Source organism: Apodemus sylvaticus, chromosome 8 (assembly GCF_947179515.1).
Source record: "Apodemus sylvaticus chromosome 8, mApoSyl1.1, whole genome shotgun sequence".
Classification (NCBI taxonomy): Eukaryota; Metazoa; Chordata; class Mammalia; order Rodentia; family Muridae; genus Apodemus; species Apodemus sylvaticus.
Genome location: NC_067479.1, coordinates 58804742 through 58876830, shown reverse-complemented (window position 1 = coordinate 58876830; position 72089 = coordinate 58804742). Strand labels below are relative to the sequence as shown.

Genomic DNA, 72089 nt, shown 5'->3' with positions numbered 1-72089 from the left:
CTGAGGTATTCAGATACCATATGGCTAGATCAAAGAAGCAAATGTTGTTCTTTTCTATTCAAAACGAGTCAGCAGCACTGAGAACTTAAAATATAACTTACTTTTCTTCTTTTGCTGACTCATGGTGCATTCATTTACCTGCTAGAAATACTAGGTCAGGAAACAGAAAGAGCAATGGTAACTCACTATACACTGCAGCCATGCTGTATACCCCAAAGTCCATGGATTCTGAAAAAATCATCATTTCCATGCGTTATATCTTCTTGCCCGCATCTTTTCAGATAGATGGAAGATAATATTGGGCTTAGCTGCTAAAAGGGGGATAGAAGTCTGTAGATGTGGGGGAAATGATCTGTACACCATAGACAGTGATGCCAGAAGCCAAGAATGAGAGGACTCCTAGACTAAATCATGAACAGATCTCAACATCTGCTCTAATGTCTTTTTCCCAACCCCACTGATTCTTTAGGCCAAAGCACAATCTCACATTTTTACAGTGCACATTCATGGCACTTTGCACCCTACTGTGAACTCCTCCTATGTGGTTTTTGTATGGTCACTTGACAGTTCTGTACCTAAGTTGTGACACAACTCTATTGTTAGCTAATAAACTTTATTCTCAGTCACCAATGAGATTTAAAATCCTGTAACACTAAGATTTAAGAGGTAGGAGTATTCCCATTGTGGAGAACCTATCCTAACAGACACCTGACAATGGAAGATGATTCTACTCAGAATCAGTAATAGGGCTTGGAAATGATCATCTTTCTTAATAGTTAAGAGGATGATGCCAATCGTTGCAGAAAAGAAGAGTGTGCTGTTTCTTCAGGAGTTGAGATACCTCATTTCTCAGAGTCTTAGGGTAGTGGATGATGCTTCAGAAGGGTTGGATTTGTCTACCTGGGTCATTTTATTTCAAAAGTCACTTAATTCTCATGGCATTGGGTGTCTTTGTGTATAAAACTATAAAAAAAGGAATCTAACTTACAGAGTAATCTGCATGCACTCTAGTCAGGTAAAGAGATGCGCTCTCTTGCTGTCTTCTTGACATCCCTTCTTTGCTCTGCATCTGATTGATTCATTCATGCTAAGGAGTTTTTCTGGCATTGCCCCATTTACTCATTTTTGCTGGAGATTCTGTTGCTGTCTCTAACTCTTTCCTGGTCTAACTTCTCCTTCTCCAAAGAGAAAGAAGCCCTTTGATGGCATCTAACTTCTGACTTGAGGGGATCTTGAGTTTCATTTGTTGTCAGTGAGCTCTATCTTTGATGAACACTGAGCCTCCAAATTCACAAAATTCTCACACAGAATTCTTACTTCCAAATAGCCAAGTCTCATTGCCCTGTTGAACTTTTGGCTTCCATGATGAGGGCCGAGTCCTAAACTCAACTGTGGTTCACACAGTTAATATGCAAGCACTATTCCCATTTGCATGTCTTCAAGACAGAGTTGTGCTATCTTTTCACACAAGAACATGTGTTTTATGAAACACAACTTTGACTTGCTTATATATTTCCATGACTAATTACCTACCTAAACTTCTTTGGACATTACTTTGTATTATTTCAATTGACACATCTACCTCATTTCTTTCTGCCTTTTCCAATATTTCAGCATCTACTTTTTGTGTGTGTGCACACAGCCCACATTGAATTCTTGCCTAAGCTCTATGATCCAGAGCTGGATAAATTAGCATTGTTTCCACCAATCTTGATCTGGCCATGTTTCAGCTTCACCTCAGACTGCATTTTTCCCCCAGCATGACTCATACATAAATCTGAATTATCCTTAAATGCTACCCTATACTATTCATAGTAAAACATATTCAAATGGGAAATGAAAATGTTAATAGTTCCCAATGCATATTTATAAGTTTCCAGACATCTTTAACTCACCACTAATCAAACTAAGAAATAATAGTTATTGTAAAAGTTAGGAGACAATCAGTGTAGGTCATGTAGAGACCGTCTCCAGAAGTATAGTTAAAACATTCACTGGACATTTTTTAGTAGAGTTAGAGAGTGGGACAAGCTTATTGGGATCCAACTCCTCTACAGGAACACTTTATTTTTAATACATAGATGATTTGTAATGGGCTTAATAATGTTAATGGAAATGATCAAAACCTTTCCAAAAATTTCTTGATTTTACTTTAAAAATCAATACTCTGCTTTCCATAAAACTACAATGAGAAATGAAGCCAATATATAGACTTTCCAGAATCTGCCAAAATGCCTATTTCAAATGATCTCATGCAGGTTAAATTACTCTAATATGCTTTGTGACTCCCCAGCGATTAATCCATTGGCATTCAGACTTATGTGCTGAGCTAAGTCTAGCAAGAACGGTACACCAACGACCTGGCTCCATTTTTTTTTTTTTTGGCTAGACTTGATATTACATCATTTACGTTTTCTTTGCCATGTTGACCTTGGATCTGGTTTACAGCAGTGATCCCACATCCCTTTCAGAAACTCAGCCTCACACATAAGGCCCCACTTGATTTCCGCCTGACTCAGCTCGATCTATCTTCAAGTTTAAGGTGCTGTTCTGTGTAGCTCATTCATATATTTGAGTAACAAGTATTTTTCAAATAATCAAAACTTGGATTGAAGTAATATTCAGAATGATAGATATTTAATAAGAAATTGTATAAATACAGTGAATTATAATTAGAGAAGTATAATTCATGTGTGTTCAAGTGGTTAGACTTCAGTTTTGCTCAAACAATAGATTATTAATCTCTAAGTTCTCCACCTACTTCGGTGGGTTTCCCCACAATATATTTTCCCTATCAAAGGCTGTTCTTAAACACTGGCTCCATAAATCCTGATTCACTCTTTTGGCAGCTGCCTGCTCAGTTCTGCAGCCAAGCTCTGTTGCAAGACAACTTCTAGCAGGACTCACAGAAGTGACCTTGTCTCAGAGTCCCTCTCAGTTTCATATGAACCCAGTCCTAAATTCCTGAGCAGACTTTTATATAAGGCTAGAAATAGTCTCACACAGACCTTAACCAAGAACTGGCTTTCTCTACAGCTAAAGCAAGTCACTCCTTCTTAAGGGACAGTGAAGTGCTTATTTAAGGAGCTGGTAAGCTCTTATAGAGACCAATCTCCTTTAAGACCATTGTTCTGTTTACATTCTCAATGGATGTAAACAGTTATTCTCATATTAAAAGTAAAGATAAAATCTAAGAATCAAAAAGATATAATATGTGGGAAGAATTCTTACTGTAATGCAGCATATGTACATAAAATAGCTCTATACATGCTTTCCAAGGATTATTTCAGGAGTATGAAGAACTGTTATTCCCAACAAGGGAGACTTACTTATGCCCAAGCCATGTCAGATTTACTTTTTCTAGTAAATGAAGAGGTTGGGCTGGCTGGCTGGCTTTCTAGCAGTCCTGTTAATTCTGTGACCATCATTTCTTATTACTAATGATCTCTCTTTGTGTGATCTGTTAATACCCAAGTCCACTCACAACTGAAAATTATCACACAAAAATCAGAAACAAGGAAACAGTGAGTATTTGCAGACATGCCATGATTTAAAGCCTGGTCCCAGGGGCTGAGGGATTGATCTAAGTTGGAAGAGAAGCAGCATATGTGCAAAACTGTCAGTGCTAGCATGCATGAAATATTAAATCAGCGACAATAAAATGAAGACTAGGACAAACTCCTGAGAGCTGACACAAGTGCATCACTTACCCTCATTATAAATGTGTAAGATACATACAGGCGTTAGTTACCATTGTGCATGTGAAAGATAGAAAGCCTTGAAAAGTTTCATAATTTAATCACCACAAAGTACTGAATGGCTAGGATCCACACTAGAGTTATTTATATAATGCTATGTAGGATTTTAGTCCCCAAGCAATACTTGTTGAGAAGCTATGCATTCCTTACCAAATGATCCGTCCATCATGCTGGCATGGTATTGATAACTCAGAGGTATATTGGTAACACTGACTATGGACAAGAGATGCTTAGCAGAAATGACCTGGGCAAACAGGAACTGTGACCACTGTAACCATCAGATTTTATTTCAGCATTGGAAAGAAGGATAAAAGAAGAGTGTAGTGATTTATAGCTGGATCATGTCAATAAACTTGGGCCACAGAATGGGGGGCCAAATGAGTATGTAGATTTGCTGAGTCATCATTATAGCCAATCTCTACTCAACTGCTAAGTAGATTACCCAGATCACAATGGTGGACAGCAGTTACTGGCTGACCTGCAGTTGAGTCTTCATTTCCTACCCATGCCATAGTTGTCAAGCTACACAGCTTGTCTTTGCTTGAATTTCCTCATAGAAACAATGGTGAAATCACCAACCCTTATGTAAGAAGGTATTATTCTTATATATTCAAAATATATTCTCTACTCTTGCATTAGCTGAGTAAAATCATATTTCCCCCCCCCCCAACAGTGAGAATCTCAATTGGGGAGTTTAGAAGTCGAATACCCTGACACTCAACAAAGAGTAGCATTAGTAATAAAAGAGTAGGTTTGGAGTTAGGAGACTCGGCTGAAGATCCAGATCCTCCTTGCAGTGGTTCTTAGCAGATCACTTGACACAGATGCCTTTTGGCACCTCCTTTGTGCACATCAGATCTAATACTTACCTCCTTCTCCAGTCATATCCAACACACAGAATCATTATGTTGTTGCCATTGGCAACCTGCAAATATTTTTTAATTTTGAACCATGATCTTGCATTTACCTGTAGTATAAGTGGTTAATCATCACCCAAAAGTTTGGTTGAAAGCTAAAAATAAAATAAGAGCTGTCAGTTCATGTCACGTATACTGTGTTCAGAGCTTGTCTCCAGAGCCTAACAGTGGTCCTGAAAGCAATTAGCTACAAAATGTTCCTTAAATCCTGAGTATTTGATACACAGCAAGCTGAGCCATCCTGAATATGTGTTCTAAATTGCAACACTGAAATATGTTATAAATTATTAAGCTGCTGCAGTATGAGGAGCGGCTCTCCCTGCAGGAGACCGCTGTGGCGCATTGCAGAGAAATTTGAACAACAATGGCAAATCTTGTTACAGAAGTCAGTTCTGAGGCCCATTTGCTCTTGCTGGGAAGCAGCCCCATCTACCCAGAGCACAACTGTACAGGGGAAATCCCAGGGCAATTTCTCAGGGGAAAAAAAAGATAAATTAGAAGAAAGGAGAAACCTTCTGCTTCATATCACCATAAGATCCAGATATAATACAGAGGATTTCAAGTGAGAATTCAGTTAAAGCAAATGTTCGAAAATGTATTTTTTTTAAAAAAAACTTTCTATTTTGAAAGGACATTGTGACTGAAAAAGGAACAATAGCCACTGACCTTGAATGACATATGACAGTTTCCACAAGGCTTCCTGGGGCCTGAGTAGACTCTTGATGCTTGTCACTATGATGCCATTGTCCTGATTATCACTCCATCAGCAAGGGTCCCTCCATTTTCTAGTTGAGGAAACTGTTTAAGTTAACTGCCCCGAGATCACGAACTGGTCAGTTCCAGGCTTGTTGTTTCTACTTAGCATCCCCTATTATCACTCAAGTATTTCCAGAAGGGAGATTCCATAAAATGCACTTTAAACTTAAGTGATTGAAAGAGCTCATGGTTGCCTAGCAACAGGGCTTTCAGAGGTAAGCAACATGACAGGCTAAAGAATGCCTCTAGGGAGCAGGGGAAACCTGGAGATTCCCTGTAGCTCGCCTGCCTGCTGCAGTAAATGGAAAATCCATTTGAGCATTTGGCACAAGGACCTGGAAAATGGCCCCTGGGGTCTGGATGATCATCATCATTGAGCACCGAGTTCCATTTATTGTGGTATGTGTCAAAAATGACATCTATTGAGTTACTGAGGTCCCAGTCCCTGTGTATAGATCCTGCTTTTGTTTTGTTTTGCTTTGTTTTAACCATGGACCAGTTATGGAATTTTCAGCCATTTCTGCTCAAATTCCCTGTCTCATTCTATGTGACATAGGTCCCTGCCTCCATGTGGTACTTGGGCATAATGACTTGCAGCACAAATATTTCTAGAGTGAGCAGAGGTTTACCAAGCTCATGATTGTGTTCATGAAATAGGATGAATAAGTCTTATACACCATTTTCTAAGTCCTTGAAGTCTGGAAGGATAAAAGAAAATGCACACAAGTATCCTTAAAATGGGGGAAACATTTTCAAAACCAGAGCCACTTTAGAGGTCCCTTAGTTAAGAGCCTTTTAATTGAATCCCATTGCTTTCTAGTGATCTTGGAGAACTTTATTTTTTGATAAGGTTTAGATTATCATCAGCCATGGAAATTCTCATTAGTGTCCCATATCCTGAGAAAAGAGAAAACTGAAACTCAGGTTGACCCTCCTGAAATCACACAAGTCCAACAGCAGATATAGGATACAAACTCACGATTTCTGATTATAAATTTAGCTTTTCTGCGTGAGGGCTTAGCTTCAAGCAGAAAATAGATGGTTACATACAGTGGAGGAGCCATAGAGAGACATCAGCAACAGTCTGGCACAGCCCAGAGACACAGCTCTACACTGCTGCCTGCAGCCTGAAGAGTTCATTGCAGAGACCTCCACCCAGTGGAAGCCAGGAGCCTAAACTTTGCTGTTGAAAGGAAGTTCAGACAAGATTTCGCGACTTAGCAGAGTCGGAGTTTGTGAAAAGGAGTCTTTAAGTGTAGAAAGGGACCAATAAAAAGAGAGGTGCTCAAAGAAGGGATGAGACACATCAAAGTGTGGGTGTCACTTCTCAAAGAACTGTTAGCCTTGACTGTCTTGACGATGGCTACTTACATAATTTGCGAGGTTACATCTTTAAAGAATTGCCAAGAAACCTGAATGACCTCACAGGATGGTTTTTGAAGTGTACTAGACAGGATAATTGCCATTGGTGAGCTAAATCCCCAAATCCTAAGAATTGCACAGGACGTTAAGATTTTTCAGTATAAACAAAATTAATAGCCTTTTTTATTTTTTGGTGTGCATGGAGATTTCCAGAAAATATCATGGGAAGGATGAATGACATGCTCAAGGTCTTATTACTCAGTTCACAAGCATTCAACGTACCTTAATGTTCCTCAGAAAATATTTCTATATTAAGGAGTATTGTCTCTACATCAGCAACCCTCACCACAAATATTAATTGTTCTAGAAATTTTTTACTTTTATCTGGCAAGAATCCCCAGTCAGAGTCTGGAGCAAGGGACCTCTTTCTCTTTCTCTGTTTCTTCACTTTCTCCATTTTTCTACCCTGCCTTCATAGTGTAGAGCAATAAAGTAGAAAGGCATTATAACAGAAGAATAAGGAAAATAATTAAGGCAAGAGAAAGTATTTGAACTAGACATTGTAGAATAAGCACAATTAAGGCTCTGGAGTTAAAAATGCCTATAGAAGATGGATGGTTATAGTTATACAAAATAAAAAATATTCATAGTAAGATGATACAGATAGAGTTGAGAAAATTGAGTATGAGGCAGATTCCAAGGAAGTAAAGACAGGGAGTTGGCAAAAGGGGCAGCTCAGTAGCTTTGATTGTGCTGAGCAAGCCACCGAGAGTTGTCAACAGTTTTAACAATGGAGTGGCAGTGCAGTATGTGGTTACTTAATGGAGCTATATTTATACTATGCATAAAATGTAGTAGCTGTAATGCCATTATCTAGCTACTGTCATTGTCCAAGAAAGACATTATGTGTCAAGGAGAGTGGAGTAGGTTGGTGAAAGGAGGGAATGGACTCAAGTCATTAGAGGCAGAAAACATGGAATTGTGAGATGGGACAGTCCAAAGTGAGCATCATGTGTATAAGGCCAGGCTGACAGACAAGGTAATGATGCCAGAGGTGCAGCCTTGGATTTGGGCATCATTTATCCATAGGAAAACACTTCTTGAGTGGAAGTTGATTAATGTTCAAGATAAATAATGGGTATTATTTATGAATCTGAGGCATTCAAAAGAAGTAGCAAGATTCTGAATTAAAGGGAATATTATTTTGACAGGAATATAATATACATTCATCAATGTACACAGGGCTCAGATCAGAAAGTATCTTGAGAAAGAATGGCAATATAGCATATACTTTATGTTATATTTCATGTACTTCTCAGTGGTTTGAAATAGCTTGAAAATAGGACTCTATCTTTAGAAGCACAAATGCAGGGATTTATGTCTGTAATAGAACTAGGACTCTACACACATATATATGAGTGTGTGCTTCTATAATCAGCTAAGGAGGTACAACAGCCTCTGCTGTGAGTGTGGTGAGCCACAGAGAATCATTTATAGCCACTCACTTAGGAGCAGAATGCATACACAGGCACAAAGTAAAAAGATAACATCTGAGCCTAGAAGCTGGAGTGTAGCTCAGAGGCAGAGTTCTCACTTAGCTTCTGAGACCATAAACAAATATGAATGGGAATATCTATAAGTAACTTTAGTTAATTTTTGATAGGGGCTGCCACTTCTGTATAAGGATACCCGATGTAATAATGGCTCAAAATCAATATGGAGTTCTATAGTGTGGGGTTTCCTTATCCAGTAAAAGCTATGGTCCAGATGTTACATTTTGTTTGGAAAAAATGTAAATCAATGCAAGGGGTAGAGAAAATAGGTCTAATCCCCAAGACACATGTCTACGGAGTTATACTGAAATCCATGGGAGTGCTCGATCTGTGTCTGTTTGAGTTCAGCTTCAAGGGCTCATGCCGTCAGGAAACACAGACAAAAGCCTAAAAGTGTGGCCAAGAAACTCATGGTAGAAACTAATATCAGATTATAACTCAGCCTTCCATCTAGGGATCCTGAGTGGCTACAGAACAAACTCAAGGGTAGTCAAAGCAAGATCCATCATCAATCCCACCCAACCATACCAGTCAGTTTCCTCCATCTGTGGCCCTTGGTCAATAAAACACTCTGTGGATCACTACACACCAAAGAGTATATAGCCAGCACTAGTTGGATTAGATAGGTTTTAAGAAAAAAAACGAGAATATAAAGTAGATGGGTATAAGATGGCAAGGTGGATCTGGAGGAGCTGAGGAATGACAGGGTTGACAGATGCAGGAAGGATTTTTAACTGTGGGTAGAATTATTCCCTAGAGAGATTTCTAAACTGAGGTTAGCACTAGCTTTCATGATTCTCTGCTTCCTGTTTGCAGATGCAATGGACAAGCTCTTTTAAGCTCCTGCTGCCATAACATTCCCACCATGGTGGGTTATAGCCTTGAACTTTGAGTTGAAATAATCTCTTTATCTCTTTGGACCCTATTGTTGTTGTATTGTATTGTAGTAGCACAGCAATAGTGAACATAACTAAGGTAATTTCACAGTTTCCAGAAAAGAGTGCCTTTATTTTGTAACTTCTCAGTAAACAACACCTTGTGTTTGAAGATGTCTCCTCCTAAAAGTGCTTGAATTTGTTTTAGACAAGGCAGCATGTTTGGGGATAGGAGAAGCACGTGACTGTTTCTTTGATCATGCATTTTTTTTCTCTCACTGTCTGTCTCCTGCTCTGCACTCATCATTTTCAGGATTCATGGATGTCTTTAAAAATGTCACAAAAAAAGAGAATAAAAAATAAAGTATGGAGTTAAAGAAGGTCCTTTTGGCATGATACAATGCAATAACTTTTTGTTCCTGGCTCTATCATAATTGCTAAGGGATGGCTTCAAGGCTAGAGGTGCTCACTGATGAGCTTGAGGACCTGAATTCAGTCTCCAGAGGCCTACATGTTAGAAGGAGAGAACTGACTCTTGCAAAATGTCCTCTGACCTACACACACACACACACACACACACACACACACACATATCATGGCACTCACAGGCACTCATGCATGCACGTGCTCACAAATACACACATAAATAAATACCTGTAATACAAATAGCAATTATCAGCAATTTAGGACATGGGTCCTGGTATTATAATTTACTTCTGAGAAAAATAAAGCACAGAGAACTTGCTGAGCATAACATTATTCATGTAACTAGTAAAGCCGAGAGCCATTTGCTGGCTTTCTCACTACCCACTGAGCTACCCCAGTCTGCTGCCCCTAATGACCTATAAATAATGCAGGTAGTGAAAGACCACACCTCAGTTTCTTCACTAAACCTCAATTTTGGCAGCTTGTATAAATTATGTGTTCCTCTGCACTAGTTGTGATAAATAACTGGCCTAATAGTGCAGATGCAAAAGTAAGTATCCAAGATTTGATATCCAAGGCTACAGAGCTGGCGTGGAAGGAAGAGTGTGCTCAACGATACAGCTGAGAGTAAGCTGCAGCCCCTCAGCTGGGCTATTCTGAACACACATTGTTGCTGCACCTTTCCCCAGCTTAAGTGGTCAGCTCCTATGCTGCTACACCATGTCTCATTCCTATTCTGCTCATGGTATGAAGAGATCCCACCCTCAATCCATCTGTTTCTGTAACTGGAGGGAGATGAGAAGATGAACTCCCTCATTCTAGACCAACCTGCAGAATCTCATTTTCCTTATATACCATTCCCAAATTTCAATTTGGGGAACTCCAAGGCAGGAGTCTCTGGACAATAGATTGTACTAATTCAAAGTCGATACAGAAAAAAATCGAAACTACAGCCATGCTGCATTTATGCCGATGCAGTCACACAATTGATGAAACCAAATAGAATGAATGAGGAGCATGTGTTGTGCTGGAATTTAGGACTATCTCCTGCTCAGCAGATTTTTCATACGATGTGTAATACCAGGAGGCTTAAGGCTGAAGGTCCATTAGCCTGGCATTGACATTTTAGTGATGCTAATGATACTTCAATCATCACAAATATTAGTTTCTAGGACTCCCAGACCTATCTTTGTAATAGTTTTCATTTTTCTTCCTAGCATGTAAACCAGTTCTCCAGGACCATAGCAATGCTGAGTGAGATGGATGTGTTTATCAATCTAGGATATTAATAGTGTTTGGAAAACTTTAATTCTTGATGTCAGTCCTTGCCTCTGTAGATATGCATTTTAAAAATGATGATGACTTGCAGAATCATTTTAATGATCTCCTCATTGAATAAGCAATAACAAGGAATGCAAACTACTTGTCAAATGCAGAACATGTTCACAGTTCAGACAGGGGTCCACTAATTGGAAACCACAAAATATGCACATTTGATTTGCCTGTATGGAAACAAATTTTGATTGTTTGATTTAGAGACAGAGTTGGTGCATGTGACAAGCGACCTGATGTGGGTTTGGATTTGAGTTCTGGGACCAGGGGTCATTTTTTGCCATGTATTAGGTAAGTGACCTGGAGTGATGACGTCTGACAGCCCCAGATTCCTGTGTTATAAGATGAAGATAAATCCTCCCCCAATGTCTCTTCCCCTTTTCTCCCCTTATAGATGGACTTGTAAGGGCTGACTGAGATAACCTAGGTGAAGTGTCCAGCTTAAGTCTATCCTACTGTTCTCCTAAGTCTGTTAGATAAGTTGCCTGGAGAGGCTTGTTCAATGTAGGAGACAGACCGCTGGTCCATTATGCTAAAAGTGCTATAATGGGGAAGCCCCTCTGGTGCCAGTCCTTCTCATCTGGCTCCTGTGCTCAGAACAAAATGGGCCTGGAATAGCACACTGAGCATGTTAGTTCGAATTTTGGGAACTTGCTTCATAACAAGCCCTGGTGATAGGGAAATTCCACTGCAACAAACAAGAAGGAGTGTTGTAATGGCAGCAACACAGGGGAAATATCAGCCCTTTAGGGCTGAGCTCTGCCTAATTGCTCCTCAGCAAGTCATGGAACATCTCCCAGTGTTTGTCCCCTCATCTACAAATGAGGAATATGGCTCAATGACTTTCCCAGATGGATCCACTGTTTAGCTATGAAGTCAAATTCCTTTAGGAATGAGGAATTTCTGTAGTGCAGCAGATTAGCCTGCTGACCTGGGAAAACCATAAGCTTTAACATGAGGTGGCCACTCAGTCTCTACCATTTCCTAAATGGGCATTTAGCTTAGACAGTTACTGGGATACCCTGCAGATGGTAGCATGGTAGAGGATTGCCAGTGAATCATTTCCAAACAGGAGATAGCCAGCCCTATTTTTCTTACAGTATTGTTAATGTTCAAGTTCTTGCAGCTTTTATAATACTTCTTTATTTGAAATGGTTTACTCAGTATCTATGCATGCTGACAATTCTATTTCACAACACATTTTAAAATCTCTCTTTACCACCTGTGAATGTAAATGTGTTAACAAATGAGTAGGTTTTCTTTTCATCCTGTGCCACATTAATGACTTTCTTTCAGGACCCAGGCTGAGTGGGTCTTTAGAGCCCCCAGCTATCATTCAATATTGATAATAATCAATGATAACAAAGACTACTGGAAGCACTGCTGTGTGAGTAGCAGACAGTTGGTCCACTGACACTCAGGAGGGTATTTAATGGTACACAGCTATATGGCCTAGTGACATCAGGAAAGGGAGCTTACTCTCTCTGCATTTGAACCATCTCTTCTTCAAGCGAGGCCAGTCACCTATGAAAATAGATAATTTAAAAGACATTTTTTCAGTCCTAAATTCTGTGTTTTTAGTCAATTTGTATATTAGGATTATACATTACCTCAAAGTTATGCTTCAGCACACACACACACACACACACACACACAGGGGTGGGTGGGTGGGTGGATGGGGTTTCTATATCAAGGAATTTTGACTAATACACTAGGCTACATAGTAAGACCCTGTCCTTTAAATGAGCACTACTGTCCATTTTCTTGCTTCAGTTTATGCTTATGTGTACATAAGTTATTTATTATTTATTCTATTGCTTTATTTTTTTTAATTTTCAAATTTTTAGACAGGTTTACAATAAAGAATGATCATATCTACCTTCCATTTCTGCCTTCAGTTCTCTTCTTATGTACTCAAATATGTCTCCTTCCCTATTGGATGCCATGGTGAAGGAGGTCACTCACACAGTCCATCAGTCTAACAGTTTGACTAATCAAGTGTCTTCCATTACTTTGCCAACTTTATAATTAAGTAATTAGCAGTTAATAACTTTGTTGCTAATTCCTGTAGAATGAAGCTTCTCTGAGCAGGGATGTATGGGTATAAGTATTGCTATTCAGAAGGCTTTTGGCAGCACGACCATTTAGCAACACAACAATGGAAGACTCTACCCTATGGCATATGGCTCCTTAAGTCATGGGCTCTTGATTAGGACTACAGTCCTAGGCACAGACTTTTTCTCCTGTGAAGTAGACCTTAAATTCAACTTGAAAGTAGTTTTTTACCCCTATAATAGTCATGCCACTATTACACAAGTAGGAACGCACATCCTGCCTGGCAGGTTGGTATCATAATATTCAAGGCCCAGCACTAGGAAAATCATTGTGTTTTCATCCTCTAGAATCTGTGCAGTACTATGAAAGCCAGCCAGCGTGGGGTAGCATTGTGAGGGGCAGCCAGCATGGAGGAGCACTGTGAGGACCAGCCAGCATGGAGGAGCACTGTGAGAGCCAGCCAGCATGGAGGAGCACTGTGAGAGCCAACCAGCATGGAGGAGCACCGTGAGGGTCAGCCAGCATGGAGGAGCACTGTGAGAGCCAGCCAGCATGGAGGATCACCGTGAGGGCCAGCCAGTATGGAGGAGCACTGTGAGGGCCAGCCAGCATGGACGAGCACTGTGAGTGCCAGCCAGCATGGAGGAGCACTGTGAGAGCCAGCCAGCATGGAGGAGCACTGTGAGAGCCAGCCAGCATGGAGGAGCACCATGAGGGTCAGCCAGCCTGGAGGAGCACCGTGAGAGCCAGCCAGCATGGAGGATCACCGTGAGGGCCAGCCAGTATGGAGGAGCACCGTGAGGGCCAGCCAGCATGGACGAGCACTGTGAGTGCCAGCCAGCATGGAGGAGCACTGTGAGAGCCAGCCAGCATGGAGGAGTACTGTGAGAACCAGCCAGCATGGAGGAGCACTGTGAGGACCAGCCAGCATGGAGGAGCACTGTGAGGACCAGCCAGCATGGAGGAGCACTGTGAGGACCAGCCAGCATGGAGGAGCACTGTGAGAGCCAGCCAGCATGGAGGAGCACTGTGAGGGCCAGTCAGCATGGAGGAGCACTGTGAGAGCCAGTCAGCATGGAGGAGCACTGTGAGAGCCAGTCAGCATGGAAGAGCACTGTGAGGGCCAGCCAGCATGGAGGAGCACTGTGAGAGCCAGTCAGCATGGAGGAGCACTGTGAGGGCCAGTCAGCATGGAGGAGCACTGTGAGGGCCAGCCAGCATGGAGGAGCACTGTGAGAGCCAGCCAGCATGAAGGAGCACTGTGAGAACCAGCCAGCATGGAGGAGCACTGTGAGAGCCAGCCAGCATGGAGGAGCACTGTGAGGGCCAGCCAGCATGGAGGAGCACTGTGAGGGCCAGCCAGCATGGAGGAGCACTGTGAGGGCCAGCCAGCATGGAGGAGCACTGTGAGGGCCAGCCAGCATGGAGGAGCACTGTGAGGGCCAGCCAGCATTGAGCAGCACTGGAAGAGCTAGTTGGTATAGAGGAAGCTTCTGGGTCCTCTATTCTATTTTATTTCAGTCACCATAAATAAAACACTATAGCTTTCCTTCTAGTTTGCATCAATGCATTAAATATAATAGAAGACAAAATACATGAAAATTCAAATTAAAAATATAAATTCTTATTTTCTTTGAAATCCACACATCGAAAGAGTTTTCAAAAGCAATGAAAAATGTCAGAAAGGGTCAAAAGATGGAGTTCTGTTCACTAAAGACTACATCTAGATCAGAGAGCTAGAACATTGATTGCAAGTGAGCAGGAGTTTATCTTTGAAAAGTGTTAGCTGAAAGCCCCAATGTTTTGGGTTAAGCTCATGCTGTAGGTCAAATTTGACTATGTCCTCAGAGTCTCATGTGCTGAGCCATGGTTCTCAGTATGGCAGTGTTGAGACTGTATGACTCTTAAAAGGCTGAAACAAGTAGAAAAGGCTTAGGTCATGGGAGTCTATGGACACAGATGGGATTGATGTGATCTGCTTGGACCCAGGTCAGTTTTCTTTAAAGCAAGTTTGCATAAGAAGAGCAAGCCTGACCCTTGATGCTCTCTGATTTCCTTTCTTAACATATAATTTCCATCTCTCCTACCTATACTTCCCTCATGATACCATATGCCACATGCTGGATGGCTCTTGTCAGAGCCGAGATGGTGCTGATACCATGTTCTTGAATGTATAGAACTGTGGGTTAAGCAATCCTTGTTTCCTGTGTCCAGACTAGGATATTGTGTGATAGTTGCAGAAAACAGACTAATATTGATAAATTTGTTCAGCATGTAGAAGGCATCAATTACAAAAGAGTAAGTGTCCTGATTTAAAGCTTATTGGTGTGGCCCTATGCAAACTGGACAACACTCATGTTCTTGATAAACTTATTACATAAGGTAATGCACAAAAAATAGCATCAAGTTCTGTCATTTTAAAGAACTTACGAACTATTACTTTGTTTTTCCTTTAAAATTTTGTCATTTGTGCCTTTTCTGTGGCAATAAAATTGTTGTCTGCATGCAACAATGCTTAGAAGGCTGTGGTAACTGCATCCTATAATCTCACAGGATTCTATGTCATGTAAAATTTCTGTGCAACCACTTCTGTTTTCATTCTTTATCCCTCTTTCTGTGCTTCTTTTAGACTGAAAATTAAAGAATGCATCATTACCAAGAATTATGATCCTCTCAATTTTTGAGACATAAAAATTAGGAAACTCTCTTTCAAGGCAGCCTCTTTAGGTTGAGTCTCTGGACACACTGACAGATCTGTGGTTTCCAAGGGCAGAATGTGACCAATGCCTGTTTATCAATCATCAATCCTCTACCCAGCAGAATGTCAGCAAAATACCATAATTCTTGTAGGGCCCCTTTAAATAAAGATTTAAAGGTCTCCACATGGGTTGTTGTGAAAGAATTGGCATGGCTCATGTTCTCCATACATCATTCTAAAAGTTCAGTATAGGCCTTCTAAGAGAGAACTCACAATGTTCCAAAGTCGTGCTAAATTAACCAAAATAGTCAGAGTAGATTTTCTGGTAGAGGTCCATTACTAGTCTTCTCCAGTCAGCCTTTGAACTTGGCATTTTCTGGTGGTGATTCCACAGACTCTAGATAATTTTGGGTGACATGGAAGATCTTGAAGGGAGTCACTCCCTCTCCTCATTCAGTCTGATCTCCTCCATGTCCCCCATATCTGTTCTTCACAATGCTAATGACCTCTCTGGCTGTCTTTGCACAGATGTGAATCTTCCCTAAGACCCCCTGACCATTTTCATCTTTCTAATCTGTCAAGGTGACGTCAGTCTCATCTTACCCATGAACTCTTCTAATCTTTCCAATCTTTGCAAATTATAATTTTCTTGTTCTCTTTTTACATGTGTTACTGGAACTAGGATATGCTGTTTGTATGTGCAAAGGCCCCCAAGTAGCATAAAATACTCCCCTTATCATAGCAGCTTGCCAACCCTAAGATTTGTGGGCATATGTAAGAATCCACACAGAGGAACCCAGAAATTAAAGGGTTAAATTCAGACAGAATGTGTGGAAACCACCCAAAACCAAGTAATGGCCAAAAGTATTTCAGCAGTACACATCAGAGCCACAAGTCTTACTCTCCTGAGGACTCAGCAATCTTAACAACTTCACTCTCCTACTTCTAATCTGAAGTCACAGGAAGTGAATACTTTGAACATCTTGGGTATATTGTCCTTGTTATGTACCTTTTCCTTTTAATTGAAACATTTCCTTCTGTAGGGAGAAAGGAGCTTTTTAAGATGCAGGAAGTACATGAAACTCATATGGCTGGGGAAGACCTAAAAATTACAAGATTCACAGGGCATCTTCCCAAGGTTATAAAAGAAGCAAACAGATGCTGGGGAAGGAGACTATGACCAGTTGGGCTTCCTGCCAGTCATGTAGGAGTACAGGTGATGCAGGTGCCTTTGGGTCACACATGCTATTGTTATAACCCATTACCATACTCCAGTACATAACCCCAGTGACTCTACTGATTCACCCATCTAGATATGAATGCATTTATTTTTTTGAGATGTCATTGGAGCCCTATCTGGAGTGAACAGAAGTTTATTCATTTCTTTCCTGTAAAAAAGACATACAACAGCACTTTATATTCTGTGCCCTAATGTCCAGCCTTGAATGGCATGTTCTTATGTATTGGTAAATCTTTTCATATTCTAAATAGAAGTTAAGAGCCCTCTTTTCTTTTTATAGACATGATGTGAATTTTAGATGTTTAAAGTCTGCATAAATAGTAGATATCAATTAAAAATTTATTGATGGCTTGAAAGCTTCTAAAACTAGAATGTGAAGGCCAGAGAGAGGACGTAGCAGTTAAATTCATACTGCTCCTCCAGAGGACCCAAGTTTGGTTCCCAGCACCCACGTAGGGCAGCTCACAATTGCCAGTCATTTCAGCTCTAGAGGATCTGAAATCTTCTTCTGACCTCTAAGGGTACCCATATATGTGGCATGCACTCACATACAATAAAAAATTAAAAATAAACTAGAATGTTATAAACTAGAAATTTATAAAATAACTGTGTGGCTCTGGCTGTTTCCCCGTGTATGTCTTCAATGACATACCATGCAGACTCTTTTATTATACCTCCGACTATCCAAGGCCCTCAGATAGTATTCTTAAAATGGTCAAATATCACTTGGTTTCCCATCTTAGAAAATGCAACACTTATTTTACGTTATAAAAAGGAATTCAGCTAAATAACTGTAAGCTTATACAATGAAAAATTGGAAACATCTTTAAAATTTATATCCACTTATTTGTGTTTGGGTGTGGGAATAGATGTCAGAGGCCAACTCCCAAGAGTCAAGTCTATTTCCACCACAAGGGCCCTGGGGAATCAGGCTTAGCAGAGAGTGCCTTTACTCACTGAACCCTCGTTATCCCAAGATGAAATTTCAAAAATCTTCGTATCTTGTTTATTTTCTCTTCCTTGTAGGAATCAGTGTAAAATGGGCTCAAGGCTCTTCATGTTCACATTTAAGCCCAAGAGAAACAGCTCTCTCTGTTGCTAGTCTACGTCAGGACAGTGCACATGTGCCACTTGTGCTACTTGGGTTTTTTCCTTCTGTGTAAGTCTATATTCCCAAGTTGGAAGGTGTGCTCTGAGGACAAGGATGGATTTGAACAATCTCTGTTTCCCTTCACAAGCCAAGCAGAACTCAGGCAGCTCCTAAGGTGAACTTCTGCCATTTCTACCCACACTTCAGTGACTCCACTGGAAATATGGAAGTATCCTTGGCTGTCATTAGCTTCATATATGTGAAAAATTGAAACAGTATCTAGAATGATGGTATATGCCTGTAATCCCATCACTCAAGAGGCTGAGGCTGGAGGAGAGTGAGTTAGAGGTCAGGTCAGCTTGAGTTACACAGTAGGAGTCGGTCTCAAAACAATGCAACAACAACACATGACACAGATAGAAGAGACAGAGACAAAGACAGAGGCAGAGAGGCAGAGAGAAAGAGACAGACAGACAGACACACATACACACACACATACAGAGAGAGAGGGAGAGAGAGAGACAGAGAGAGAGACAGAGAGAGACAGAGGGAGGGAGGGAAGGAGGGAAGGAGAGAGAGAGAGAGAGAGACAGAGAGAGACAGAGAGAGACAGAGGGAGGGCAGGAGGGAAGGAGAGAGAGAGAGACAGAGAGACAGAGAGAGAGACAGAGAGAGAGAGACAGAGACAGACAGAGAGAGAGAGAGAGACAGAGAGAGAGATACAGAGACAGAGAGACAGAGAGACAGAGACAGAGAGACAGAGACAGAGAGAGAGAGAGGACCCAAAGCTCGCATCACTTTTATTCTAGTAGCTTGCCAAATGAAACTACTTCAAGGAATAATTTTGTACCTCTTGCAACCAAGGATAAAAAAATGATACATATAGCATATGTATCCTTGAGAAATTAATTATGAATAAAGAAAGGCTTTTAAGCAAATGGAAGTGTTAGGTATCATTAGCTTAGAATATTTTCTAGTTTTAATTTTAATATAAGCATTCTTTAAAAAGTCTGCCTTCTCTTACACATGAGCCATCTTTGGAATCCACTGAAAATATTAAGATGTCAGCAAATGAAGCAAAACTGCAAGTCATTATTTAAGTACTGTAGTGTAGTCCAAGATAAAATCCTAAGAAGTGTGTCTAATTAAAACAGTAAATCATTTTAGACCGTCCTTGGATTATTATAGAAGCCTTGATTCTCCTAGCCTTCTGTTAGCAACAGAAGCAACATATAAACAAATAAAGCAACAAGGGCCGCCTATCCTCTGTCACCAAGAAAAGAGACCTTCTCTACTAGACCCCAGTCAATAGCTGCAGATACCTCATCGATGATCAAATGAACAAGTCTGTCATCAAGTTACGTTGACTTCTTGTTGCAGAGAAGAACACACAGAAAGAAAAAGACAGAAAGAGACAGAGAAAGACAGAGGCAGAGGCAGTGAGGCAGAGAGACAGACAGACAGAGAGACAGAGAGACAGAGAGACAGACAGGCAGACACACACACACACACACACACACACACACACACACACACAGTTTGTCCTCACTCCTGGAAAATGGCTCACTTTTCATTGCATTTATTGGCATGTATCAATCACAGAAGCCATCACTGAACAGTTGCCATTCGTATGTCTGTGTGCTGCATGTATATAATTGTTCTACGGCTGAGCTCTTTCATCCTGTGACATATTAATGCTTTCTTATATCCTATTTCCTAAAGCTGGATGGTCTTATACATGCAAATAAATATACATAAAAAATCCGCACAAGCAAGCTGGCATGGTAGACATTTGCCCACACATCTGGGACTACTTCTAACCATAGCCTATTCATTCCATTCACCTTAGCCAGTTCTTATTCAGTTGCCTATCTGCCCATTCTGACTTATATCAGTGCGTGGGTCTTGATGTTCCCTCTGTGGCAGTTTTAGGGCTTCTTTCCCTCAGCCTCTGCTTTGTTTCAGTCACAATTTTAGGTTGGTCTCTGGCACCACGTAGTGTTGATAAAGTCTGAGAGCTTGGAGTGACCTCAGCTTGCTCTCCTAAATTCTCCATTAGGGAAATTCAACTTTAAGTATGAGGGAAATATCTTTTAAATGAGGGCTACAAATATTGCCTTGTTTGTAGTTTTAATCTGAAAATAAAGACATCCAACATATCAAAATTGATCATTACTTACTCAAAGCAATACATTTCATTTATATCTAAACCAATATTAGTACGTCTACTTTATATTTATGATATAAGGGTTTAGATAATTAGTTATTGATATGACATCTAAATAAGACTGAATATATATAATATATTGTTACATATATAACATGTATGTGTTCTATCATATATGATACATATTATGCTACATATAATATAAAATGTATGTGTGCTATATTATATATATATATATATATAATACATATGTATGTTATATCATATATCTAATACTACTGATGGACATATGGACTCATTTGTCTTCTGTATTGCATGAAGGTGCCCCAGTATGGAGGAATCAAATATGTTCACTTTATTGTATTTGAAGTTGTCCTCTCTTTATTTCTACCTGGTCCATCATATAGTAGGATGGGCTAGGATTAGGGTTACAGCAGTGTTAGGGTTATGTTTAAGATTAGGGTTAATGTTAGGGTTAGGTTTTGGGTTAGATTTGGATTTGTTATGGTTAGAATTATATTAGTTAGGGTTAAGGTTAAGATTGGAACTCAGGGTTAGGGCTGAGGTTAAAGTTGGACTATATCTTAATGTTAGTGTTTGGGTTAGGTTAGGGATAGGATAAGGTTAAGGTCATATGACTTCTGGAACTCAAGATTTAGGTTAGAGTTAGGATTAGCACTGAGGGTTAAAATTAAGATTAGTTGAGTTCCGGAACTCAAGATTAGGATTAAGGTTAGAGATAGGACTAGGGCTAGGGTTTGGGTTGGCCTTAAGGGTAGGGTCAAGTGACCCTGGGAATTGTGCTAGAGTTATGGTTAAGTTTGGGCTTTATTAGGTTTAGGGTTAGGGTCATTGTAAGAGTTAGGTGGGTTTTGGAAATCACAGTTAAGTGAGATCTGTAACTCAGGGTTATGGTTATGTTTAGTGTCAGTGTTAGAGTTGTAGTTAGGCTTGGATTGGGGGTATGGGTAGTATTTGGTGAATTATGGAATGGAACTGATGTTTACAGTAAGGATTGTACCTTGGATAGGTTTAGTGTTATGTCCAAGTGACACCTCTAAGTAAGCATTATTGCTAGGTTTAGTGTTAAGTTTTGTGGTTAGGGTTAAGTTGGCATTAGGGTTAGTGTTAGTGTTAGGCAACTTCTGGAACTGTGGATAAGTAATCTTTTGACATACTATTTGACTTGTTTTGCTATCAATTTTCTTAAGCTCTTGGTTGAAAATAATAGCTCAATTTAAGCTATCGATGGAAAATAATGGTTATAGAGCTGTTTTATGTTACACAAAATAAGGCAAATGAAGTCTTTAGAGTAATGTCCTACATACAGCACATGCTAGGTAAATATGTTTTGCTCAAGGCAAATCCTTGATATCCTTAAGTAAACACTTCTGGCTTCTGAATTTACTTACATGAGATTTTATAAGACAGTTCTTATACTTACACAGTCCTTTCCCAGATAGCATCCCTGTGTTCCCAAGAATCCCTTCCATACTGCTTGTCCCTGAAGATCCCTGAAGCCTTAAAGCAATTTATATCTTCTTTGCTTAGCAATCAATATCCATTACACATAGCTCGGGATTACAGATGTCCTGTGAAAGACATTAATGGAGTCTGTCAAGCCCATGGCACAGCCATTTCCTTATAGAAAGGTTCTTGAGCCTTTTAAAAGGTTGACCTTTAGTTAGAAAGTGATCGGAAGCTTCCAATAAGCCCGAGAATCTGATCAGTATTTCTCATTCTTTGACCGGGATTAGCAGAGGGACTTCAGTTGTCACCAAATGTCTACCACAAGTCAGATAAATCACACAAGTGTCCAGATTTTTCTCCCACTGACCATTTATTTCACATCCTTGGGGTGAGGGGAGAAGGGCTCTTTAGGTTTCCATGGCAGCAGAGGGCTATGCTAACTTGCTGACCATCATAAAAATAAATGAGCAGACAGTATAAAGTAAAAAAAGAAATAAACAAATCTCCCTTTCACATTTAGAAGTCTGGATTATTGGGATCTGTTTTGTCCCAGTGTCAAGAGCTTCAGAGTTGAGAACCAAGACACTTGCTTTTTCTGGTTGCAAGTCTGTGTTTAAAAGTGTCAGACTGGCAAATATTCCTCCCTTTGTTTGACTTGGGGGTATATCTTCCCTTTGAGCTATAACCAAGAGAAAGAAATGGAAGCTGGAAAAAAAATCACACCAATTTCTCTTTCTAAGAACTGAGATAGAAGTTAACAATTCTTTTAGTAAGTTTATTTCAAGTCATCACTTTTGAAAGTCTGGTTAAAAAAATCTCATTCACCTGACATTTAGTTAGCTATGTCGCCATCTTGTGTTCTTTCTGTGAACTTCATTGCTAGAAACAGTTCTCTTCTGTTCAGAATGGTGAGAAGGTAGCTTTCCAATCTCAGCACATTTAACATTAGTTTTGAGTTCTGTAGTCATTGTCAGGATGGAATTGGAGAGAGGCCCACAGTGACAGGTATGCTTATTATATGTTTGGGATCATGGTGGGGGCCACACAAACATGAGTTGTTGTACTTTGAGTCATTAAGGATCATTTCTATAGTTCATTTTTGTAGCACCACAGCTTCATTGCTGAAAAAACTGACATAAAAACATATTTGAGATTCCTTAGCACCCCAACCTTTGGAAAATATCATAAAGGTAGATTCTGCCTTATGTTCATGAGTGGTTGAGAGGTGCCTGAGCACTCCTCATGATCCCCTCTGTGACCATGTTTCCTCAGTGAGCAGTCACTGATGTGTCCGATCATGTTCCAACTTACTATATTCATCCCAATTTTCCACGAGTTGCTCCATGTTTGCACAGTTTAGAGGTCAGTGATTTAGACAGTGTTTTACCTAAAACCTAGGAACCAGTGACACGTATGCAGGCTGCAGAACATGGTCACTGCTCATCTGGTTTTCAGTCCTCACTCTTCATGCTCTGGCTCCTGAACAGACACTGAAGAATATATGGATGGATGCTGCAATCATCAATACTTGGAGTCATTCTCAGAGCTTCTCTCCATCCAGTCATCTCAGGCTGGTCCACTTCAGGCATCAGTGCAACCTACAAGCTCAATTTCACCAAGACACATCTTTGTTCAATTTTTTTTTTTTTTTTTTTTTTTTTTTTTTTTTGCTACAGGGTTTAACAGTGGTGCAGGTAAAGGCCCTGGTTTTTTCCTAAAGCACATTGAAGACCAGTTAACAATCACAGGGTTGGGGTGAAGCTTGACAGTAGAATGTGTGTTTCACATACTCTAAGACCTGAGTTAGATGCCCAGATGTCCAGAGGAAGAAATAGCAATAAACATAGAGAAGAAACGAGTTGAAAGATACTGAGACCTTGCAAGGGACAATGTTCACAAGAGACCCAGAAGCTTCAGCTTTCTCTACTTCCTGATAAATATGTCTCTTTTTAGGACAAACAGGATATGACTCATTAACAGAGGGCAGTGTAATATCCCCAAACACAACATCCTACAGGGTACTGACAGCAGCAGCATTTGGAAGACTAGATGAAGTCACTGCGACACAAGATGATTCACTTGGATAAGCTTGGAGGACCATAGGTAAAATCTAAAGGGACTTGCTTTTGAGAAGGCTCCAAGATTATCTGAAGAAAGAATAATCAGGTTAGAAGTCCAGACAGATTGTCTAGTGGGGAAATAATGAGGCCAGAGCTTGGGCAAAGACCAGACATAGTTATAATTAGAGAAAGAAGAAATTTGGGGAACAAATAGCCAGATGTGGTATATTAAAAGTGAAGACCAAGATAAAATAACAGTTGTGGTAAGCGTTTTTAGAAGAGTTACTGTATAGACACCAAAGAAAAATAGAAAAAAAAACCCAGGAAGGTGACCCTTTTATAAGGAACTCAGATGACACTAAAATGTGTGGACTGTCCACCAGCAATGGGTCATTTTCAGGAGAATCTGACAGTGTGCCTTTCCATTAATTTTGTATTTCAGACTATTGCCTGGTATAGTGGGACTAAGAAGAACAGGCTGTGTCTGCTCTGAGCAACTCCATGCTGTAGGAGATCTCATCTCAGGTTTTACCTAGTCTGAATAACTCCATTTTATAAATTACCCCAAGTCACTTTATTTTGAGAATAAGAAAGAGTGACTCTACATTCTGTTTACAGATGTAATGACCAGCCACACCAGCACACCAGGAAGCACAGGCTGATGATTTGTGTCAGGCACTAAGGACACCTGAAAATGTTTGATATTATGTTGAATACTGGTCCCAGAATTTATCAGTCACACCAGAGAAAAGCCCCTTCTCTTAGGCCATAAACAGAACAGCCCAGACCAAAGGATGGCAGACAAGTTGTTTGGATACCCAGTTACTTGACATGAGTCTCATTCAAGAAAAGAACTCTTGCTCCAACCCCTAAGTTGGAATTCAGCACCTTCTGCCTATGCCATTCAGTCCACTTCAAGATGACCTGTGTGGCCTTCGGTCTGTAACTGCATTTGACATCTGACCTAAATCATCCTGCAGCAGTGCTTAGCTCAACTTCTCCTCTGGCCCCAGCATACTGTTCCTAGACACCTGTGTCAGCTCTCAACCTCTGTTCTCTGTAGCCTCACTACAGAGGCGTTTCTTAGTCATTCTGAAAAATGCACAATGGTACATTGTTGTGTATGATTTATAAGTTAATATTAGTAATTAAGATATAATGAAGGAGGTTGTGACTGTTGAATGGCCTGTCCAGTTATCAAGCACAATTACAGCCAATCAAACTGAAGTAGCACATGGATTTGCTGTTATTCTATGAATAACAATTCTGAAATTGTGGAAAGAGAGAAATGTGTTTAAACTTTTCACACAATGCACTCAAAGATCTACCATTGAGCTACATTGAATAGCCAACCATTTCTCAAGACACACTCTCCCTATGTAGCTGAGACTGCTTCGAGTTCACTACACAGAATAGTCTTGCTTCAACCTCTCTAGTTCTTTGTCTCCTAGTCATCTTTGTTGTTGTTCTCCCCCATCCTCCCCCTCCTCCTCCCCCTTTCTCTCTTCTCCCCTCCTCCTCTTTCTCCTCTCTCTTCCTCCCCCTCTTCCCCTTCTCTTCCCTCCTCCTTCTCCACCCTCCTTCCCCTTTCTCCTCCCCCTCCTCCCTCCTCCTCTCCTCCACCTCACCTCCTCTTCCCCTCTTTTCTTCCTCCTCTTCTTCCTCTGCCTCCACTCCCCCTCCTCCCCTTCCCTGTCCTCCTCCTCCTCCTTTGCTTCCCTTTTCTCCTTCTCTCCCTACCAATATGTCCTCTCCTTCTGATCATCCCTACTGCTGCCCCCCATAAGCTACATTCCCACACTGTTATCCTTTCTTAAAGAGGCGGCCTTAGTTAAAACCAATGGCATGATTCTCTGGAAAGGTGGCATGTGTGATGTGCTATGTCACCAGGGTTCTCACTGGCTCCTTCAGAAGAATAAACTGCAGCAGTGCAGCCACAGAAGCACCACCAAGGCCGGCACACTCTGTTTCTCTCTAGCTTCTATTTTATTGAATCAGAAAATTCTCATTTAGCATTCGAGATCTTTATTTCAGGATGGGGGAAATTATCTATAGATTCAAAAGGCTTAACAGCTCCCATTAAGAAAACAGAGACTGTGAGAAAGAGTGCTCCCACCCACAGGCATCTGTATAAGGAAACAACCCCACACAAGGCAGCAAACCCATGGGCCTGCAGTGATCTGCAGTAAAGAAAATGAGCACGAAGCACACCCCCATCTGCATTTCCTGAGGGCCCAGAGACCTCTCGTGCACACAAGGAGGGGGAGTGAACTTTTTAAATCCCTGTCACCTTCTTGGCTTCTTACAGAACTCTAGAAAGGCCGGCCTAGGAACCCAGAGCTTTTAGGAGCCCCTATACCCTGGATAGTAGATGAGATGCTTTGTGACTGTTCTGTAGTCTAGGAGGTCATTCTTTTGCTCCTCCCACTTCTAATCAGTTAGCATAACTTTCTGCCCTGCCCTGACCTCCCTGGCACTTCCATAGGAGACAATTTCATTGAAAGCAGACTTCAGTGATGTAATTTGCAAATCTAAGTAGGCACACTGTCATCTGTTCTGATCTTTCTGTTTTGTTTTGTTTTTTAATTATTGGGGGTAAACTCAGGGTGCCTCCCTTTATGACCCCCCCTAGCTCTTCCCTAATGTCCCCGGTGCATTTTTAAATTTTATGCTTTTTTTTTTTAATTTTATGCTTTTGTTAAAGAGTTCTCACCAAGTTGTCCAGTCTTGACATAATCCCCCTCTGCAGTCTATAGAGGCCCTGAACCTGGGATGCTCCTGCCTCAACCCCCAGGAATCACAGGCCTGGGCCACTATACCTGACCTAAACACTTTTAAAATGATCCTAACAAAGTAACCAACCACTAGCCTTGTATGTGAGGCTCTAAATGATCACTGTCCAAGTTTTGATTATTATAAAAGTAGCGAGATAATATTGTGTAGGAAATTACTAGAGCAGAGAGACTTCCTATTTGGATATTAAAGCAAAGCCCATTGAAAATTTTATATTCAGTTTTTCTGGAACTTAGGTCTGTGCTATAGATTGTGGGTTCTATGACTTAATATTAACAGCAAGAAACCATTTCTCTTGAATGTTTTCCTACCCGGGTAAGGAATATTTGGAAAACAACTGAAATGTGTCCAGCAGACATCAAGGCAGTGATGATCTGCATGGAAGATCTTCAGCCCAGTCTTGCACAGCCACTTTGGATATCCAGGTTCAAATTCTAAACAGAAGCAGATGGTTAAAATGAGTTGCTTTCTGTAAAGTCTATAAACCTCTATTTCAGTCCCTCATTTATACCTACAAATTGGAATTAGCTTTGTGGATTCTGTTTCACTGCTTTAAAATTATTTATTTACATTATTTACAGGGTGTGTGTGTGTGTGTGTGTGTGTGTGTTTGAGAAAGAGAGAGAGAGAGAGAGAGAGAGAGAGAGAGAGATGTATGCAACTTGGCTCTCTGCTTCCATGTGATCTCCTTTCTGAGATCAAACTTGGGTGGTTGATTTGCACAGCAAGCACCTTACCTGCTGAACCCTCTCCTCAGCCTCACAACCCTTCGATAGTAGCTGTGGTTATTTATGCTCTAAAATGAATGGGCCCATCACAGCAGAAAGACAGTGATAGCTACTCATTCTATGCAAAGATGCTAAATAGCATTCTTGTTGGAGAGTGTGTCTCCACTGTCTACTCTCCTTTGTCACAGGGGAATGGAAGGGTCATTAGTAAATACCCTGCTTTGTTCATCCTAGCCTGTACCTATACTAGCCAGAATTCTCTTTCAAAAATTTCTGTAGTACAAAATACAGGGACCAGTACACTGTAAAACTTCACAAAAACAAGTGAGAGAGAAAGCAGAAGCTTAGAAATATAGAAAAGAGTACAAGAAGAATGGAGGGGTGGCCCCTGGTTCTGGAAAGACTCAGTGTAGCAGTATAAGGCAAAACCAGAACAGGGAAGTGGGAAGGGGTGGGTGGGAGAACAGAGGGAGGGAAGGGGGATTATGTGACTTTCGGAGAGTGGGGGACCAGAAAAGGGGAAATCATTTGAAATGTAAATAAAAATATATCGAATAAAAAATATAACAAAATTAAAAATAAAAAAAAAGAAATATAGAAAAGAAATAGTTGTCTGTTTCGTTGACCCGTTGTTTTCTTACATTTTTTTCCAATATAAAAGCAGTCATCCAAATGGGGTAGTGCCCCTCACCTGTAGTTGTCTTTTGGCTAGATAAGAAAAGTTGGCAAACTGAGTTCCTTTGCCATGCTAGACAATCTATCACGCCCTTTAAAGTATATGAAGGAACTCCATCTGAAGGTTATGGCATATAAAGTCTGAGAGGAAACTATTGTTTTCATTATTTCCAGAGCAACTTATGAAACTGACACTGTCAATTTTTTAGCTTGCTCCTTTCACCAAGTTTTAAAATCTTAGTGTAGATATGCACTGTAGCATATTCTTTAGAAATTTCAGAGTCCGTGAACACAATCTCACCCACCCTATCTTCTGGTAAATGCAGAGGATGTCTCCAGCCAGTGGATGGGTTCAGTGAATACTGAAGAAGACCAGCATTTGAAAATTTAAACAGGGAGGTACTCCCTGTCACAGAAACCTACCACATTATCATTTTGCTTAGGGTCTGCAATTCCTCTTGGGTCCTTGCTGACGGATTTCTGTAACACACAAAGCATGGTTTATCAGGAACTGAACTAGCTATTGATAGCAGCACACACATCTGCAATTCATGCACATGGATGTAAACATGATAGGAAACTTCTTGTTCCACAAGAAATCATCTAAGGTAATTCATTAATGGAAGGAGAGGCTGAGCATACTTCTACTTATAGAAGGTCCTAGGGGAAGCTACTAGTTCTAATAAAGATGTGACTCGCCTAGAATATGTCATATAAGAGACTTTTCATGCATGCCTATGAACCCCATTAGAATCATCTTGGATATGGACCACACAGGTTCTACAGAGAATGCAGCTGGAAATTTGCATGCACAGCTTTTGTTAGGCACAATATGAGGTCCTAGTCCATGAGAGTGAAGAATCCCAGATGAAACTCCTCTGATCACAGCCTCTCCTTCATCCCTTTAGGGAGCACTGCAGATCTGAGGATCTTGATGCATCTGTCCATCTCCTAGCTCCAAGTCTGAGGTACTTTCCTGTGAGACTTGGAAGATGCACTTGTAGTTTGGCCATTACTAGACAGTCTGTACAAATTCTTTGTTTTCACCATCTTGGTTAACTGAGAATCCAGAGCCCTGGAGCTGATCAAGGTCTCCGTGAAAACTGTCCATTGTCTTTCTACTCCTCAAAAACTAGGGCCAAGACTGGGGTGATATGAGTAAGGCAGTCATTTCAAAAACAGAACTTAAATAATAAAAACAAACTCAATAATTATAGTGATGAATTCCAGCAAGACCACTTCTGGACAGTCTCCCAAATGACTCTCAACTGTACCATGGAGGTTCCCGGACAGCCATGTTCAATGTTTACTACTCCCAATAACTAGAATGTGAAATCAGCCTACATGTCCTTCAACAGACAGATGAGGCACTGAAAATATTGTACTATACACAATAGAATTTTATTCAGCCATAGATAAAAATAAAATTATGAAATTGGCAAGAAGTTTGGTGGATCTGGAAATTACTCAGGTAAGTGAGTTAACCCAAACTCAGCAGCACAAATATCTCCTGTGTGTCTCCTATGTGGGCCTTGACTTTTAACTTCACATTTTAGATGTGGCTATAGATTACAAAACTAGAAAGATGGGAAAAGGCTTCCGGGCGGCCAGCGGGAAGAAGTCAGATGGCGGAGAAGCATCTTAAAAAAATGCTCAATTTCATTAGTCATTAGGGAAATGCAAATCAAAACAACCCTGAGATTTCACCTTACACCAGTCAGAATGGCTAAGATTAAAAATTCAGGAGACAGCAGGTGTTGGCAAGGATGTGGAGAAAGAGGAACACTCTTCCACTGCTGGTGGGGTTGCAAATTGGTACAACCACTCTGGAAATCAGTCTGGCGGTTCCTCCGAAAACTGGACACCTCACTTCCAGAAGATCCTGCTATACCACTCCTGGGCATATACCCAGAGGATTCCCCACCATGTAATAAGGATACATGCTCTACTATGTTCATAGCAGCCCTATTTATAATTGCCAGATGCTGGAAAGAACCCAGGTATCCCTCAACAGAAGAGTGGATGCAAAAAATGTGGTATATCTACACAATGGAGTACTATTCAGCCATTAGAAACAATGAATTCATGAAATTCTTAGGCAAATGGATGAGCTAGAGAACATCATACTAAGTGAGGTAACCCAGACTCAAAAGGTGAATCATGGTATGCACTCACTAATAAGTGGATATTAACCTAGAAAACTGGAATACCCAAAACATAATCCACACATCAAATGAGGTACAAGAAGAAAGGAGGAGTGGCCCCTTGTTCTGGAAAGACTCAGTGAAGCAGTATTCGGCAAAACCAGAACGGGGAAGTGGGAAGGGGTGGGTGGGAGGAGAGGGGGAGAGAAGGAGGCTTACGGGACTTTCGGGGAGTGGGGGGCTAGAAAAGGGGAAATCATTTGAAATGTAAATAAAAAATATATCGAATAAAAAAATTAAAAAAAAGAAAGATGGGAAAAGTGTATTTTAAAGAAAGCAATGAGAGAAGACAGTAATAGAATACATATGACACAAAAGCAGAGAAGAGACTGCTAGGTGTAAAAGGATACAAGAGAAATGGAATGGATGGGGATAAGAAACAATAAATGAAGATAAACAAACAACATACACATGAAAATGCAGTACTGAAACCCTTAACTATGCATTTCAACTAAAAGTTGTTTTTTTTTTAAAAAAAAAACACTGTTAATCAATAAAAGCTTATGACCAAGTATGAACATTTTAAATAACAAGTGTCAGTAGTGCAGGCTCATTGCATTCTCGCCTCCTTAGCCCCACCAGGTCAAGCACATGTTCATGCCAGAGTGAGTTAGTTATATTTCAACCCAATATTTGGGTGATGTTCCTCGGCCTTTTCAAGGGATAGTAATTACATGACATCAGAATGAGTTCTACACAAATGGACACAACTGACCAAGGGACTAGACATACCAGTGTGATGTAGTGAGGACTTGAAAAGCTGGAAGGAACTCTTTCCAAGGATTCTGCTGTGCTCTGTGATGGAAAGATGTTATTAATCTCTGATTAGTACTCAAGAATGAATCACTTTCTAAGACCACAGAATAAATATCCTTCCTAACCCAGGACAAAGACCTAGTAAACAGACAAATGATACAAGATGTAGAAACAGTAATCCTCCCTAGATTGCTGTCTTACAAATGAGTATACTTAAGATCTATAAAGAACATGCATTGGAGGAGATGGCATCGTCTTAGTATGCTGTTGTGTGAGAAACACCAGGTGGTTCTGCTAGTCTCCAAATCTCAAATGTCCTGTTGGCATTCTGAAAGGCCATGGTCACTTACTTTGTTTAGAACTTCAAAGCTCTTTGGGTGCTCCCAGACTTCCTGTGAATATACAGATGTTCCTGACTGAGGTACCCCTTTTTAATTTACTTTCTGCTAACTCCCCAGGAGACAGTAGAGCAAATAGAAGGCGTGGCCAGCAGAAGCAAGACTTCCAAAGAGAAAAATAGAGCTATGAATGATAGCTCAGTGGTGAGGGCCAGCCAAAAGAATGGAAACATGCAACCCCCAGAGGTAGAAGGTTGGGAGAACCCTCCAGAATGTACCAGAGACATGGGAGGTGGGAAACTCTCAGGACTCAAGGAGAGGGACTTTGGAAAAGGTGCCCTGCATTGGGGTGAGGGAACTTGTAGAGCCCACCTCCAGCAGAAAGACAGGGCATCAAGTGAGGGATGGGGTTGCCATCCCACCGTCAAAACTCTGACGGTGAAAGAACTGCAGGGATGGAAATGGAGGGGAGACTGAGGAAGAGAAGGTCCAGCGACAGGCCCAAAGTTGGATCCAGCTCAAGTGGAGGCCCCAAGACCTAAGTGCTCACAAAAGGGACCTATCATGACTGCCTTCCAAAAGACCCAACAAGCAGCTGAAGGAGTCAGATGCAGATGTTTGCACTCAACCAATGGACAGAAGCAGCTGATCCTTGTGCTTGAATTAGGGGAAGGCTGGAGGAAGCTGAGGAGAGCAGGCCTATAAGAGGACCAGCCATCTCAATTAACCTGCACCCCCAAGATTTCTCAGATACTTGTAAACCAACCAGGCAGCATACACCAGCTGATCTGGGGCCCCCAGCACATGTACAGAGGAGGACTGCCAAGTCTGGGTTTGGTCAGAGAGGATGTACCTAACCCTCAGGAGAATGGAGGTCTCTGGGAGTTTAGAGGGCTGGTTGGGTGGGGGTAGCGGGTGGGCACATCCTCTTGGAGACAGGGGGTGGGGAGGAGGTGTGGGATGTGGAACAGTCTGAGGGGGAATGAAATCTGGAGTTTAAATAAATTAAAAAAACTTCAAAAAATAAATTAAAATTGAAAAATTTAAAAAAAGAATAAGAAAATGAAAAAGGAAAAAAAAGTGTTTGTTGCTCTTGTAGAAGGCCTGGGTTTGGTTCCTTTTCATTTGACACGGGAGTTACCTAGAGTTTCTGACAGAAATTCCAATTGAGATTTTTTTTTCTAGTCCCTTTCTGTGTTTTTAATTTCTAATACAATATTATTTTGAGAACATAGTTTATGCAATTTTAGTTGTCCTGAACTTAATTCAAATTGTTTTATACCTTAAAAAACAATTTACAATACTAAACTTTTCCATTAGTCCCAAGATACTAATTTATTTAATTACTACCTCTTCTCTGAAATAAGTCTTGGTTGTTGTTCAATGTTTATTTGAGCCTGCCTTCCTCTATTCCCCCACTTACTGATATAATGAAAGCTTCACTTGTATGGAACACCTTGTTAAAAGCCTTCTAAGCGTCTTCCACTTGGTTTAGCTTAGGGTTAGTGCCACGTTGAAAACTTATATTTGCCAGAGAGATGAAGCCAATCACTTAGTTTGCAAATATGCTTAGGCTAACATGAGCCTATGGATCTGAGTTCAAGCCCATAAAACCACTTAAAGGTGAAAGAAGAGAACTGACCCAATAAGTTGACCACACACACACACACACACACACACACACACACACACACACACATACATACACATACATATTAATATTTTATATATATGTATATATGATTAGATGTATAGATGATTATCTAAGTGTATATGTATATATGATCATATATATATGTATATATACATATATATACTTAAATAGAATGCCCCAATAATAAAAATACATAAACATGCACGTGACAGTTCATCAGCTGTCACCCGTGAAAGTATCTCACGTGTAGGGGATGGATATCTGTCAAGATTGGCTCGCTCCTTGTCTGATGCTCATCAGGGAAGTATCCTTTATTCTCCACTCCCCGTATTTCTCTAGGAGAGCTGTAAAGAGGGGAAATGGAACACTGACATATGTGATGGGAATAGGTAAGTGATTATAATTAAACCACACACAATAGTTTAAAATGATGTGTAGATTGTACCTTGTAACGGTTTGATTACAATATCTCAGAGAATAACCAATATTCATTTTTAATGCAAGAATTATACAGGTTTTCAACACATAACAAAGTCTGGGAGCCCCAGGGAGAAGCATGTGGATATGAACAGGCATGTAAAAGTTTGGTTAGGTGTTTTTCTCTGATCTTTAGTACTAGAATCAGATCTCCCTGCATTGATATGTTCTGTGGTTACAGGGTTAGTATGTATGTAGTGATGGCTCCCTTGACACAGAGTATGCAGACATACCTTTGAACTTGCTTCATCTTAATGCATTTCTGGTAACGGATTAGTAATATAACAAGTCCAACACCAATAATAACCATGACAAGCACAATGACCATGATGGAGACACCTACAACATGAAAACAAACGAACAGGATTTCAGCTGGGCATCATGTTTAGGACAGCGGGATGCTAACAACGGTTACAACTTCATCTCTTCCCTAAAGAACTTTCCTTCTCCTTCCTCCAACATGACACAAATGACAATTTTTATGATAAATTAACAACCAACTTCAAGATTCCATGACGCTTAAAGAAAGGCATAGTCAGCATGAACATGTGTGTTAGTTATTAACCGAAAAAGCCCCATTGTGGTTTGGGTTACAGAAGACATAAGCCACAGATGGCTAGGAAATATATTAGCACTAAAAGGTAAATGCAGTAGATTTATTTTGGATCTCCAAACATGTAAATTGGTAAGATGGGAGCATAAAAGTCCACGCAGAAGCACAACAAACACATGGCAGATGGGAAAAGGTTTTCTTGGTGGGAGACTTGGCATATATGTGAGTATTGTATTCTAGACTGCTTACTGGTAAGGTTTAAAGCTTCTCCCCACTCCGTAATTATTGATCCTTCTTCACACTGGCACTCAGGTTCATTGTCATCCACCTGGAAGAGGAGTCAATCATATATTGTTATTGCCATTGTTGTTATTGATATTGAATGACTGATAGAAGTTATGCTTGGTAGTTCATCTATGTTAGTATTAGTTCTGTATCAGGCCCACATATGCATATATACATACATATAAATACCTAGTACTTGAAAGAGTATTTTATATATGCATATATATGTAAGTTTTATATATAAACTTTAAGTGACCAACTTGGTTTAGGGAAAATGTTCCACCCCAATATAAACTGAGAGTATTGAGTTGAAAATAAATTTAGAATTTGTGTGAGCTTTGGGCTAATGTTGATACTGGTGTAATTTAACTGTGAATGATATTAGGGGACACTAAACCTTAAATTTCATGTTTAAGCCTTCTATGTATGTATAGAAATGGATTTCTAAATTATCAATCTGAAAATGCATTTTTACTTGCAACATTAATGATGTCTATGTGTAATAATATTTCAGTTTGCTCTTTGCACCAATTTTGCTGTTCATGCATGTAACATGAACAAAATGTAAATAAAATATGTTGTTCTTTCAAAGAATCAGCGTTCTTCCACCCAGGCTCAATAGTAAAGGCAAAGGTAAAAAATGATGGCAAGACACTACTGTAAGAGGCAATGAAATCTTACATCGTTTTCATCACACGGGGAGGAACAGATGGAAGAGTTGTAGGCCTTCTCCATTTGTATACACTCGCCATTGCTGCAAACCTAGAAAGGAAGGAACTGGCATGAGCAGCTCGTGAGACATGGGGTTTCACACAGCCACTTAGGAAGTTACACATTCCCTCTTATGTGGCTTAACTGCATGTTGTATGCAGTGCTAGGGCAGGTTGCTTCCACAGCAGAGATACCCATGTCAATCTCTCTGCTGTCAAGCTCAACACTAGTATAATGCTAAGACATGTCTTGCTTTTTTGGCTAGCATCACAAAGACAGTTTTGCAGTTCTTCTAAGCCAATGCATGGAATGATCTCCCTCCTCCTCCTCACTTTCTCGTTCGTTCTCCTCTCCTCTTATTCTCCAGTCTTCTACCATTCCTAGCTTCCCTCCTCTTCTCTTGGGCCTTATTTTTTCTGTTAGCACTGTACTCTAACCAAGCAGATGGGAACCAAGGAGCCCTCAGTTGTGTGTACTTTTCTGTACACTCATGTTTGTTAAAGAATTATTCATACTAATGAAGATACCGACTCAACCTAAGTATCCATCCATAGATGGATGGACAGAAAAGTATGACAAAGTATGGAGTATTATTTAGCTGAAAAAAATCTATGTCTGACATTTTTGCATTACGGCATCTTGAATAAATGTGGGAGGCAGAATATGTGAGCTAAGACAGGCACTGAGACAGGGAATTCTCAATCATGTGTGAGAGATTAAAAAACCTTAATCTTAAGGAAGCAGAAAACTGAATTTTGGCTTCCAGCGGCTGGTGGGGTAGGAGGGAAAGGTGATAGTGGCACTAGTTAACAGGTTTAAATTTTCAGTTAACTGGAAAGAACGATTTTTAGTGGTTCATGGTACAGCAAAATGATTGTAATTAAATTAATTTACATATTTTAACATAATTATTAGAAAAAAATTGGATGTACCTAACATAAAGAAATGGTCACAGATTAAAGTGGTGTCTGTCCTAATCTCTCAGTTTTGGCTACTCTCACTTTATGTCTGTGTGAAAAGATCATACTCTACTTAACAAATTTGCATGATAATGAACTATAGACCATAATAATTGTTAAAAACCAGAAGACTGAGTAAAAAAAAACCTGTCTGCACTAAAAGGTTATACTGTACTTGACAAATTTTCATGATAATTAACTTAGATCATAATTATTGATAGCCAGAAGATAAGAGTAAAAAGCCTGTCTTGTTTTCTCTCTGTTAAAAAATAAGCATATCAAGTCGAGCTACAATCTGAGTAGTTACAATGCTCTGTGGGCAGCCAGCTCTCTTCCTGTAAATCAAGTAATGTGCTGGCTTCCACACCACCTGGAGAGCATTTCTGTTGGGAATGCTCTGCATATGAACTACTCAAGTACACTGGTCTGTAGATCATGGGACTCCAGTCCAGTTACTGAAAGCCTAGTACTTAGCCAGTAAATATGGTGGCATAAACCAAATAAATGGAGGGTGCTTGTCGACATCAGTAGCAGTAATTAGTATAGAAGCCACGTGTGATTTCATTAGATGCCTATTTAAAGATACCAATTAAACAAAGTTATAGCAATTACATACAATTTTGTATAATTACAATTAAGCAAGAATAATATTACCATATTATTTCTACCCTCTCCCTTAATAATTTACAGGAAAAGTTGCCATTGTTTTTCCTGTTTCTCCATACAGAAACAAACCTCCTTTGAACTCAGTGACAGCAACGGACGATGCTTGTGAGCCCCTGAACCAAGAAATTTGGATCATAAACTTTCCTCTTACCATTCCCTCGCCACATTTTGTTCCAGGATTAACCAGGCCCATGTCTCTAGAATTGTGGTATAAAAACATGGTTTTGCATTTGATGGACATATTCTGTTTCACATTCTTAAGGTTATAGGCTTTATCCTCTCCAAGGCGTGTTATGCGCCGGTCTCCTGTGCAGTATATCTTCCCACACTTGAGATCTCTGAAGGAAAAGCAGAACATTCTTAGATTTAGGAGCGGTAACCAAAGCAACCATGAAAGCCCAGACAATCAGCTCAGCTGCTTTCCTCTAAGCCCGGTTTGTTGGCAGATAAGGTTGAAGGGACCTTAACCATGAGGTCATGGTGTGGCAGGCTAAGAAAGCTCTCAAACATTTAAAACTCCAGCTCTAGGAACTGACATGAATTAAAGTATGAAGAAGAATCTCAGAAAGATTCCTCTGTTCTCAAAACTCAGTGTTCAAATACACAGAGAATATTTATTAGTAAATTGGATCAGCATATTTGGATGGGAGCAGTAAGAAGTGCTCTTATGTTTTGACATCAACTAATTCTGGCAAGCCTGGGGGTTGCTGCTCTTGCAATATTCAATAGACAGTTGGACGGCAGCTGAGAGTTCCTAAGACAGAAGTGAAGGGCACTCCTTTCCCACCTTGTGTATGGGAACAAAGGCGAACGTGGCTGAAGGCTGGGGGTTTCCTTTTTAATCCACCTTCTATTTTGTCACAGGTCACGGGGTGTGCAGCATGCAGGCCCAGAACGGACCTTAACCGTGAGGCTTCCCTTCCCTTCCAACCTTGCCTCTATGTGAGCACTGTCTTTAAATGCCTCCACTGTTTCCCTTCACTCTTGTTTCATCCCTTTGAAACATACTTTCCATTCCTATTTGCCCTGGTTTGGTAGCATTCTTCTCCCTTGCTCTCCTCTAGTCTTACCCCCTCCCCTTGTTCTTTATACTCCTGGACCCCAGCTAATAAACACAGAGAAGAAATTTAACCAACCAAGGGAACCAGAGGCCTGTACTCTCCACACTCTTCCTAATTCTCAGCAGAATCAGGGTAAAATCGCTCAGAACAGAAACCTTTTCACGGTTTTTAATGCATTTCCAAAGAGATCGATTTCCGTTGGGCACTTACTTCTCTTCACAGGGAACAAATGTGTTGCCCTTATTTTTGCAGTATCCAAATCTGTTTCCTTTTTTATTCATCCTGTAACAAAGGCTGTGACTCTCTTCTGCTCCTGGGGTTTGAAATGACATGGTAATATAAAAGAAATGAAAACATGAATATTAAGAATGATAAAGCACTTCATTTCCTAACACAGTTAAGCTTTCCAAATCATAATGCAAAAATGATTCAGTAGAATGTAATCAATAAATCAAGGAGAACTAATGTATTGAGTCGGGAGTGTTTTAAGTAGGGATAGAGGTACGAAAAAGCAGCATATACACACTAGCTGTCATGCAGAGCTAATCAGCTATACTGGAGGTAAAATTAGAAATAGATGTTGCAACCACAGAGATGCTAGGTGAAACCTTAAAAGAATATCACAAGTTATATTATCTCCAACTGTACCCCAAATTCTTAAGAGACAGTAAGAGAGAAATATGGACTATTGTCATGGTCATTCATTCTCATGACTGCGTCTCACCACCAATGAACAACTCTGAGCACTGGTCATCCCGGGTGGGACACAGTCCCATAAAGCAGTAGCCTTCTCCATTCTTGCAAGGAAACCCGTTGGCTTGGAACTCATCTTTAGGGCACTCAGGGGAGTAGCCAGTACACACTTCAGAAATATCACATTCATTTTTCGCTTGTCTGCATATGGCCCCTTCTTTCTTTATCTGTTGAAGAGAAACAAATGTGCAAATCTTTGATGTGTAAGTTGGTGAGACTGAGCACATATGTGGAGAGCTGACTTACTTATCTGAAAGAGACTGGCTCATAGCCTTCTTCTCGGTGCTAAGAATTATTACCATTTTTAGATGCCATGACTTTTATGGGACTTTAAGATGAGAAGATGGTGGGGTATTTTTTTTTTAAGCTTTAGTTGTTTTTACATATATGTGTTGCTTGCTTTTATTCATGCCTGGTGTCCACAGAGGTCAGAAGAAGGAGCCAGGTTCCTGGAACTAGAGTTGCAGGCACTCATGATCTGCTACGTGGGTGCTGGGTACCTAGCTTGGGTCCTCTGCAAGAACAAATCGTGCTTTTAACTGCTGATCCCATTCTCTAGCTCAAGATGATGGTTTTGAATTTGTTACACGAAAGCCTTAGGCAGAGTAGACATAGGCACAGAGTGGTAAAATGGAATATTCTCATTTACTTTGCTTTTTCCTCATTCCTTGCTCTGCTGCACCACTCCAGCAAATCCCTGCCCACCTAGTGCATAGCATGCAGCAGATTCATAGCACAGAATCTCTGTCACCCACAGAGCAGATTTTACATCACAAACTGTAACAATCCCTGCCTCTCATTGCTCAGGGGATTATACAAACACATTGTTTTAAATATATGGGGTCTATAGAAAGAGTAGAAGATATATAAGATGACTCTTTGTGATCTTGCCATCCAGTGGAGCCAAATAAGTGTCAGCAAACCTTTGGAGCCATGAATTTCTAGTCATTTTTTTTTGTCACTCCAATATCCAGTCATTAAGTGTCTCGTATCTACGTATAACCTGTTCTTCCTTAGAGAAACTGTTGTTGGGAGGTCAATTTCCCTCCCAAAGATCTTGAGGTTAAATAGACTGGTATTGATCTACACATGGACAAGAATGGCATTGGTCATGTGATTTCACCCTGGTGCCCAGCATCTTCTCTGCTCTCCGGATGTGAGCACCAATTGGCTCAAACACTGGAATATTTCAGATCAGACATTGCTGGCTGTTTACAAGGAACACTCCATCTTGGAATTAGCACGGTGGGGGCCACCCATGGCCAGAGAGTGCTTTCTTATTCCTTGAAGCAAGCTGAGAACATAGAAATCCTTGGGAGTCAAGAGTCTCACCTGACATGATTCACAGCACTCTCCTTCCACACATGTGGATCCTGGCTTCAGGACACACTTGTGTGCGTCACAGCAAGGATTGGTGCATTCCTGGCAAAACGAAAAAGTAGACATCACAAAGGTGTGTGTGTGTGTGTGTGTGTGTGTGTGTGTGTGTGTGTATTGGCTCTTATTTGATGGTTTGATTAACTTGTGCTCCTTCAAGAGCTCCATGTATTGCAGGATCCTTGGTTTTGGTGTGTGAATCAGATTACTGTTAACTACTGGTATTGGAGACTTACACAGAACTGCCTTTTTTCACGCTCCTTCATTATTCCCCAGATTATGAACTCTCATTGGTGGGAACAGAATCCAAAGACAGTGACCTTCCAGCTTTTCCATGATGTCCATCCTCCATTGCTTCCCTGTGCTAAAGTCTGATTTGAGGTAATACAGTTTCTATAATCTGATCTAAGAATTCCAACCCGAACTTTATTTTCTCTTGTATATCCCCTCAATGCATTACTATATCATAAGATGGTCCCTTAGGCATCCTGCCTACTTGGACAAAATTTAAACTTCAGAGGCAAGTGTCTGTCTGCATCAGCTAAAACCTCCATACGTTAGCACAGAGCTGTGGAATGTTCCAAAATATGCATAGGGAAAATGGGTCTGTGTCCAGAGTCAGCAGCCTTTTCTCATTGATTTTACATCTTGAAGACTGGTTCTCAAGCTCTCTGAATGGGTCAGGAGATAATATTTTAAATGTAAATAAAGAAAATGTAAAAAAAAAAAGACATCACTTGATGTCCTATTAGAACACGTTGAACTGTGCAGTGTCTAGGGCTAACAGAGAGAATGCTGTCCTCAGACCAGTCTCAGCAGGTTGGTGCGGATGTAAATTGCAGCTGCACTGGAGAACGAATATGCTTCATATTTGAACACATCCCCAGAGGTTTACATGCCCTTGTTCATTTGAGGCATAAGTAGTGGAGGATGCATATTTATTTGATGAGCTTCTTGAAGAAATAGCTTCTCAAAGCAAACTAAGAAATAACTTAAAATTTTGTGTCCAAAGCTTTTTGTTAAATACTCAACACTTGAATAAGTACATGAAAAACTGGGAGGTTGTTTGTCCATCTATTAAAAGAGACTTTCTTATAATTACGACTTCCAAGCTATGGTAGAGACAAGCTTTCCAAGGCTCTAAGTACAACTTGACTGACTAGGAAATGTTTTCTAAGATAGCCACCCACCAGCCTGTGGCCGAGGGATCAGATTTAGGGGCACTTCTCACAAGTCAAGATATTAAGGTATAAGCCAGGCAAATGGAATGTTGCTGATTTCCAGCAAGATCACCACATAGGACTTAGGATTTCCCAAGAAGGCTTGAAACGAGGGCTGCTCCAGAGCTGGGATGTGAATGGACAATGAAAACAGCTTTTTCCAGCTTCACTGAGGGCATGGTCATCTGCTGAGATTCCAGCTGAGCACAAGCTTTGTGTACAATCACCAAACCCAGACACTATTGCTGATGCCAAGAAGTACATGCTGACAGGAGCCTTATATAGCTGTCTCCTAAGAGGCTCTGCGAGTGCCTGACAAATACAGAGGCAGATGCTTGCATCCAACCATTGGACTGAGCACTGTGTCCCCACTGGATGAGTTAGAGAAAGGACTGAAGGGGTTTGCGACTTCATAGGAAGAACAACAATATTAACCAACCAGCAGACCACGCCCCCCCTCCCCAGCGGCCAGGTACTAAACCACCAACCAAAGAGTACAAATGGAGGGACCCATGTCTCCAGCTACATATGTAGCAGAGGATGGCCTTATTGGGCATCAATAGGAGGAGAGACCCTTGGAATGTCAGGGCGGGGAGGTGGGAGTGGGTGGGTGGGTGTGGGAACACACTTACAGAAGCAAGTGAAGGGGGATTGGAAAGGGGGTTTCCTGGGGAGGGGGGAAACTGAGAAAGGAGATAACATTTGAAATGTAAATAAAGACAAAAAAAAAGAGACATCACTTGCAATACCTGAACTGGCCCGCAGTCACACTCTTCTCCCTCATCCACCTTCTTGTTCCCACAGAACGGATAATCATTTAATTCTTCAGGAAATGGGTTGTTGAGTATGCATGCTGGTTTCTGATCCTTCAGAAATTGCTGGTATTGTGCTTGGCTGCATTTGCTGAATTTTATTGCAGGGATGCTAGAGATGAGATGAGGTGAAAATAAAGATTTGCTGTTGTAAACATTTAATAAAGAATTGGAAATGAAATACAATTGCTAACTACCGGGGCAGAGCCATGGTAGACTTTATTATTACTTATTAGTTGTGTTGCAGAAATACAACTGCCAAATGTCATTTCAGTGAAAAACTCTGATTATGTGTCTTCTGACAAATCCTTCCTGAAGACAACAGTTAGTTGGTTGTCTGTGCTTCCTGTTCCTACTTACCCTTCAATGTGTCCTACTTATTTAAAAATATTTTTATTTTATGTTATGGGTGTTTTGCTTGCATGTATATCTATGTTCAATGTGTGTAGTGAACACAGAGGGTAGATGAGGGATACCCCAGAGCTAGAGTTAAAAATGGTTGAAAACCTTCCTGTAGATGTAGGCAATTGAACCTCAATCCTTTGCAAGAACAGCAAGTGTTCTTAATAACTGAACCACCTCTCTATTCCCTAACGTTCCCCCTCTTAACATAACCATATAATAATATAAATCTGATTTACTGTCTCTGAAACATTATAAACTTCTCAACCAAGTCAAGGATGGCATTGTGTTTAGTTCTTTAAGAATAATCATGAGGTACCACAGTGTCTGGTATGGAGTAGTTCTGTATGTTATATGTTATTATATTTTATTATTTTATAATATATTTATTACATAGACTTATATATTATAATTCAACACATTGTATTTATATAATAAACAATATATATTTATTATATGTAGTAATACATTATATGTTATTGTAGAAATAAACTGCAGAAATATTAAAAACATCATTAGGACTTCTAAGTGTCCCCTTTTAAACTAATGCTCCACTCCCCTCTCTCTTCCTTTGGTTTATCTCCTTTCAATGATTGAATACGGGAGGACTTTTAGAGACTTGAGTCCATTAAACAGGTTTCTATGACCCTGAGAATATTACAAGTTTGGTATCAGTTGCTGATTTCTACTCTGTGACGACTACTGCATTTTGAACTTTAGCAGTTTTTCATCATTTTACAAATATTCGTTTTTAAATGGCATGTCTTTGTGAGTGTTGATGTGGGGGTTCATGCACAGGCACCCACATGGGCCATCAGATCCCTAGAAGCCGGAATTACAGGTGTTTGTGAGCTTCCCAATGTGGATGCTACTAAGCTTACATCCTCTGCAAGAGCAGCACGTGCTCTGAGCCGCTGAGCCGTCTCTCTAGCACTGTGTCATTTAATCAATCACCATACAGAAGAAACCACGAACACTGACATTTTTCTTACTCTTCCTGCCACAAAAGAGTTCAAAAATGCACAGGACTGAGGCCTGACCACAAGGTAAGTCACTCGCTATGTATTGGGGAGCAATCTCTAATTGACATTTGTTTGCAAAGAAAAATGGGTTTGCTCCAAAGAAGTCTCACTGGATACACCAACCTCACTGGAGAGTAGGCTGTAAGCCCAGCAGTAAATGGACGACAGAGAGAAAAATACATGGTATTTTTGTAGACTGTTGTCTCATGTGGCTTCTCTTAAGCATTTCTATTTTAATTTTACTGGTTGTTTGATTGTATATTATGGTTTTCAATTTTGTATTTTTATAGGTCTTAGAGTTGTGTGTGTGTTTGTTTGTTGTGCTTTTACTTTATTTATTTGTTGCCTGTTTAAAGAGAGAGAAAAGAGACAGAGTACAGTTGGGTGGGTAGGCAGGAGGTGGGAGGAGTTGGAGGAGGAGACCTTTGATTAAAGTGTATTATATGAAAAAAATTTAAAAATATATGAAAAATAAATCTTCACATACATTATCAGAGCCTCACCTTCCACCACCCATCACACACTTCCCCAAAGGACAGCCGCATGGAAAGTCATCGTGCCGCATGCCCAGGCTGTGTCCCAGCTGGTGTGCCATCCTGTTCCCAATTATATTTACATCTGGTAGAAGATCCTAATTGGAAAAAAAGACCAGTAATAAGAGATTTCTATAGGAGACTTCCAAGTAGTATAAAGGTATCACTTAAATGAGTGGTTGAAAGGCTGGACTTCTAAATCTTAGTTTGTATGGATTTGGGACGTCCATACCTATAATTTATAATGAAGTTGAGAAAACAACATTTTTTAATAGATTCCTAACTTTATAATTCATAGTAAAACATATTCCTATTCTTTGAATTGGCAGCCTTCTTTTTCCAAATAGCTAAAATCTAATAACTAATATTATATACCTGTGGTGTCCCTCCAAAATTTATATTTTGAAATCTTAAGACACAAGGACTACAGTGTTTAGGCCAAGGGGACAAGGTTCTAAGTAGTGATATCAGTGCCCCAATCAAACAGGTTCAGGAGAAGCCTCTCTACAAGAGGAGGCAGTAAGAAACTGTGAAACTTAAGCCAGGGAGTGGAGGATCACCAGATACAAATGGATCGGGTTCCTGGACTTCTCAGCTTTCAGATGTACGAGAAATACATTTGTGTGGTTTACAACCTGCCCAGTTTCTGGTATTTTGTTGCATAAGCCCATATGGACTTAATGCAAACACCCGACACAATTTTATAAAGGGTGCTGATGTTTGCTCTGTGCTAGATATTCCAGGGCCCTCAACAGAGAAGTTTATTATTTTCAATCTATCCTGTCATATTGAGCAATAATGCTATATAATCTTGTGGAGGGAGTTTGTGTTATGAGAAAACCCTGAAAGTCAGAAACATAAGATTCATGGCAGAATTCATTGCTGCCTTGACTCATAGATCTTGTTCTTGCTTTACAAAATCCAAAAGGGAATAAGCCATGCAGTTATGATAAAGCTAATATAATATCTTTATTTTATTTTGTTCATATGAAGCTTCAAATGTTCTTTGTCTGGCTAAAATATGATCATTGAAATCATAATAGCTTCTGTTTGGGTAACTTTGTATGCAGGTCTTATGCCATTCAGATATTAAGGAAAACCTACAGTCACAAAAGGGATTACAAAATTAACAGTTGGTAAGGATCTTTGAATAAACACTGGCTTTTAAGCTTTTTAAATCTCAGGAAGACTAAGCTGGGCACCAGCAACCAAGAAAGGATAGCAAGGAAATAGATACAAACCTTCATGTTTTCAACTGTCTTGAACAGAGTTCCATGAATAGCATTTACTGGAAGCTTGAGGCTTAGGGAAAGGTCATCCAATGAAGACGAGACAAGATGCATAGCCTCTCTACGTGCTTAATACCAATTTTCAAGGCTTCTTGATATGGTAAATTTAGTGGCTTTTGTACTTGTTTATTTCAGTTCAAAAACAATTATGATGATTAAATCAAACTAAAATGCCATGACACTTATTTGTCCTTACAAGTAGTTACATTTAACACATGAACAAGTTTTGTAAATAGTTATATTTAATACATGAATAAGTTTTACAACTATGAAATACACTGTGGTGATTTTGTTCCTGTCCCCCTGAGCTTTAACTGCGGTTTACCCTTACTGGTTACCCACAGTTTTTTTTTACAACTTACTGTTGATTTGTTTTCATTTACTAACGGGGAGATAGGTCTTTTCATGACATACCTTGGAAATATAGGTCAAATACAGATTATATACGGCTTTTCAATGTGATTCAGATAAACACAGGAAAACAATTCAAACACTGTGATTAGATGGTACAATGTTAAGCAACCAGCCCACCTTAACAACGCTGCATGAATGAAGGATCTGGCATATCCCTCCTGGGTAAGCAATTCCTTGCATAGATGTGTAGAGCCACTTCCCACTAGAACAAGATACAAGAATACTTATTCTTAATTTGACTGAACAATTTGATTAAGCCCAAATTCAAACTGCACTGAAGTAGCACAGGGCTAATCCCTGTGCCATTGGAACAATCCTCTCAGCTCTGCACTTAATGGACATTGGAAGACCCAAGTTGATGCTGGGCTCAATTTAAACCCAGAGGCACAAAGAAATCTAACTGTGGCCTTGGGATGAAATTGGAAAACACAGCATGTAATTTTTTTCTAAGGAAAACAAAATGAGAGAAGAATATTATTTTTTTCTGGATTCTTGTCTACCTTGTGCTCAACTCTGGATAAAACAATTTAATTGACAAAAACAAACAAAACCTATAATGAGGTAATCAATTAAACTGTAAAGTGTTTGGAAGGGAAATGTAGGAGTGGAAATATAGTAAGGAAATATAGCACTAAGAATCACATAGTTGACAACACTGTAAGTTATATATCAATCATAGATGGTCAGAGAATGATGATAGTTCTCATCCAATGTTTAAATGAACCCTTGTGTGAAGAAAAGTTCCTAAAGGGATAAATGTCTACACTGTAAGCAATCTAACTCCCACTTGACTTGGGTACAGCACTTAGAATTGGGCCTTTGTAAACAGAGCTATCATGAGCTAGAAGAGAAGATGTAGAAAATCAGGAAATTCAAATACAAGAAAGAAGGCAATCTGAAGGGATCCTTTTCAGCCTTTTGTTTTTAATTAAGAAGATACACTCCATTTTTATATTTGTGTTCTATGTGTCAATGTTTGTTGGCACTTCATAGAGGAGCTTAGTATTCTGGTCTTGCCAAACTTTGGAGATCTTGGAAGAACATAAGATATGTGAAGGACAGGCCAGCGGCTGACTTCTTTCAAAGTCATCTGAGTTTAAACATTACACAACGATAATGTCATACACACTATTTCTGCTTCTAAGTCTATATGACTATAGATGGAAGATATCTAATAACTTAATACATAAGAATTCCCAGATATGATGCCCAGGTAGGCAGTGAGCAGCTATTCCTTTTAAATCCCTGTTTGCAAAGAACTTATTGATCTGAAGTTACCCATGAAATAAGAAAAATTTTATTAAAGTAAAATATTGTTGATTGTACCTATTTAGATAGTGATAGATATCCTGAAATTTGCATATGGCTTTGTGAAATAGATCAGTGGCTATAGGCGCTAGCCACCAAGCCTGGCAGTGTGAATTCAATCTCTATTACTCACTTGGTGGAAGGAGAAAACTTACTCTTCCAAGTTGTCTGTTGATATTTACAAATGCACTGTGATGCCTGCACACACGCATGTGCAAACACAAACACATCATAAATAATAAGTACACACTTAAACATTAGTGTAAAAACATTGTCTCCATCTTGCCCACCATGAAGTTTATGGTGATATTTTAAACCCTCCTTATTTTTGGTCCTGACAGTATGTGAATGTCTAAGTCCAGGACAGGCAGTTACACTCCTGACGAGAAAGGCAGTGGATCTATCAGATGTAAATTGTCAGTAGGGCGCCCTCTTACTAACCCACTAAGTGACTAGACTGGACTCACCACAGGCTTTACCAACTGCTTGCTTCTGAGCTCAGCCTGAAAGCTCTACTCTAGCTAACCCCGGAAAGAGGATCAACAGGTAGAATTTGCAGCACTGTGGAGAGATATAGGCATTATAGACAGAGAAGTAGGAAGAGCAGGCACTTCTCTAACTCAGTGATGTTATCAGTATCCAAAGAGATGCTTGAAAGCTACTGTTGTTCTCAATGGAAGGTGCTGGTGTCAGAGGTTCTGTGAATTTATTTCTATATCTGTTTATCACTTCCCTCTAGGCTAAGTATAATACTAAGTATTATGAGGAAAGGAATTGATAACTGAATAGCTCCTCTCAAGCTTTTATGTAGGAATATTGGGTTTATTGCAGGCTAAGCTTATCAGAGGAGGTTATATATATAGAAAGCTAAGTTTTGGGGATATATTAGAGAGGGCTTGGCCATGGATGATGATAAGAAATGTCAATGAATTCTCAACTTAGCCTTGCTTTGGCATATTTTCAACTCTGCACTAGACTCTCTTTCTCTCTCTCTCTCTTTCTCTCTCTCTCTCTCTCTCTCTTTATATATATATATATATATATAATTATAATATATCTTATAATAATTATTTATATATTGTTTTTACATATTTATATATTTATAATACAATATTATATAATGTATAATATTATATATTTATATATTATTAAATAATAATATATTTATAATAATAAATACATATATATTTATTTAATTAATTAATATTTTGTTTCTGTATAATACCCAAAGTAAATAAATTTAAATGCTTTTGTGTTTTTTTATTTTTCTTTATTTTCCCTTTTCATTTGTGTGTGAATGTGTCTGATTTGTTTACACATGTGTGTACACATGTATATGCTCATGTGTGGGCATCAAAGTGTCCAACTCTATCATGCCACGCCTTATTTTCTTAAGACAGAATCTTCCACTGAGCCTGGAGCTAGGGCTGATGGATAGCAAGCTACTGTGATCCTCCTGTCTCTGACTGATTCATGGTGCTGGCATTACACCTTTCACATAGGTACTTTGGGTTCAAATTCATGCTCTAGCATTTTCACTGTGACCTACAAAAGCAATTTCCTGAAATGAGGAAAATTCTCATTTTATTTTTAATAGTCTGTCCAAAATGTGAAAGAAAAGAAAATAATCACATACCTCAGTAAAATCACATGATCAAAATCCTTTCTTTTTTTGAGAACTGTTTCTTGCCAAGTTGAAAAATGCAATAAGGTACTTTCTAGATTGGACACTATTTCTATCTTGTCTCCAGCTGACCATATTTCAATGCCAGCCAAAGTCACATGAATGTTCAGTGTTTTATAAATCTGTTCAAAGAGGAAAGAATTTTTATAAAATTAAATTGCTAGATCTTTCTTTCATTATTACCTGTATTCCCCTGTATTAAAAAATAATTTCAACTTGTTATGTATATTTTATATAGCACAGTATAAATTGATACATTGTACTCTAATACATAGTATCATATAGGATACTGTGTGAATTTCCATAAAGAAACTAACAAGAGTACAATGATGTTTGAAAATTCCTTAATTTCAGCATAGCAAGGGCAATAAACATGATTGAAAATACTAGAAAAAATTAAAAAAAACTATGAATAATTAGGGGAGAAACCCTGCTGCCTCAACAGTAATTACCCAAATTGAAATACAAAGCACTGAAAAAGTGAAACAAACAGAACACAGAATTTCATGCTATAGGAAGGGGCTAGAATAATATGCATATTCCATATGACCTACCATTCCAACTTCATTATTTATATAAAACAAATGAGCATTTAGTTTCGCACCTATGAGTGTGCATAGATGTTTAAAGTGCTTAGTAAAAATGTCAATAGAAAAACGCCCTTCAGCTAATGAGTGAACCACCACTAATGTAGATGAGCCATTCTTTGTGAGGTGTGTTTGTGTGTGTGTGTGTGTGTGTGTTTGTGTGTGTGTGTTATATTGTGCGAACAGGTGCATATGGCAACTACAATTGTGAAAGTCTGAGGACAACTTAATGGTTTCTCTGCTGTCCTGCCAAATTCATGGAAATTCTAAGGATTGAGCTGAGATGCCACCCTTGCACGGTGTGCACCAGATAACTTTCTCTGTCCATGGAGGCATCTCACTGGTCCTCATTAATGACCAAGTTTTGACATTTACTTAGATAGTACACATAATTTACTTAGTAAAACAAAACTTCAGGGCCGTGGTTGTTTGCTATGATTGTTTTGAAGAGATCTTTACTAACTAGTTTACCTGATGGATCTGTGGTTTGTGCCAGATCAATATCAAAACAGCAGTCCTTTCAGAGACCTGCACTAGGTCTGTTGTAATTATACTTTCAAATTGATTTAAATTATATTAAAACTTACCATGTTGACAAAATTGACCATTCCCCAAATTCGTTTCCTTAGCTTGTTTTGGGGTTTACTGTTCCTGCGGTACTAGAAACACAAATATGGCAACTGTTATTTATCAGTGTTGAGGAAAACGCCCAGCAAAATACTTCACTTACTATAAAATAGTGTAAAAAAAAATAAAACAAAAACAAAGGCAAAAACAAAACAAAAGAGATCTCTACAACAATAGAAAAGAATCCTTTTTCCAGTGAGCTAAAGACTGATCAAAGTATGAAGACTTGATAGAACAGTTGTTGAAATAAAATAACTAGACACAGTGGGCGCTGAAGATGTGCTTTAGCTTAGCACTGCTTAAGGTTTTCTTTTGGATTTTGGATGGCTCCCCCCCTTTTTTTTTAAAGCAACTGCTTAGTGTCCTTTAGAGCACATTTTTATTCCGAGGCCACTATTAAAGATGCAGCCATGATATTTCAAGCACCATCAAGTTTACTCCCTCTGAGACCTGGGCACCCGAGAGTAACAAATAAGAAAACACAGTCACAACAGACCGCACTGAGCCATGCACTACGGGAACCTGGTCATCCCTACTCTCCAGGACAAAGCTCAGAAGGTCAAGTCTACTCGAATACTCTGACTTTGATTCTGTTCTTTTAACTGTATGTCTTTTCCTAGTCATTAATGAAATGTATTGAATAACCGAGAAGAGTTCTCTGTAGGAGCACAAACATGGTCAATTTTCTTTCATGCTAAAAATCAAAGTCAAGTATTCTTTTTTTTTTTATTATTAACACTTTTATTATGGAAGGAATTTTAGGTGGCTTGTAAAGAGGTATTCATTCTTCTAAAACAGACAGAAGAAATAGGAGTGAAGATAAAGAAAGTGAGAGTGAGGTGTAGTCAGAAGTGAACCTACATCGTAAAATATCTGTGGGATTTATATTTTTTTCAGAGCTTTGTAAAATATTCACCCCTGAGATTCGTAGCAGCCAATACAGGGAGGAAAACAAGATCAGCTATTCATTTCATGGTCCATAAGGTTAAGCACTTTCTTGGTGCCCTGATCCTGTTACTCAGAGAGAAAGAAGCTTCTCAGACACTCTTCCAGAACCATTGTGAAGTCAGGGCAATCTCAGCAGTAAGTGATGCAGGAAGTACATCTCTGTCCCCTGGGTTGTTCATTAAAGGAAAGTATAAATTTAAAAATAAATAAAGATATTCAATAAGATGTTATTTTACTAAAACATAGGTATCGCTTGGATATTGTCTTTTTTATTAGATATATTCTTTTTTGTATTATTTCTTTTTTATTATATATTTTTATTTTCTATATTCTTTGTTTACATTCCAAATGATTTCCCCTTTCCCAGTTTCCCCCTCCCCATATGTCCCATAAACTTTCTTCTCTCCATCCATTCTCCAATCACTTCCCTCCTTTTTCTCTGTCCTTATATTCCCCTCCAATGCTAGATCAAGCCTTTCCAGGATCAGGACTCTCTCCTTACTTCTTCATGGGAGTCATTTGTTATGCTAATTCTGCCTTGGGTATTCACAGCTTCTGGGCTAATTAATATCCACTTATCAGAGTTTGCATTCCATGTGTATTCTTTTGTGATTGGGTTACCTCACTTAGGATGATAATTTCCTAAATATTCTTTTCTTGAATCCCGCTGAAAGTCTCTCTGAAATTCTTCTCTATGGTTCACAAGTGTCTTCCTGATTAACTATACTGAGGACTTGTTCTTTATCTTTCTGGGCATTTTGTCTATACTTTACTGAGCAGTTTCTTTTTTTTTTTTCTTTTTTAATATGTTATTTTATCATCTAGGTTTCTACTACCATTTACTGCTGTTACCTTTTCTCCAACACTACCCTTAAATTCTAGAGGGAAAACATGAAGCTCATTAGTTGGGAGGGATTGCCTAAAAACACACCGGAGAGAAAGAGTCTAGGGCTGTCTGCAAGACCACATGGTTAAGGTTTGCCACTCAAGGAGAGCAGAGGGGGATGAAGAGTGGATGTGAGCCACGTGCCTTTACTCCCAGCTCTTTGTCCCATGTTTGGTGTTACAGGACACTCATACGCATCTGTCCTTCTTTCCCTTTGAAGTTGTTAGGTCTGTGGTACTGCCTATATTTTAAGCATAATTTCTTTCTCCCAATCATTTAGCCATCACTGCCAGATATTTTGAGTCAAATCTGAGCATAATAATATTTTTCACTGATGTTTTAAATGTGTTATTTTTGATATACACATAGTCTCCTACTGCTTCCAGCATATGCCATACAAATTGTACAGGGTCAACCTAGCTCAGTTTATTTATTTATTTATTTCTGACTGATTTGAAAATAAGTTCTCATACCTATCTTCACTATTTTGAAGCTTTCTTCTATTATCTGATTGAACATCTTTTTATTTCTGGAAAACTCTTAAGGGCTCCTTCTCAAATAGTACCAAGTGCCTGTGGGCACTTGCTTTCATGGTTTTAACTCCTTACTTCCCAGTAGTCTGTGAGTGATTTCCTTGCTTCAGTTTCTGATTCACATATTGTCTCTTTATGTGTGCTTAATTTCTCTTTAATTCATCTGAATATACATACTTTTTGCTCTTACAGATTTTAAAAGTAGTTTTCCAAAAGACCCTATCTCACATCCCTTTAGGTAACTTCTCTCCCACTATTCTATTCATTCCTTTCTATTTCATTTTCTTATTTTCAATGACTTTAAATTTATATATCTATCATATAGTATATTCAAACCATCATTGACTGATTGACAGTTCTTGGAGAACTGACTCATCTTCTGTCATGTTGGCTGGCTGCTAACATGAGGTCAATTTTATTAGGGGTATTGAAATTTTGTTGGGAAATTTCTACTTGAGCTCTAGTTATTTATCAGATCTCCAACAGTTTTTATGTTAAAAATTTTGCTTAGCACATCAGCAACTGAACCTGAGATGCTACCATGCCCATTGTAGTGCATCTGCTTAGTACAGGTCTAGGATCTGTTTTCCCCTGATTGCTATTTTCCCTGCCACAGCTTCAGGCAAACAGGAAGTTCTCTCTATCATCTGGGGTCTTTGTGGAGATCTTCAGTGATAAGGTGGCTTTAATGGCTAAAGACACCACTGGGAAGTATTATCCCTTCCTTTGTGAGAATATTTAAGTCCTTAATCCTGTCTTCCCATATGCGCCAAAGAAAGGTAAAACAGCCTCTAAATTTTACTTCTCATTCTGATGAAAATTTTCTCCTTAATTTTTAGCAGTTGGAAGTTTTCAATTATCTTCCATTGTGTTCAATTCTAGATTGATGATGATCTGTATTCAAGCTTTTATAAATTATTCAAAATTTCTATTTGTCACAGTAGGAAGGGAGGTTTTATTTTTGATTAATCTGTTAGATTATGAAGAGACTCGAGAGATTCTTATAAAGCTCTGCTTTGAGGAGCTGAAAGCAGAAGTGTGAGTTTAGAATGGAATTTAGTGGAATTTCCTTTTTACTAAAGAAGAACAATAACTATAGTTTTAAAGAGAATAAAGAGTATAATGTCCATCTGAGAACTTACCACATATTCATCAGAAACAACGAACAGCTCAATGAACTTTTCTTTGTGATAGTCCTGAAAATGTAGACAATTCACTGAAACATTACCAATTTAATAGAAAAAAACCGGGACATTTTCATGATAAGGAATGTATTTAAGGGTGAAGGAAGTGAATGTATCTATACGTTAATGAACTTTTATTATCAAAACACCTAGACCTACACATTACATTTTAATGAACCTTGAGTAGTATTCCACATTTGACTGTCTTGACTTTTTTTATTGAGACTTAGAGCTCAAACTAAGAGTTACAAATTAAGTATTTTTTATATTTGGGGTTTTCTTTTGTCATTTACAGACAAAACAGATTGCAACTAAGCTCATGTGTTACTAGCTCGTATGTTTGAATAATATTAATATCTATACATACACTCATATTTGCATACAAACATGTATGTCTAACTGAGAAATAAATGTCAAAATACCCACATTTCCTCTACTTTTCTCTGGTACCCTCTCCCCTCTTTACTGTGTGTTATTCTCAATTCCAAGGACATGTATAATCCTTTCCTTTATAGGAAACAAAAATACCAGGATATTCTTCTAAATTTTCATCTCTATGGGATAACCTCATCTTCTGAGCAGTGCACAAGGCCTCTTTTCAAAGATTTAACTAAGTCATTCTTTGCTGGACTATGTGATTATTTATTCATCAAACTACTTAACCAAGAACGCATATAATGTTGTAGATACACACGACATAGTCCATGAACATGAGAAGCAAAACAAGCCTGCAGCCTACCAGCTAACATTAAGGAAGAGGCCAGAAGATAGCATCTGATTCTGTGGAAGCCTGAAATCACTGAAAATCTCTTAACCTTGGTTGTCCTTTACCATACTGCTGGGGCTGATGCAAAAGATCGGCTTGTTTTTCATTAACTTTCCCCCCAAAAGACAAAGAAAGCCCACATCAAAGATAGGATTCAGGATACAACAAATTTTCTTTTCCAGTTGCTTACAGCCTTAGTGCTGTTAGTCTATAGGGAGGGTAGAAGGCTTTTCTCTTTACTGAGATTGCTGGGACATCATAAAGGAAATCAGAAGTGTTTTCTAGTGATATAAAGAGGGATTAGAATACTCACTTCCACTTTATGCTCTTCTATATTCTTAGCATCTATCAGAGCAGACTTCTTGGTAAAATTGAGCCCTACACAGGAGTAATTGCTAGCATATGGTGTCTTGACATTGTATTTGAACACCAAATGTTCTCCCTCATCTGAGTATTTTACTGGTTCGATGAGATACCGCTGGTCATTCACCCTGAAGAAACCCCTGTCGAAACACCAACATAACATTATTCCAAATTGTAGCTATCCCACTCTATTGACATTAGTCTTCCCTTTTCAAGAAAGGGAAACTACTGGGACCAAGCCCTCCAGAGCATGTAGCTGGGTGATTTGAGCAGCAAACATGTAACACAGCATCATGTCCTTTCAGGGAGACAGTAATTCTAGGAATCAATTTAACCTTTGTTTAGTTTTGTTGGAGCATGGGCAGAAAAACAATTTTTACCCAAGGTCACCCCAAAGTTTTTGCATAAATTTAATACATTCTTCAGGCACTAACTGTAGAATAAATATCTAACAGTACAAATACTGTCGCTTAGTTTTGTCATAAAAGAGGTCCTCACTCATGAGAATTGTAGGAGCCACTCAAGGAAAGTCACGACGAATGAACACAGAACCTTTTCCTTTCTTCTGCCTTCCATCTCCCCTCACATTTTCCACTTTGATCTTTATGTCTAAAACTTACAGAAAAGTTATGAGCTTTATTTCTGACCTCATATTTTCTAGAGCAGAATGGGTCTGCCATTGTAGATAGAAAAACAACTGAAACAGTTTCATCAGAGGAACCTCAGAGCTCAGTCAGGAGACCCGCACTGCTGAATTAGTCCAATACCCTCAAATTCAGTGTTCTTAAGCAATAGTATAATTTCAGCACCCCAGCCTCTACTATGAGAGTACATGGTAGACAGTGTCCAGGAGTCTTCCATCTTTAAACCCTTACATCCTGTGCTGAAGACCCACTTTGTGGAGGGCTATCTGTTAGGTCTCTTGTTGGTAAACATTAGCATAAACACAGGCTATAGTTCACATTCACTACTGAGAGCACATAGCACCCTCTCTTTCCATTAACTTTTATATTTATTAGGGTTGGTGAACAGAAACCAGTCAAGTGATTGTCTCTAAAATCTATGGGAAATGAATTAGAAAGCTACTTTGCCTTACCTCAGACCATTACAAGTGCTGATACTAGCAGCAGAATCAAATTCATGTATGATGGAGCCTTGGTAAAAACAGTGATCCTAAGACAGAAGAGATGATTAAGACTGGTGTAAATACCAACATTGTATGAATATTGATAATTAATTTCTGTCAAGAATAAATCAGCATTTGATAAATGACATTTGCCAGAATTTTATTTGTGACAGCCACTGAAGACATGTGAATCTGCTTTAGGGACTTTTTATCCTAACTTAATGTCTACTTTGTGTAAACGCTTATATAAATTATTTCCTAAAAAATTTGTCTATTGGGCAATAGGATCAATTTCAGATGCAACCCTTCTCTTATAGCTTTGACTTTGACTCCTTCCATCCATCTGCTAATCCTTGATGAAGTATTGTCATCTCCACACTGCCTCTTAAACCAAGGCAAGCTTTGGATGTTTCTAGAACTAGACCTTGCTCTCCAGTCAGCTCCCCTGATGTCCATCTCTCTTGTTTCTCTGCTCCAATCCAGCTGCCATCTTTATTGCTCCTGTTTGGTGCACTGCTCATAGTAATTCCATCGGGCGGTCATTCTTCTTTCTTCTTTCTGCTGACTCGCCCAGAGGTGATACTTCTATGGCCTTCTAACCACACCTTTCCTCTATTTTAAGACTATATGGTGGCTTATATCTTAGGGACATTTAAAGTCATTTTAAATGGAGAAAATAGAGTTTTAAAGAATACTTTTGGTCAGAAAGGGTTCTTTTGTTTAATAGCTGTAGAAATCAAGTTCTGAAAAGATGAAGGAAAAGATAAACTCTATATCTCTAGTATACCAGTAATGCAAAGCTTCCACTGCATAATGAAGAAAAATAATCCTTAATGTGAATGTATCAGAAGGGTGGACAGGACTCATATACCAGGTAAGAGCCAATTCATTACAGATCTTGAAAGTTGTTTCATATATTTATATTTTATTCCTTTTACTTAAGTACAACTCTGTGAAGGTATAATATGTTTGTTTGGGCTCTTGATTTGTGCTTCCTTCACTGCCACTGTAGTGAATAAAGAGAAGCAATAAAAAAATAAAGACATCAGGGGAAGTGACTGGAGAGCAAGGTCTAGTTCTAGAAACATCCAAAGCTTGCCTTGGTTTTAGAGGCAGTGGGGAGATGACAATACTTCATCAAGGATTAGCAGATGGAATCAAAGTAAAAAAATAAAGAACTTAGTGAAAAAAATATGATGCAATCTTTGATTTGCTCACTAGGAAATGATCAGCTCCCCTTAGGACTCAAAGGGCACTGTTTTCCATTCTACCACCATTTACTTCAACTAGTCAACTCAGGGCTAGTTCTTTTAGAGAAGTACTGAAATAGCTTTAAATCTGGCATTGCTGTTTAAAATCATACCAGGAAATAAAAGTTTCAGAGAGGAGACAAAGTAAGGTTTTGTAAGATACCAAGATCTGTGGATGTTTGGTGAGCATTTCTCCTTTTACATTGTAGTATGTCTCACTGTAATTTGAAGTGAGGAATTCCCTGAAAGGAGAAGAGAACCAATGAGATGATCCACTCTAATTCCCTTCAAACACACAAAACTAGTTATATAATTGAAGAGTCTTGATGATATCCCAAATCTTAGTAGTACTGTCATTCTTGTAAGCAAAAGAAAAAAGAAAAACCATATCAAGCATTCTGACTATAAACTCCCCAAAAATTGAATCTCATACTATTATACATACTATAGAAAAGTCTGCAAACATTACGGCAATTTCAGCAAAGCAGCATTAAAAAAAAAACTTCTGTAAAACAATATAGGAAGTGCAATTTGAGTTTTAACCTAGGCATGCAAGAATAGTTTGAAGCTTATATCCAAGAAATGTAAATCACACTATAACTGCTTCCAAGAATATCTGCTCCAGATATGGCCCTATTGTTTACAAATGTGACTTCTTCAGTCCCCTCAATCCATCTTCAGATCTTTGTCACATTGATCTGCTTGTGTTAAAAGAAAGAAATCCCAAAACACTTCTCAATGGACTTTCTTAATCTGATAAAGTTACTTCAGAACATATGGTTGGACATTAAAAAAGTGGAGTCATAAGAGCCTATTGGCTAGCCAACCATATCTTTCCAAATTGATTTATAGATTTAATAAAATTCCAACTAAAATGTCAATAGATGGTGTCTTCAATTGACAAGATGAAATAAATGCATCATGACCTTTGACATGTTTTTTGTTGTTGTTGTTTTGTTTTCTTTTAATGTACACTTTTATATATATGTTGAGAAAAGTGAGACACAACACTGAAGAAAGAAAAGTACACATTTCTCTGTTAATATTAGTCTCCCTCTAGAGAGGCCCTTCGTCCTATGAAGGTATTGAGACAGAGTATTGAGACAGAGTCTTACTACAGAGGATTCTGGCCTGGAGTTTGCAGCAATACTTCCCCCAATGGTGTCCTAGTTGCTGAGCTGACAGTTCTGAGTCACTCCATGTACATCAAATAAAAGCTTTCATTGATAAAGTAAAAAAAAAAAATTAGCCTCCCCTCTTACTGAGGATGAATGCTGAGTCAGAGAAGTATCAATGTACAAATATTCTTCTTAAAGTGACTAGATGGCTCTCAAATGCTCCCAAGAATCAAAATAGAAAAGGTAAATTAGTAACTGGAGAACAGGATCAACACTCTTCTTGCTCCTGATTTGGGACAGGTTTATATTGGAAGAGCACAAATTCATGAAGATTTGAGGAATTCACATTACTGGCACTCTATACAAAACCATGAGTATCAGATGCACATAACCCTACCATGCAATCACATGCAGCCACAATAGAACTTACATTGGTCTTGGCTGGGCATGGTGATAGACATGTAATCCTAGCACTAGGGAAGCAGAAACAGGGAAATAAGAAGTTCAAGGTTATCCTCATCTACATAGCTGATTTGAGGAAAGCTTGGGCTACTAGAGACCCTGTAGAAACAAAGCAAAACAAACAAAACACCTTACCTTGCTTTCAGAAGGTGAAGGATTAAAGTTTTTCTGCCCAATTTTATTTCATACAGCAATTCTTCTTCATATTCCTCCTGAAAAACAAGATCCCGTCTGTGAATTCCACATCTACTTAATGGAAGGGAATATCTTGGAGAAGGGGGACATTATCTACCTATAGTTCCCCACAATAAGTTCAGGGTGGAATCTTGACAAAGGTGAACTTAAAGAAAGACAGCATTATAAGGCTGATTTTACAAATTTTATCTCAGTTAAAGACATTTCTACTAATGAAACAAAATGTATAATGTATATTCCCCCCTTAGTCAGGAATGTATAAGTCACTTTATGTTCACTTATACCTTTCTCAAAGCCTCAGATCTTCCCTTGTATTTTATTCTTCCTCTCTCCTTCCTAAATCATTACCACTTCCAATCATAAATAGTCCTACCTAGGAGGTATTTTATATTTGTCATATATAATATGAAAAGATCTTAGTTTACTTAGTGTATATTGATTATCTGAAATTTAGTTTGGGATACTCATTGTAGCTATACTTGTATTGTGTCCAGCATGGGCAAAATAAGTAAGGTTTTAATACACACTAGCAAGATGCTATGAAGAAATGAACAAAGATTTAGAAATTCTACCAGCACAGTCAATTGCAGCCCTGGTTGGATAGCCCAACAGTAGTGTTCATCAGTTGTAGATACTGTCAGTAATGAACAATGAAATGCTAACTTGCTCTTTTCTTTGATGACTATTGGCACAACTATTTTCCTCTGGCTTAGTTATTAGTGGTTGTTAAGTTCCTGATTCATTGTGTCTGTTTTTGGAGAGTTCTTTAAAATGTTGGTTCATAGTTCTTCATCTTCATCTGTTTGACAAAACTGCTACTTCAGACATAGTAATAATAAAATCAAGAGTAGATTTTTAAAAAAACATTTGAGAAGAGAGTATTGAGTTCCCATCCAAGTATCCTATTATCAATATATTATATAGTTAGAATATTTTGCAACTCATGAACCAAGATTGTGTTATCATTAAAGTCCCCATATTTTTATTCTCTCAGTTTTACTGGCTATTTTCTTCTTGCACAGTCCTAACCTCGATGCCATGTTAAGTCATAACTCCTTGGGTCTTCTCAAGTCCATAGTTCCCTATATTCTCCTAAGTTTTGAAGGGTTTGATATTTTTGCCTTTTACTTATCAGATAGAGGGTTTCTGAATGCTTTTCTTAAAGCTGGCAGCAGCTATGGTTTTCCCAATGAAAACTACTAAAGAGAGTACCACTGTGCCATCTTAAGAGTCCAAACTGTCACCGATCCATCTTGTGATTAACTCTGACCTTGAGCAACTGGCAGACATCTTACTTATTTATAATTTTCTCTGTATGAAGTTACTCTTTCACCCTATGCTTCACTCTTTGGAACAAAATTGTAGTGAGAAGCCCATGGTTAACAGTTGGGGACATATAGTATACCTCCTAAAGATAAGAGGATGGATAGAGTCAGTCCCATATGGAAGACTGGCATAGTCTCCCACATGTGTTTATTATTATTATTTTTATTTGCAATATCAAAGCATCATGAATCCTACTGAATAATTCATATTGCATCAAAAATCCCATTATTCATTTTGTCCCATATCTTCTCTTGTGGCTTTTGTAAGTTGAGTCCTGGTCTCTTTTGATATGTCCCCACCCATACAGATCTGGAGTTTAGGGCTTTTGCTACAGGTGTGATACTTTTCAGTTCTAGGCTCACCCCTTGTATCTATCCTTCCATGGCCCAGGCTAATCTCATTCAGTTACAATAGACCTTCTGGTATAAAATTTGATAGTCGTAAGACAAATGTTTCTGCACAGTGGACTGTAGGAAGCTGGTCCCTCCATTGGCTATATAAAATCAACCTTTTAACTACATGAAGGCTTGAGAAGATGAAGAAAGAGTTATGATCAAAATAATATTTGAGAAGAACAATATTAGAGAAAAATAGCCCAGTGTTGTTCCAAGAAGGAAGAGAGCAGAGAGATGCTTCTGGTGCATCATAGTATGAGACCACGAGAGAATCAGAGATGTTACATTCTAATTACTGATAAATCTATGAGTGAGGGTATAGAGAGCTCGCTGCCCCCACGAGAAGGGAAAGAAATGTCATGGCACCAGAAGTGTTGTATTCTGTTGTTAGGGCAGACGACTCTAAGTCTTTTCTGTGAACCCAAGTTAAAAATCTAGGTTGAAAATGCAAATACACTAATATAACTCTCTATGAAGACATATCTAAGATCCTTATAATGCTGGAACTTGAATAAATTGTAGTGTTCCATCATATGCATATTATCATCTACTGTAAATATTCTTTTGAAAATAATATTGCAGGAATTTTTAAATGTTAACACTCAAATGAAAACCTTTGTAAAGTCAAGCATTTTTTGTCTCCATGGAAGCTGTCCCATTGGGCTGCAAAACACATAAAGCAAATAATTCCATGTACTGAAAATTGACAAAAGCCAAATAAAGGCTTGAGGTTGTGCTCTAAAATGGAGGGTACATTACATGAGTCTGCACAGACTTAGGGGAACTGCTCACCAAAACTGAAAGATAGAAAATAACTTCCCCAAAGCTTGAGAAGTCCTTTTATTTACTTTGGGACTTTTGGGTTAGCCACTGAGTGTCAGTTACCCCTGAGCATACACTGTAAACCAAGCGGGTGTCTCCCACAAAACTGAAACCCATATTTGCTTTGTATTTACTCCTTCTTGGGGCCAGGGGCAGCTTTTTGCACATCCATGAAAGCCACTGAGTCATATTTACTAAGTCAAAATGTATACCTGTATATCAGAGTCATGGTTGTGTTCAAGATCCCGTTTGTGTAGCAAGGGAAGCTTTTTAGGATGAACCAGTTCTTGACCCTCTACTCCAGCAATCCTCCTTTCTAAAAGAAAATAAAAAGGGAAAATGCATGTGTTATTACAAGCCACCTTCCGATGAGTGATAAATGCCTTACGCTCTTCTAGTTCATTTGTTTCCAATGAGCAGCCATGCACTCATATCATCCTTAGCTGGGAAAGCGAGGAAGTTGAAATGGCTATTTGCAGCTCAGTGAGACAGACATAAGGAAGGAGGTGGACAAAGACACAGCATCCTTAAGCTATTTCCACCTTGCTCTAAATTACCACCGTTGTTATTTCTATTCTCCACATCTACCTCCAGATGCTGCCTTCTGCCAAATCCTGTACAGAAATGACCTATTTCAGAATTAAATAACTCTTTTGTTCTCAGTGAATTTGCATTTGCATCTTAACTCCCATAGGTAAAGTTCAAAGCTTCCACTGCTTAGACAGTTATAGGTGACCCATGTCAATCAAAAAGTTATGTTTTTATCATGTCCTATTATATTGGTAGTTAGCTGTGCGTTGAATAAAATGGATTTGGGGGATGTACTCAGATTTGTATCGAGGATGCACCCATTAATGGACTGTGTCCACTTGTATCATATCTAATCTCTCTGATCTGCAAATGGTATTTTCATAGTCTTTGTCACTAAAAGGTATAATAGTAAAGGATTTTAAACCTTCTGACATACAAAGTAGCTAAGGGCTACCACAGTGTTTGCTCTTCTTCAGGTGTTTTGTTAATCTATTTACCTTTCTCATGATTGTTAGCGTTTAAGGGGTATGTGGGTTTTCGTAGACTCATCAAACCTCTTGATCAGTTGTAACCCATTCTAAGCCTGACAGTGCTATCCTCAGACAAATCACCAATGCAAGTCAGACTTTTTGTAATCTGTAGTTCAAATATTGTAGCTAAAGAGATAATGCCTCAGGTGTAATAAATAAACATTGCAGAAAAGAATAACACATACCTTGAATCTGAGAAATAAGGACAGTCATCCAAAATATACCTGTGGGAAACATTCTGAAGGGTTTTCTGAGAGAAGATACACCCTACTCTTTGTTCTTGCTTCCACTGCAAGGATGCCCAGCCTAGTAGGTAGACAGGCAGTTTTGATCTAACACAGGAAACACTCCAAGACAATTTCACAACTTGTGCAAGGCTTGAGGCTAAAATACAGGGGTGGACATCATGTACTAATTAAAGACAACAGTGGAGATAGTGGGGGTGGAAATGGACTTGGCACGGATTCTACTCTGTGTCTAATATGATTACAGATGCATTAAAACTTCTGAGATGATAAAAGTCAAGAATGCTTTAGGGAAAAGGATCCCTGAAGTCTACTACACACACTTTGGTTGAAGTAGATGAAATAGAGAACCACATACAAAAACCACTTGAGAACACTGGAAAAACAAAGAGAAATGTTTAAGAAAAATGTATACATGTTACAGATCATAAATTAATAAAATAAAAGATATATTGAAAGGAGAAGTAAGATGCTTTGTAATATAACACTATTTCCAAACTAACACTGGAAAGAAAGCACAGATGTGCAGAGGGTCCTGGGCAAACCTCTTTACATGTTTGCATTGTCTTATAAAGGTCAATGCATCCTCTCTGTTTCCATTTGGGATCCTGTCCCCTCTCCCAGTTCACATCATCTCTCTAATATTCCCCAGCTATTCAGCTTCCTTTGATCTAAAAAAACAAAACTCATCATACTCCCAGAAGATTCTACTCTGTCCGACTGGGATTCTGGCAACTGGCAGTTTCTTTGCACTCTCTTTTCAGGTCAGCTTCTTCCCAGACTCATTTCTACTTCCTTCAGTAGTTTCTCTGTCTCACTTATCTGTGTAAACCTATGAATTTAATACCCCTAGAGACAAATTCTTTACTTGAGTGTTTGATATCTCAAATGTAAGTATAATTCTGGGCATCTACTTCCACCCTTTCAACTTGGTGTCTTTCTAGTCTCTTATTATAGTGTCTTCATAGACTCTCTTATCTTGAGTACTGCAGCTGCGTCTCTTCAGCCACCTTCTGTCCTCTCTGACAGCTTATATCTCATCCATCGGCAAACCCAGCTTGTCCTGAAGAGATAGCTGAAAAATCTCTCACACAGCCTTCTCCTGTGCTATTCCAAGACATTGCTGTCTACCATAGTTTATTGAAATATCCTCTTAGTTTACCTGTTTTTCTCTCCATCCCTTGCCACACATTATGTACTTTTAAGGAATTATTTTGTGAATATTCAGTAAACAGGCTAATTGCATTCTGCTTCAAAGTATTGGCTGCTTGCTCCTCTGCCTGGAAAATTCTCTCCAAAGATAGTCTTGCTTTTCCTTTCTTTTCATTTACCTATAAATATCCAATTAGTGAGGTCTTCCCTAAATATTTTATACAAAACTTACCTTTGTGGCCTGAGTTAATCATCATCTCAAATACTGAACATCTCACTAATGTATTTTGTCTTCTAATTACCTGACTACACCTCTTAAAAATGCAGCTTTCTGAAGAAAAAGATTTCATTGGTTTAGTTTATAGGTTAAACTTCAGTAGGTCATCAAAACATATTTATTGAAGGAACACACAGATTAAGCATAAGTAGATGGTTGGGGCCCGGATAGATGCATCAGCAGTTAAATGTGCACGTTGCTTTTGTAGAGGAGCTGAGTTTACTTCCCAGCACCCAAGTTGGATGGCTCACAACTGCCGTAACTCCAGCTTCGAGGAATCAGATGCCCTCTTCTGACCTGATGCTCACTGCACTCACACCCCCTCACCACACACACATAATTTAAAAATTAAAATAGAAAACTTTAAGGTAATCTATACTTATTTTAATTAATTCGCCATTAGGAAGTTAAACAGTGAAGAGAATAAGCACATTCTCAGAGCCCTGCACCTGGGATCAGTTTTCAGAGCTTCAACATTCAGCATCATGTTCTGCTGTCCTCTTCCCTTTCTGAACTCCAGGGTCTCTTAGTGTTTCTTCAAACACTACTGAAGGACCCCCTGTTATAGTTGTTTCTCTCTTTCTACCAGGCAGTTAGTAAAGCGTGTAGTGTTTTTTTAATTAAATTTGCTCTTTAACAGTTCCATACATGTATATAAAACATTCTGGTTACTTTGTAACAACCCCATGCTCTCCCACCACCATGAAGACTGCTTCATTTCCACTTATCCCTTTCCGAGACTCAGGTCTTTATGATTTAATTTGTGACACATTTAGTTTAACCAGGGCCATCCACGGTATACAAAACAATCTATAGTTTTGAAAAAAATTTCTATCAAAGTTCCAATAATGCTTATCATAGAAAATAGAAAAACAATTCTAAAATTCATACAGAACAATAAGGTATTAAAAAACAACAAAGTTAACTTAATGAAAGGAACGAAACAGAGGGTCTAATATTACTTGATTTTTATAAAGTATACTACAATTTAGTATAATCTACTCATAACAGTGTAGTATAAGCATAAAATCAGATAACCAGGCCAATGATAGAAAGCATAGACTCTACAAGCAAAGCACAGCCAAGGACACAGGAACACTGACTGGGCAGAGACACTTATTTCAGTAAATCATGCCAAGAAAATGGGCCATCTGAGTACAGAAGAAGGAAAGGAGGCTGCTGGTCCTCATTATTTAGAAAAATCAACCTCAAGTGGATCAAAGCTTAAATCTGTGACCTGAAACCATGAAAATAGTGGAAGAAAAGAAATGCCAAGGGTCCAGAGCACGGAGATGAGAAGAACTCTCCATGAGTAAGTCCTCATAAATGCTGAAGAGAAAGTATAATGGGGCAAAAAGAATTCTATAAAGTGAGAAAGGTCTGCACCATAAAGGAACCAACATCAGAATGAAACAATAACCTTCAGAAGTGGAGGAAAGATTTGCAATCTTACAGTGGGTTAAAAGAAAATCTTTTCTCCTGACTTGAGAGTAAATTAAGTAGCCTGAAGCCCCACTAATGAAGATCTGCTTGTAATTTTCTTTGTAGATATAAGGGCCAATGTCAGCCTATTATTTATGCTTTGAGTGCACTGAAAGAACATCAGATTCAGAATTGGGAGCTGTGTGTTCTTCAGTAACTGATTCATCCACCCTAGGCAAGTCATTTACTTCTTTGAGCTTCAATGTCTGATTTATAAATAGGGGCTATTATAATAATGTTTAACCTTGTAGAGGGTTTTAGCATCAAGATGCCACGTGTCCATCCTCTGACTCTGCATCTCTTATACTAAGTAAGACCTACTTTGAGTGGAAAGTGTCACTTGAAAAAATAAGAGACAATCACGAAAAATGAAGGATTAAAAATTATTTTCCATTTCACAAAGGAGGCAAAGACACCCAGATATTTCTATTAACACACATAAACAATGTCTCATAATAAATACAACAAAACTATAACTACTAACACTCTAGTGCTCAAAGGTACAAGGGTATGTGGAAGGCCCAGAACACATAAAAGGCACCCTGTCACCTCTAATCCTAAAAGTCTTATTAGTCATCTATTGTCACATGAGATGATTTCTGTCATCCTTGATCACATTTTTGGTCACTCTTCTGAGCAGATAAACTCTTCTACCAGCTTTACCAGTTTTTAAAATGCTCAGAAAGTTTTCAGCCATCACTGTCTCAAGTTCTCCCCATTTTCTCTTTAAGACACTCCCTCAAGTTTTTGTCCTCACTACTTTGCAAAACTTTTTCATCAAGGTCTCAAGGTCACCAGTTACCTTCAGATCTTAAATACAATGACTTTTATCTAATGATTAATTCATACTTGATTCTTGTTTATGTGCTTGATACTCTCTTCCCAAGCTTTTGGATGTATTTTCTTTCCTTGACTTACAGCTTAGGGTTTCCTCTCATGTTAGTCCCTTTCTCTTATCCCTCTCACAACTTTCTCTTCATGATACAGACTCCTAAACATCATGGAGGCTCCAGGGTTCACACCTTTCACTTCCTGTCTCTTCTGTCTACAAGTACTCAGACACCTCACAAACTGCATATCTTAAAAGCTACTACTATATAACTGTTTTCAAAGTTCACGTAACTCAAAAAATACTTCCATGATTTTGTTTTTGTTTTCTACATTTTGATATATCATAAATAATACATGGACTATACTCATGATCTTCATCCCCAAAAGTCTTCCTTCAAATATTTTTCTTCTCTCAGAGAAATTGACACTGCCAGTATACTAGTCAAACCAAAGACATTGAAGTCATCAGGAACACTTGACTATCTCTAATGTTCTACACATGATGTACGAGGTAATTCTATTATCTCACCTCTCATCACATACTCATAACGTAAGCACTTCTACCACTTTCAGCGTGACCACTCTGAGTAATCCAGCTCATGCTTATATTTTTACTTCTTTATCTATTCCATGATTGACACATGTTGTTAAGTCAATAAGAGCCTGAATCTTTTACAATAATAATGAAGCTAAAGAATCACCATCATGAGACATTACAGCTGTTGGGACAATAGTAATATCTTAGCACATTCCTCCTGTATTTGTGGTGGTGCTACTCCTGCCTTATGGCAAAGCCAGTCATATAAAAAATAATACTCGGTACTGAGAATAAACATCTGTCATTTGGCTATACAGGAAATGTAAGAGAAAATTTTTGCAGTGTATTAATTTCATAAGACTGGTATTTTGATCACTCTTTTAAAGTGTAATCTTGTTTACAAAAGAAAGATGTTTATTCCAGAATAGTATTCTATGCTGTGCCAGCAGTGTGGTGTGTGTGTGTGTGTGTGTGTGTGTGTGTGTGTATGCTGATGTTTGCACAATGAAAGAAATAACCTTGAGACACATCTCTTTAGTTTCTCCTCATTAAATGATGTACGAGTATTTGTTTCCCATCTAGTTATTTGAATTATAATGAAATATAGATTTGTGTCAGTTGCTACATTTCTAATATCCATATTAGTTTCTTCTGATTAGTGCAGAAGACTCATCAAATGCTTCTAAAATTCCCCATTTGCTTAAGGATTTATTCTTATAATTTGTATTTTATTGTCAAGAAACTATTTGTTGTAAAAAAAATTATTGAGACCCCAGACTCTTTACCTTGCTGCCCATGATTTTCTAGCTGCCATGAGTGTCCCCATAAATACTTAGGGTGTCAGGCCCAGTTACTGTTTGCAAGGTATTTTATTATCATCAACAACAATAAACCAAAGGTCTTAGCCAAGTGATCATTTCTTTGGTTATCCCACTCATTTCTTGGTACCCCATCTCTTTTATTGTTTGTGTGAGTGCTCCTACATAGATGTCCTTCCTTTCATCTTCCTACAGCTTGACTCAAAGAGACTTTCAAGGTTGAACAGACAGAACTGAGAGCACCGGTTAGTTTTGGGTTGTAAAATCTTATTGTTGATGCCAACTTTCTCCTTCACCTTGGCAATGTGATAAGTCACTCTGGGACATGGGCTTCTCTACCGTCCACTTCCTGAACCCACACACTTGGCACCACATCCTCATGGTAATGCTCCTTCCCCCTGATACCCAACACACTGACCACCTCTGCCTTCCTGTCTGTCTGAACACCTGTGAGTGAATTTTGATGCTTTTCTGTACTGTGAACTTTTGATGGTAAGGCCTTTGGTATTTGGTAAGTTTCTACACTGGTGTAGATTTGAGACCTAAACAAAGTGATGTGTCTGAAGGTGTTGGTCATTCCTTGTGACTGCCTCCAAGCATTGGAAATTCTAGGATAAAACTTTTCTTTCATTTTATATTTGGAAGCAAACACGTGACTGTAGCCCTGACTAACATTCATTTGTTCCTTGAAGATTCTCCCATCCAGAAACCAAGAGTGTTGTTGAGGCTCAATAAATAATAGTTTAAGGCTTTAATGAGTATGAAGATACCAGAATGGAACCCATTAATATGTATGCCCATAAAAGTAGTTAAAAAAAGAAATGAAAAGTTAAAAAGAATTTCATCAATTTATTGTATCTCTTTTGTTGTATTTGGCTCAGGGAGTAGTTGGCATTATGTTATTACTCATAACTGAAGTTACTTCTACAATGTTCAGTTTGGTAGACTTTACGTCTTTCTAGAATGACACAAGCTTGCTTAATGGACACAGAATTATCTACGGAGAAGAGATATTTATCAACTATCAAATACTCCATGTGAAGCCATATTATTTTTAATATTTGGGTATGCATCATATTTTAGGGTATGCCTGACAATGAAGTCCCCTAGTAGGTAGGAGGTGAATGGTAAATAACTCAGGCTCCATACTGAAAACATGGAAACTTACCCTGAAAATAATCCCAATGCATATTTTAATCACAGAAACAGTGTCTTGAGACGTGTTTTCTGGGTAAGAACAAAAGATGATGGGGCTTCAGGGAGTGGATAACCATTTAGACTGAGCCAATCTGTTAGCCAGAAAGAATAATTTAATTTAGTTTTTTACTCATGACAGTATATTTTATTTTTATTCTTAAGTTTATAGTATTTTATTTCTGGGCATTTTTCTCATATAGGAAGAATACCCAGACTGTATTTAGTATGGGACAGGGTAAGATATAATGGTTTCCCACTAGTTTATTTTTAATTCGATATTTTTTTTTATTTATATTTAAAAGGATTTCCCCTTTTCTGGCTCCCCACTCCCCAAAAGTCCCATACTCGTTTTATAAGGTTGGCTTATCTTTGTGATTTAGAAGACCTGCAATTTTTCTGAATTTTAAGGAATAGCACAAAGGGCTGGAGAGATGGCTTCATAGTTAAGATCACATAGTGCTCTTTCAAATAACCTGGATTTGATTCCCAGCACTGATGTGGTAACTCACAAGCACCCCAAAGTCACAGCTCTAACGGATATGACACCTCTTGCTGCCTCCAGGGGCACCAGGTATACATGTGGTACACAAACACACATAAAGACGAAATACTCACACACATAAAATAAAATAAAAATAATAAAACCCATAGATATTTCTTAATATGGAGAAAGAATGACCTACTGAATAAAGCACAACAAGCTTCCTAAGTAAGACTTCCTTTGAACTTAGCCTTGCCCATTGATTTTTTCATACACAAAGCAAAGACAGCTTGCTCAGGCTCCGGATTCAAATACCTTTGTCCAGGAGCCATTTTCCCAACTACCACAGAGAGAAATCAAGCACACTAGTGGTAGACATACCCAACCATGGCAATTTTTCCAACTCTCCTGTTCAATAATGTTTCCCATTAATGTCTAACAGTGTGATAACATCATTTTATTTGTTTAAATCTTCTAATAGCTTTTTAATCAGCCTACAGGTAAAAAATTCTTCCTTGCTTGAGTCAGAAATCTGGCCTACTTAGTCTATTTTCTCCCTTGACTTCTGTGTCTACACAGATGGTGCCTACTGCTTAGCTACTGCTCCTTGTCCAGTGCTTTGCCTGTTTCCTATGTGTAGCAGGCAACACATTTGCTGAAATGATGAAATTTAAAGATGGCCAGGTAAAGTGATGAGATTGAAACTGGGTATGTGGGGACCCACATTTACACTCTAATCCTGAGGCAATGCTACAGTGCTCCATCCTCTGAAAACACAGATAATAGAGTGATTCAGTCTCTGGATGGTCTTTCCTTCAGTCTCTGCTCCACACTTTGTCTCCATATTTTTCCCCATGAGTATTTTGTTCCCCCTTCTAAGAAGGACTAAAACATCCACACTTTGGACTTCCTTCTTGAGCTTCACGTGGTCTGTGAATATTTTTTTTTTTTTGACTAACCAGTGTGTGGTCTGGAGCAACCAATATTGACTGTGATGCAAGAGCATTCTCTCTCTCTCTCTCTCTCTCTCTCTCTCTCTCTCTCTCTCTCTCTCTCTCCTCCTTTTGAGTATTTAAAACTATTTTTCGTGCACATATACAAGAAAATATGATCACAACTACTTCCTATTTCCCTCCTATACTCCTCCCCTTAATCTGCCATTAAACTTCTATATCAATTTTGTCTATCTTTTTTGGGGGCGTTGGTTTTTATAATTGGGTGTATTATTTATTTATATTTTAAATGTTATCCCCTTCCCCAGTTTCCCCTGGAACCCCTTCATCCCAGTCCCCTCCATCTTCCTCTGGAAATTGTTGTTCTTCTTATGTGTTGCAAGTCCTTCAACTCCTTCAGTCCTTTCTCTAGTTCCTCCATTGGGGATCCTGTCCTGAGTCCAATGGTTGGCTGTGAGCATCCACCTCTGTATTTGCCAGGATCTGGCAGAGCCTCCCAGGAGACAGCGATATCAGGTTCCTGTCACCAAGCACTTCTTACCATCAGCAATAGTGTCTGAGTTTGGTGACTGTATATGGGATGGATCCCCAGGTAGAGCAGTCTCAGGATGGCCTTTCCTTCAGTCTCTGCTCCATACTTTGTCTTTGTATTTCCTCCCATGAATATTTTGTTCCCCCTTCTAAGAAGGACTAAAACATCCACACTTTGGTCTTCCTTCTTCTTGAGCTTCACATTGTCTGTGAATTTTTTTTTTTTTGACTAACGTACCAAGTCCAGTTCAACCCATATGTTCATGAATGTGGGGCCATCCACTGAAGCATGGGAACTCCTTTAGGAGGAATGATTGTACCTCCCTCAGCAACTATCAGCTGCTAGTAGCTCCTCAGCAAAAGGTGTGCCTAAAGATCTTAATCCATGCTGGAAATTCAGATCATTTGATCCTTTGCTGGTAACCACAGATATTGTGAATTCATGAGGACCAAGACCATGTCGTGTTCAGAAGACAGCATCTCAGAGTGCTCTTTCCTGTCCTCCAGCCCTTGGATTCTTCTCACACTTTCTGTAATGTTCCCTGAGTCTTAGAGGTGGGAAGCTTAATTTCTATGTCCCTTTCAGGGCTTAGTGCCTAGTAGCTCATTCTCCAAGTTTTGACCATAGACATTTCTGCATTGAGTGCTGCCCACTGCAAAATCAAGGTTCCCTGACCAGGGTTGAGAGCAGCCTTGGTCTACATCTACAAACCAAATGGTTAGAAGACTGTTTGACAGCATAACCATGTGTGACAGATACTCTTTGTTTCAGACTCAGCATACCACAGAAGAGAGAGCTGAGACTGAATCACCTCTACTAGACTGGCCTATAGGATTCTATGGGGCATTGTAAGAATAGAATCTTATTACTGGCTTAAAATCAAGAAAAATTGTTTATTACCAATGCTTGCAGATACTATCTTTTGTTCATTGTGTATTTACTGTATCTGATGCAGAGAACTGGGCAATAATCTCTATGCATGCTCCTAAAACCTGTAAATTATTATGCTTGGACTGTGTCTTCATCTAGTAGATTACATATGGGTCCAATTTGCAGATGAACAGATCTGCTTCATTTTCCATTTTCATACAGGTGGTAACCTGCAGCTTAAGGACTCAATTTCAAGTTTATTTCCTACGGATCCAATGTCTTTCATATTGATTCCATTAAAGGTAAATGATTACTATTGTTTTAATATTGTCTTTTCCTCCAGCCATAGCTATAAATTTCACTGGAGTCATAGGAACACTGGAAATTGGAAATATGTACTTGAGAAACACAAACCATCACTCCTTGGAATCAATATGTGCCCTAGTCATGACCTATACTAAAATTAGTTCAAAATCCATTAAGGTTGTAGAGATTGAAGGCATTTGTTGACTCTAAAATGCTCTGTTCCTAATAAAGAAATCTGACCTCAGCTGTGGGCTCTGGTATTACTGAGAGAATGTTTTCAGGCAGCCTAGTGAGCTCCTTCTAATTCACAATAGCTATTTTGGTT

At 39.0% G+C, this 72089-nt stretch overlaps 1 protein-coding gene across 1 annotated transcript; it reads right to left on the bottom strand.

The window, feature by feature from the left end:
* Nucleotides 1–26941: 26941 nt before the first annotated feature.
* Adam7 (ADAM metallopeptidase domain 7) lies at nucleotides 26942–62319 on the bottom strand. The gene is made up of 23 exons (XM_052190740.1): nucleotides 62268–62319; nucleotides 61234–61337; nucleotides 58419–58495; nucleotides 56867–56945; nucleotides 55424–55500; nucleotides 54278–54467; nucleotides 53157–53210; nucleotides 49608–49679; nucleotides 48386–48555; nucleotides 45559–45643; nucleotides 43709–43836; nucleotides 41719–41893; nucleotides 39705–39794; nucleotides 38344–38539; nucleotides 37830–37932; nucleotides 36710–36896; nucleotides 34904–34984; nucleotides 34187–34265; nucleotides 33618–33723; nucleotides 33152–33251; nucleotides 30892–30954; nucleotides 28379–28435; nucleotides 26942–26986 (listed from the first exon to the last, which is right to left on the bottom strand). Exons 1-23 carry the CDS (start codon nucleotides 62317–62319, stop codon nucleotides 26942–26944), a joined length of 2370 nt encoding a protein of 789 aa, XP_052046700.1.
* Nucleotides 62320–72089: the final 9770 nt, after the last annotated feature.

Coding starts and splice junctions, on each gene's coding strand:
- Adam7 (XM_052190740.1), bottom strand. CDS start 62,319: ATGTTTCCCACAGGTATATTTTGGATGACTGTCCTTATTTCTCAGATT. Junction 61,338..62,267: donor CCTTATTTCTCAGATTCAAG/GTATGTGTTATT, acceptor ATTTTCTTTTAG/AAAGGAGGATTGCTGGAGTA. Junction 41,894..43,708: donor TGTGTGATGGGTGGTGGAAG/GTGAGGCTCTGA, acceptor TCTCATCTCTAG/CATCCCTGCAATAAAATTCA.